We start from the raw sequence: 72,089 nt of genomic DNA on the forward strand, positions 1-72,089 counted from the left end.
GCTCAACAGTCTTCACAAAGCTTGACTTACGTCAGGGCTACCTGCAGGTACCACTCCACCCAGCCAGCAGGGACCTCACTGCTTTCGTGACGCATGCTGGGGTGTTCCGGTACACTCAAATGGCCTTTGGATTAAGCTCCGCCCCTAGCTGCTTTCAGAAGGTGATGAGCACAATACTGGCCGGCATCCCTGGGGTAGCGGTTTTTCTGGATGACATTGTTATTCATGCCCAAGACATCGAGACACACAACAAGCACCTCCAGAGGGTGGCTCAAGCCCTTCTTCAGAACAACCTGACTCTGAACCCAGAAAAATGCTGCTTTGCTGCCCCAGCCATCGACTTTGTTGGGTTCCGCTTGTCAGCCAAAGGGATTTCCCCTCTACAGTCCAATGTCGATGCCATACACAGGATTCCAGAGCCGACCTCAGCCTCTCAAGTGGCCTCATTTTTAGGCATGACGGCCTTCTACCTCCGTTTCCTGCCCCACTACTCACAGACCACTGCACCCCTCCGCCAGCTGCTTAAAAAAGAAGAGCAATGGCACTGGACTACAGCATGTTCTGAGGCCGTACAAACACTGAAAGCCCAGCTCACAACACCTCCTGTACTAGCCCACTTCAACCCTGAATGTCTGACTCTAGTCACCTGTGATGCTTCAGATCGGGCTATTGGTGCAGTCCTTTCACAGGTGCAGGACGGGGTGGAGAGACCTGTAGCCTTCAGAACAGCGCTACTCTGTGGGGGAGCGTGAGGCGCTTGCCTGTGTTTGGGCTTCAGAGAGGTGGCACCTTTACCTCTACGGACGGCGTTTCACCCTCAGGACTGACCATCAGGCCCTGACCGCATTGCTGACGGCATCTGGATCCGGTCATAAACCCCTGCGCCTGCACAGATGGGGGGAAAGGCTGAGGCAATATGACTATGTACTGAAATTTACCCCTGGAAGGGACAATGTAGTCGCCGACTTACTCTCTCGTTCCATTGATGCCCCCACACCCATGGTCTCCCCGGACGAGGACACAGAGACTGAATTAATTCACATGCTTCACACGCCCTTGCAGTCTGCCGTGTCGTTGGAGGAGTTGCAGCATGAGTCAGAGCGTGACCCCACACTATCCTCGCTACGCACGTACATTCGCTCTGGATGGCCAGCAAAGGTTTGTGACGAGCTCATGCCATTCACAAGGGTGCGTGATGAACTTTCATGTTGGGGTGATGTTTGTGTCTCCAGGGGCTTGTGCACCGTGGTGCCCTGTAGCCTGCGGGCCCGCGTGCTATCCATGGCACACGAGGGGCACCTAGGCATTGTTAAACTCAAACAGCGATGCCGAGATCTCATCTGGTGGCCAGGCATCGATCGCGATATTGAAGCCCTTGTTAAAGATTGTGTGCCATGCCTCCTTAGTGGGAAAACTGTACCTCCAGTGCCAACCCCTCTGCAGCCGGTTCCATGGCCGTCCCGCCCATGGGAACATCTCCAGCTTGACATCTGTGGAGAAATCCATGGCCGTGGAATTCCCCATCATCAGCGTTTCCTTGTGGTGCTGTACGACCTCCATTCGAAATGGCCTGAAGTGGTTCCGGCTGGAACTGTCACAACCCAGGTAGTCACAGACATTCTAGAAGTCTTGTTCGCGCGTTGGGGCATGCCTCGCGCCATCACGACAGATAATGGACCCCAGTTCATCTCTGCAGACTTTTCTCAGTTCCTCAGTGATAGGGGAATCAAACACATCCGCACAGCATACTACAATCCTCAAGCAAATGGCGGTGTGGAGCGGTTCAACCAGAGCCTAAAGAATGGCGTCCGGGCCCACCTGGCTCAGGGGTGTACATTCCAGACAGCACTCAACCAAACCTTAATGCACTACAGGGCCAGCCAACACGCTACAACTGGGGCCTCTCCAGCACTCCTCATGCTGGGCTGGGAGATGGAACTGCCACTGGACAGACTTAAGGCACAAGGCATGGCAGTGCCTACAGCCGGCAGCTCTCAGGCTCAGACCAAAGCCGCTGTAAACAGACACCAGCAACGGATGCGGCAGTATTTTGACCGGAAACACAGGGTCAAGGCCACTGCTATTACCGCAGGTTACTGGGTTCGGGCACGTAGGCCACATCGGGGCAACAAGATGGCTTCATACTGGAGCCAGCCCTTTCAGGTGCACCGCCAGCTGGGCCCAGCCACATTCATGCTTAGTGACTGATCACGATGGCATGCTAAAAGACTGAGGAAAGTGCGGAACCCAGGTGAGGAAATGGTGGCTCCACCTCCATCGGCCCCTCCTCCACCGGTGCCGACATGTACAGGGCCACAGCAGGCTTCCCATACTCCTCAGGCCGCACTGTCACCAGTGCCCCAGCAACCTGCCCCTGACCTGCAATCTCATCTGCTTTCCCCTGGCCTCCAGTCAGATCCAGGGCCGGACTGTGCCACAAGTCCAGCTATGGGGAACTCCCCAGCGGTTCTGGAATGGCCACAGCCTGAGGTCGAGGAGGGTCGACCCGTAAGAGCCAGGGTCCGCCCTGCTTATTTAAAGGACTTTGTCACAGAGTGACAATGTAGGCCTTGCACTATGTACTGTTCAATTGTTTTGGCAAGGACTTTGTTATGCATAAGTCTAGTTTCTTGGGAGGGAGGGGGAAAAGTTGTGTTCACATAATTAACTAGAATCATTTATTTACACACTGCTAGGGAAAAAGCAAGGGGGCTACTATTATGAAGTAATCTAGCTGTGTTGGTTGTTATAGAATCAGCTGCGTGAGGTTTATGGTGTGCGCATGCGTTGGAAAGGAAAAAAGGGAAGTTCAGTAAAAACATGTAATACAGATTCTGTGTGTCTCGGCTCTTTCGTAAACATAAGAGTCAGGTGAGAGCGTGAATGCGTGAGAGTTGGCCTTAGCAGACAAACCAAATGAAAAACTAAACAGTGCGAGCGAGGCTACATTAGTCAGATTAGAATATGAAGTTGTAGGTTGTGTTTGAATAATTACGTATCTTATTTAGCTGAGGCAAATTAAACCAAATACTCACGTATGCTGGATAAAGAATTAGACTGCACAATGAGCCCATCAGGCGGTTGAATTTAAAAGACTGATTTTGCTAGCCGTTCGCGGGTTTCCATGGTAACGTCGCTGGTGGGCGGGGTGCTGAACCAGAGAACGCAGGGATTAATGCATTATGACGTCTGATAATTCCATGTAGCCTGGGTGTATCTATGTAGTCTTGCTAATTATTCAGTCTCATATGCCATGTATTTACAAGGAGATGAAAAATAATTCAAGTGGAATAACAATTTTGGTGCTGAAGGAGACGGAGCTGAGCTCCGGCATGGTGTGTTGTGGACCCGAGGAAGCGGAGCTGCGCTCCGGTGCGCTCCGGCCCAATTTAACCTATGAATGTTACGGTAGTTAGCTAACGCTTGCTAGGATGACTTACTGAATGTGACGTTATAAATGTATACTGCTTTTGCTTTTTAATGATTTTAATAGTGAATAGATAGCTATATACCCAGCTTTACAGGAAGTGTCGTTCTTTAAAGGGCACCTATTATGCAAAATTCACTTTTACATGGTGTTTGAACATGAATGTGTGTTGGCAGTGTGTGAGCAAAACCACCCTAGAATGATAAAAATCCACCCAGTAGTTTTTTTACTATCTCTAGAAATCATAAGCACTGTCTCAGAACGCCCTGTTCTAGATTGCCCGCACTGTGACGTAGAAATGCGCTAAGCCCCACCGACGTGATTTGATTGACATCTGGTTTTGGCATAGACCCCGCCCTCGGTGATCTGTACACACCATCCTCCATTGTTTCAACGACAGCCGGTAATGTCTCCTAAGAAGTGTAGGTGAAGTGTAGGTGTTCTGTTGTGGGATGTAAGAATGGACATACTCTTCACTGACATCAGAGCCACTAAAAACGCAGCGGATTGATTTTATTTATGAAGAAAAGGTGCCACTTAAACTTCCTAAATACGAGATTCATTTTCTGACTGACTGTTTAGTGAACGAGGGTCAAAGTTAATCCTCAAGTGTGGATCGTTGCCTACAGTTCGCGATCCAACGTCACCTCCAGAAGTAAGTGTATTTTTATGATTTTTGAGCAAATAGTCATTTCAATCGATGTCAGTCAGTTCAACAACAAATGCGTCTCAAGCTATTTATTTTCGTATATTACACATATAGGCTACACATACATACATAATTGTACATAAATATAGAACGTATTTGTTTAACTTACACATTAACAATCAGCAATCTTTCTCCAACAGTCTTCTCTTGCTTTGGCAGCAGAGACCGTATTGTTTCGAGCTTGAAATACATATTTAAATTCATCGTAATTCTGAATGATTATCTCTTGCTCCTCCGCGGGAAAATATATCGCTCACGCTCTACCCGCGATTGGTTGTTCAGCGTCGACGTCACTCTTTTATGTGCACGCGCGCGTGGAGTAATCATAGCTTTTAGGATCAAAGCCTGAGTTGACAGAGAAAGTTGATGAGCTGCATCATGGTACCAATAAAGCCTGATTGCATCGGTTTGGTTTTGTCAACTCAAAACTAATCCTGTAACCCCGAGTTTGTTCAGCTACCTTCATGGTACAGGCCCCAGGTTGGTGTTGTGTGTTGGGTATAGTCTGGTTTGTTGTGAGCTCATGGCTTGTCATGTTTTTCTTTATGCCATGTGCTCTCCTGTCAATTGTCTAGGCCCTCCCATCTTGTTACCTGATTATTGATTAATTTGCCCCACCTGCCTTTTTCGTTATCCCTCTTTTGTTTGCTTCCTATTTAGTCTCCCGGGCTGCGTTTGAAACCGCATACTTCCCTACTATTTAGTATGGGAAAAAGAGTAGGCAAGCGAAAAAGTATGTACGAATCCAAAAGAGTAGGCGAGAATTACCTGGGTGACGTACTAATTATCGCGAGATTCGGACTTAAGTGCGTTCGAATATGCCAAATTTCCTACTATATAGTAGGCGAAAACAGTACGTGAAGGAAGCAGTACGTTCAAAACATCAGTATTCATAAAAGAGAAGGCGAGAAGTTCCCGGATGGCTTACTGCTTCCACACAGATTTTTGAGTGCTCAACCGATGGATACTTTTCTATCTCAGGAGGCCACGCGAGAGGACACGTCATTATCAAACATCGCGGAGATCAGTAACGCGGGTGCTTTCAAATGTGAGTAAACACGGTTCCTTGTGTTAAAATTGCATGTTGAACTACTGTAGAGTAAACTGTTGAATTGTATAGTATAGTTGTGATTTTGCTGTAAAAACACGTTTTATTATGTATAACGTTAGCTAACAGGGGAGCTCCAGTAAGGACACGTAACGTTACTTCTCTAAAGTGGATTTACATAAACCATATACATCTTAAAGACGCATATTACAAGGTAGATGTAAACAAATTTTAAAAGGTAAATATAAGCATTTTCTTTAAATAATTTTTATTGTGTTTTATTATTGACAAATTTGGGGAGAGGATACATATTCCAAAACTGAAAATACAGTATGAGAATTAACTGCACAATTAATAGACATGTTTTCCTTGGATATTATACAATTTGCAAGCAAAATTTGTAAAAAAAAAAAAAAATTGACATGCTTCCAACTGTGAACCAATTTGGTAGAATATATAATATATATATATATATATATACTGTATATATATTGCTCTTGCATTCTTTCTTGTGGCTATAGGTGACACACCTGAATGAATGGCTCATTAGGTATGCGGGCCCCATTGTCTCCTGAGGTGTGAACCACTACATATGCATGATGCTGTTGAATGGTTGACGCCCCTTGCGCATATTGCCTTTACAAACAAAAAGTGTTTTACAAGATTTAAATCAATGTATTGTGTTATGTGAATGATAAGGGCAGGATGATTTTCACATCATTTTGAAGAAAAAATTCTAGGCAAAGACATCAATTAGTCAAAAGTCTTATTGACACGTATTTAGTATGTGTTTTGTGGCCTTATTTCAGAAACTTTAGTTTTTAGTTTTTTCAATAACCATGCATAAACATTATTCTCTCAAAAATACAAACATGTACATGCATGTTGCTCACATATTATGGTAGCCCTGTTTGTGCTAAATAGAGTGTAATTATACCTTTGCCATTAATATGTTTATAAGCAACTGAAAAAAGCACAAATGTCAGGGCATGTCAGAACATCTCAAGGACCCCAAAAACCCCTCAGACCTCAGAGGGTTAAATGTCTATTTACATCTGACAGGAAAATCTTCAGTAAGTATTGCAGAAGAGCACATCATCACAACATGAAATACACATCTGAGTGATGTATGTGTGCTATTATGTAGAACAAATCTATAAAGTAACTAAACATAAGTTATCTATTTTATTTGTCCATTACTGTTGATAAATTGAGGAACATTTATGTTGGATAAAAAGTTAAAACAACATCAGCATGTAAATGTAGTGTTGAGCTCATAAATCACAGAGGTTATGTGAATCTTGTCTGGATGTTACAGGGACAGATGAACAGGTGTGTTTATCCAGTGGAGAGTGGCTCATGAAGCTGAATGTTGCCATCAAAGGCTTTGAGTGAGTATACTACAGAAATGAATAACAACAACTATTTAAATATTAAGTTGTAGTTTATTTTAATTATTGTAATTTCAAACAGAGCTATTACAGCACTTTTCTGATTCTTGATTTCTGTGCATTTGCTGCAGATCTTTTGTGGTGGAGCAGGACCTGCAAGGAAAGATGATGTTTTTGTGAAAAAAGTGTTTTTGTCTTCTAAATAATACTGAAATCAAATGACATTGTGCTGTTAAAATGACTGCTTTTGTGTTATGTTTGTGCATTTGTGTAGGATCTTAAATGTCAGCAGACTGGTGTGAGCACTGAGGATGAGGAGCCCAGAGCTGAATCCTGGAGATGGTGCCATGGATGAGTCCCTCCATCACTCCATCTGCCCTTATGAGACCCTCCATCACTCCACCTGCTCTTCCGAGACCCTCCATCACTCCACCTGCCCTTATGAGTCCCTCCATCACTCCACCTGCCCTTATTGCCTCAGATTGTGAAGCACAACACATCACGCAACAACCTCAGGCACGAAGTAACGGCTCACCTCTGGCGGTGAGCTGATTCATCAGAATAAAGCCGCAGAATGGGAACCGCTGTGTTGAGATGGCAGAAGGATGTGGGGTTCAGTGCCAGTAGATTGTAGTTTGAATAAAGCTTTGTTTCATGTGTTGACTTGTATATGCATTTGTTTATTGTGTGATGGTAACTTTCATTCTTTTACTAATTTATTAATATTTCTCATTGTTGTCAGTAAATAAAATATAATTATTTAATTAATGCTTTATTTAATTGTTTATGAAAATGAATAGAAAATGTAGATATGTTCACTATATACACATCTAGAGTGTATTCAATCATGCATAGCTATGTCATATGACATACATTACATTTTGTACAATTTTATTGAATTATATCATTTTCAGTAAAAAGTAATATAAGTATTGGTCAGCATTTATCGTTGTTATTATTGTATGTTTTGGGGTGGGATAGCAATGCAATTCATTCTGGGGTAATATTAATTTTTAATATAAATGATACTTACATTTTTCGAGTATAAAATCAACAGTTTTCTCCAAAGGCGAATCTTCGCACAGCTGCCCTTTGTGCAGACATTACAAACGCTGAGAGAAACCGTTCTAGGTAGGGCTGTCGAGTTACTGATGTTATGAGGTATATTTTATATACATCAATCATGGGTTTGCATACATAATATGAGATTTTTTACACAGGAAAAAAGAACCTACAAGGTTGAGTATCTTAATATATATTTTCTTAAATAAAAAAAATTCATTTTTTTTGTTATTTATAGGCCTAGGCCTGAGGGATGAAACGAGAGTTAAATTCAACAAAAAGAGGAAAACATAAAGCAGTAAGCCACTTTTGCTTGTGGATGAAAATGTTTGGATATAAAATAAAGAAATTAACAACATATTCAAGAGATGACAATTTTGGGATTTCGTAATAAAAATAAATAATTTCGTTAAGGATAAAACGGTGGGTCAGATTAGTAGGGTTGAATATAAGAACTTAAATCAACCCTAAATGTATTCACAAAATAAATGGGCATCAGTTTCTTCAAGCAGTTTCGCGTGTGATAACGTGTCGTAGGTCACATGATAACGCCAACATGGCAGATGTCCGGTTCGCATTCATACCAAGCGGGAAGGAAGTCGACCGGAAGTTGAAGCCGGCTGCGTGCCACCATCTTGTAGCAGAACTTCACCTGCTGTTAGCATCCCATTGACTCCCATTCATTTTGGCGTCACTTTGACAGCGAATAACTTTACATCTGAGGCGTTTGAAGACTCCATTTGTCCATTATTTATTTCTAAAGAAACACGACAATGAATAAAATGCTCCATTACCTTGTAGCTTACGCTATGGCCCCGTAAAAACAGTTTTTGTAAAAGTAGGCTAACGATTGCGTCATAACCACGCGACTCTCTGTCACACAGTAGAGAGATTACCGTATTGACGGGAGGAGAAGCTCGCGGGCAATCGGGGAGACGTGGAGGCAAAATGACAAAATAATTAATAAGAATACCTAGCAAAAGTTTCTCCTGCTCCTAGCTCATGGACACCTCCTACTCACGATCTCCGTCTCTGCAAGATTCGGAAGGGAATGATTCAGATTTCTCATGCCACAGCCACTAGAAGACAGACGGGTTGCTCACGTCACATCTACGTCGTCAAGCTCAGTTTGAGTCTGCGCGTCAGGAACGGAAGTCCTAAAAAAAATCGCTGAAAATGGGCTTCACTTGCCTCAATTGAGTTCCAATGAGAAGACTCTGTCCATTTCTTATACTGTCTATGATTCATACTCAACGAGATCTGGCTATAAAGTACCTACTCTTTTAGCGCTCGTTAAGTAAGTACTTATTGAAATTAAGTACCTACTCATTGAGTATGCGGTTTCGAACGCAGCCCCTGTGTTTGCAGTCCTGTGCTGGTTTGTTGTTCTATGTTCCCTTGTGTTTCCAGTTATGACAGATGCCTGTCTTTAGGGATGGGCAAATTAAGCCTCATGAAGCACTGAGGCTTTCCCTGAATGTTTTGGGAAAAGATTCGAAGCATCAAGAGTGTCGAAAACAGCGCCATCTTGTGGCAGGTCGAATTTATAGCAGCCATGTTTATGAGCAACTGAGTGCGCAGCGCCGTTGTTTTATCCATAAAGCACAAATAAAAGCCTGACAACGTTAAATGTTCAGTTTTCTGATAATATAATTACCATATTAAAGTGTGGCAATAAAATAAATGTAAACATATTAAAGTGTGGCAATAAAATAAATGTAACAATTACATTAATTGTTACATTTAATTAATTATTAATTACATTAATTACATTATAAAAATACCCCCAGAGTTGCTTGATTCAAGTAAAAGTTGGTCTAATTATTTTATGGTTTCTATGCTGTTTATGTGTCAGAATATATGATCATGTAACAGGCTATAGGCTTATTTATCGTCTTATGTCAGCAGCGTCAATGTGGACTCGTGAACGCGGATGGAAAACAGACCGGAAGAGAATACAATGTTGAATAAAGTCGTAGTTTTTGTTAATTTTGGACCAAAATGTATTTTCGATGCTTCAAAACATTCTAACTAACCCACTGATGTCACATGGACTACTTTGATGATGTCTTTATTACCTTTATGGACGTGAACAGTATACCGTCCATTGACTTTCAATGGAGGGACAGAAAGCTCTCGGAAATAAATCTAAAATATCTTAAGATGTCTTCAGAAGAGAAACGGAGGTCTTACGGGTTTGGAGTGACATGTCGGTGAGTCATTAATGACATAATTTTAATTTTTGGGTGAACTAACCCTTTAACACCACATTCACGTTCTCCTCACAATCATGATGATAGATGTAGAATCACAGCTAGATCAATGAGTATAGAAGCCCTATGATTACAACTACCATCATTTGAAGTGTCTAAAAATTCTGAAATTATCATACATTATGGGATTATTTTCATTATTGATCGTACATCATGCAGAGGTCAAAATTATCATACAAATATGATAATTATCGTACATCTGGCAAAACTGAACACCACTGCAGTCTCTGCCCTCTGTATTCACTAATGCCGAGTTCACACTGCACGATTTTCAGAGTAACGTTAGTCGGGTGACTGACACTGTTCTTTTCACACTGCACGACTATCTGGGTTAGCATTCAGTTGCTGCTGTGTGCACACTGCATGATGGATCGGCGACAGGGGTTTTCACATTGCATGACTTTACAAAAGAAAGAATCGCCGACAACTTCTGTCTGGTCCGCAAACTACGTTTCACAACCAAACACGCGAGAATCGTAAGGTCGTAATCGTAATGATAAGAAAATAATGCAAGATCACACGTGGCGACACTGAAATTGTTATTAAAAATGAAGGCATGCAAGAAGATTGCGATCCAAATTGTCTGTGTGCTGATTTGCAGCGAAAAGGAGTAAAAAAACCCACACACATTATGCAGGAGGAAATGGTTGGGGAGACGAGGGGAGCAAGGATTGTGTGTTCTGCAAAGAGAGTTGGGACTGTTAACTCCCCCCTGAACATCCCCGTCTTGTTTCTTGCTCTCTCATTGGCTGTAGGTCATCTGCAATGTAGTTTTCAGTCAGAACACATTCACATAGCAGGATTTTGAATCGCCGACAGGTCCAGATATTTAGCATGCCAAATATCTCACTGGCGTTGGCGACTCGTCTGCGATTCTCTCAGATCGCGTCTTTGATAATTCACACTGCGTGATTGTCACTCACGTGAACGAGCACCGATTTGCCTATGATTTCGGGCATTTGTCGGCGATCTCACAAAACCTGTCGGCGAGTGAAAATCGGGCCTAAAATTGTTCAGTGTGAACTCGGCATAACTTGTTCTCTGCCAGCTTGCACACTGGCTTGCTGCTAAACAATTGCTAAACAATATTACAACACACTTTCTAATTATATCTGGACTTTAATGAGAACAAAATGTGATGTAGAATGAGAACGCTAATGATTATTGTCGGTTGTTATTAAGTTGGTTTTCTTTGTAAGGCAACTATCTTCAAATGCACGTTCCGGCAACAAGGGTGCTTTTTTCGGCACAACGCCTGTGTTTCTGTAATCACAATGCGTGAGGCAACTTTGCTGATCAAAAGAGAACAAAGGAGTGCCACGTTTGGATGATTACAGATGAGACGTTATGTACTGCAAATAATGAGTATAGTATAGTATATACATCAAGAAAGTATATCTTGATATATGCTTTATTTTTTATTTTTCACCGTTACATGGCAGTTGTTATTGCGATTAAGAGTGTATTTATTTTAATTACAGATAGTATATACGCAATTAATCATGTTTCCTAAAATGTATCAATGATTGCATCATAATAATTTCTTATATCGTAATGTGATCTCGTGTGTGGGCGTGTTCGAGGAATTTGGCTGCTGAAAATACATTTGTTACGAGGTCCGACAAAAGTTGCACCACCACAACCAATTTTCGACCCGCACAATTTAACTAAACACCCAGGGATTTATTTCAATCATAGAGCACCTTAACCCTGCCATAATAAGATGCCCGGAGTCTCATCTCCCGCTTCATTAATTAAATGATATAATAAGCCATCGAAACCAAGAAGTATAATAAGAAAAGTATTTATTAATTACATAAACTTAGGAGACAAACAAAGAAATAAGCTGATTACCTCAGGAGGGGCAAAAGCCAAAATAATAAACCAAACTCAAACTATCTACCGCAGTACACCTCTTTCCTTCTCAAAATAAAGAATAAAATAAACAACATAGTCTTATCTCCCTGCTAACCTCAAAACAGGAGACAACGGAGGAAAAACAAAAAAAGGCACCCACCTCCCTACATACGTCTCCTTTTGTTACACGGGTGATTCAACAAGTTTTCACATTATGAATACAAGCAAGGTTTCGAATAACGTCGATGGTACAACAAGGCTTAAAAGAAAACTTAAGGTAAACCACGAAGTCGGGAGAGAGGAGAGCTCGTGGAGGAAACATCCAAACACGCTTAAATCAAAGCCGCCATGCCACTTCTGACGTCATCGTAATGCCGTGCACCTGTACGCGCTCTAACAAGCGCCGCTAGGAGAGAAAGAGAGAGAGAGAACCACAACAACAACAAAACCACATGCACAAACACAAGAAAAAAAATAACATCATTCATCAAAATCATTAAATTAAACAACGTAACATTTCTCCCCACCAAAGAAAGAGACAAATTTATTTTGTCTCGTCTATTTACAAATGGCATTTTCAGGACCAACTGCTCTGGACAGCGCATCAGAGAGTACCATCTCCGAGCCACGTTTGTGAACAATTTCAAGATTATATTCTTGAATGACCAGGGACCAGCGCATTAATCGTTGATTTAAATTTTGCATACGGGAATACCAACGGGTTATGGTCTGTATATACTTTTACAGGGAAAGGGTTAGCACTTAAATAAACATCAAAGTGTCGCAGGGCTAACAACAAAGCTAAAGCCTCTTTTTCCACTGTACTATATCGACGTTGACTGTCACTGAATTTTTTTGAAAAGTAACAGACTGGTAATTCCAGATTAGTTTCTGATATCTGTAATAAGACAGCTCCCGCAGCAACCCCACTTGCATCCACCTCAAGCATAAAGGCTTTAGAAAAGTCTGGCGTGGCCAAAATCGGAGCTTTGCACAGTAGATCTTTTGCCCCAATAAAAGCATTTTCACATTCTGGTGACCAGACAAACTTTCGACATGACTTTAAAAGATCTGTCAATGGCGCCACCAGTGTTGCAAAATTACGACAGAATCCATGATAATAGCCCGTCATTCCTAAGAAGCGGCGTAACTCTCGGCGATTAGAGGGTCGGGGCAACTCTGTGATGGCAATTATCTTTGCGTCAACTGGTTTCACTTTCCCTTGACCTACTTGTTTTCCAAGATATGTAATAGTGGCTTTAGCAAATTCGCATTTTGCCAAATTCACAGTCAACACTGCATTGGCCAAACGTGCAAACACGGTCTCTAATGACTTCATATGTTCCTCCCATGTAGGGGAATAGATAACAATGTCATCTAAATATGCTTCACAGTCCGGTACATCCTGCAACACTAAACGCATTAGGCGTTGAAAAGTTGAGGGGGCGTTTCGCATGCCGAACGCCATTACAGAATATTGACCAAAAAAGTCAGGCGTTACAAAGGCAGATATTTCAGCAGCTCGCGGCGTTAATGGCACTTGCCAATATCCTTTTAGAAGATCGAGTTTTGTTACAAACTTCGCTGGGCCGACCTTATCGATGCAATCGTCAATCCTTGGGAGTGGAAACGAGTCAGGTTTTGTAACAGCATTGATCTTTCTATAATATGTACAAAAACGGAATGACCCGTCAGATATTGGTACCAGCACACAAGGCGAACTCCAAGCCCTCTGGCTCGACGCAGCCAACCCATTCTGTAACATATACTTGACTTCAGATTTCATGATCTCTCTTTTTACAGGATTTACTCGATAAGGATGTTGCATAATCGGACTTGTGTTCCCCACGTCAATATCATGAAATAAAACATTAGTTTGCGATGGAACATCAGAGAAAATAGTAGGAAATTTCTCAATCAAAGCTATAACATCGGCACGTTGTAGCTCGGACATGTATTTTAGATATGAAATCAAATTCTGACAAATTCAGACTTCCCGTTGGAACGGAGACAGTTTCCACACTATCCTCCTCACTTTCCTTTAGTGCTGAAACTACAGCTACGGGAACTGGCACGGTTTCAGTTTCAACAGCCGATTTATTTCCTTTCTCTCTTTCATGATACTGTTTTAACATATTAATATGGCATGTACGCAGATCTCTTCTGCGCTCAGGTGTACGAATCACATAAGTGGTATCATTCAACTTTCTCTCTACAACATACGGTCCAGTGAATTTATTTTGCAGTGCAGAACCAGGGACAGGTAGTAAAGCCAACACCAACTCTCCCGGCTTAAAAGAGAGTTGAACAGCTCGTTGATCATACTGAGCTTTCATTACTGCCTGAGCCGAAGTCAAATTTGCTCTGGCTAATTCACGTACATGTTTCAAGCGCTTGCGAAAAGTATCGACATACTCGGAAACAGACCTTGCCATAGGTTTAGTAGCCAGCAGTTGCTCACTTAAGAGCTTTAAAGGTCCACGGACAATATGTCCAAAAACCAGCTCCGTGGGACTAAACCCAAGAGAATCTTGCACAGACTCTCTAATAGCGAACATAAGCAAAGGAAGGCTTTCTGCCCAGTCTCGTCCAGAATCCAAGCAATGTGTTTTTAACATTGTTTTGAGCGTTTGATGAAACCTCTCCAACGCTCCTTGCGATTGAGGATGGAAAGCGCTCGAAGTGACATGTTTAACTGCAAGATCGTCCATTACCTGGTTGAACAATTTTGACGTGAAATTAGTTCCACGATCTGTTTGTATCACTCGTGGCAATCCAAAATAAGAACAGAACTTTATAAGTTCTTTGATCACTGTTTTAGCCTTCAGATTGCGTAAGGGCACAGCCTCGGGAAAACGCGTCGCTGAACACATGAAGGAAAGAATATATTGATACCCCTCCCGTGATTTGGGCAACGGACCCACACAATCCAAAATTAACCTTTCGAACGGTTCCCCCATTACTGGTATAGGGCACAAGGGAACCGGTCGAACGACCTGGTTAGGTTTGCCTACCAGCTGACATTCACGGCACGACCAACAATAATTTGCAACACTTGTTCGCAATCCAGGCCAGTAAAAATACTGAGACACACGTCGGAAAGTTTTATTAACTCCTAAATGACCACCCATTATATGATCATGAGCTAACTTTAGAACCGCCGTTCGAACTACGGAAGGTAATACAATCTGATACCTAGGGGCCAAATTAGCTTTTTCATTTGCCACCGAATTCCACTTGCGCATTAAAACGTCGTCGTCCCAATAATAACCGGTCCTGACTCCATCTAACTTACTTTTGTCAGATACTGCTACATCTACACAGATTGCTAAGGATGAGTCAGTTTTCTGAGCAGCCGCAAGTTCTGCTCGACCTAACCGAACTATTGGAACTTCAGCACCAGCATCCTTATCCAGCTTAACCGCACTGTCCACGGATAACGCAAATTCGGTAGGACTCGAACGTACAAGAAATGAGTCAGACAAATCTACCTGATCTTCATATTCACGCGTCTGAGAACGTGTCACAGCACAGACGGGAAACACGTCCGGGTACTGCAAAGATATTTTCGAATCACACACCGGAATTGTAGTCACAATTGGGGAAGGAAAAACTTTACCTCCCGCTAGATCATTACCGAGGATGACATCAACATCATCCACCGGAAGTTTTTCACAAACTCCCACATTCACCATACCCGTAACCAAGTCCGTTTTCAAATAAACAGAATGAATTGGAAGTTTAACACAACCTAACTCTATACCACGAACAAGAACATCCATTCCAGTGTACGTATCAGCCGAGATTGGCAAAACTCCCTTCCTAATAAGGGATTGCCCCGAGCCAGTATCCCGAAGAACGGAAACGTGCTGGTTACTTCCATTATCCGAGAGAGATATCATTCCTCGTGTCAGAAACGGGTTAAAGCCGGGCAACTCCAACTTAGTTTCTAACTTTTCTTCTCTCGGAAGAACTACCACATGCGCTACTTTTTTTACTCTCGACGCATTCTTTTGTTTCCACGACTTACAGTCAGATATAAGATGGTCAGATTCAAGACAATAGAAACAAGAACGCGTTCTATCCGTACCTTTCTCTGGACTTTTTGGAACACTTTTTGTCCGCATCTCCGATTTTTGCATTTTTGAGAACACTAAAGTTTTATTTGGAACCGCTTTTACATTTGAATACGAACGTGTCACAAAAATGTTTTTATGAGTTAGCACATACTCATCAGCCATAACGGCTGCGTCCGCCAAAGATGTAACCTTTTGTTCGTTCAGATACACTACTAAACTCTCGGGAAGACAATTCTTAAAATCTTCCAGCAGAATTAATTCCTGCAAACCCTCGAAAGTATTCACTTTTGACGCAGCGCACCATTTTTCTAACATGTTTCTCTTGTCTCTGGCAAATTCGAGAAAAGTGTGTTTATCAGATTTACTATAACCTCGAAATTTCTGCCTATAGGCCTCAGGCACAAGTTCATAAGCCCTGAGTACCGCAGTCTTTACTAGGTCATAATTCAGAGAATCCTCGATAGGCATCGCTGCACAGACTTCTTGAGCTTTACCGACTAGATTACTCTGCAACATAAGTGCCCACATATCCCTCGGCCATCTTAATTTCCCAGCTACACGCTCAAAAGCTGTGAAATAAGCATCGACCTCCGTTTCCCTAAACGGTGGGACTAATCGAATATATCGACTTGGATCAAATTGATCAGAGTTAACAGCACCAACAGGTTGAACATTATGAGCACCCTCATCGCGCTCTTCCTGCTTCGTAACACGGTGCAACTCCATCTCTCTTAAATGCAATAAACGATTTTTATGCTCTTGCCGCTTAATTTGGAGTTCTAACTCTTTCAATTTTAACGCAACCATCGGGTCACTTTCCCGTTGAGGGGAGACAGACTTTAACCTTTCACTCGGTTCTTCCATCTCCTCCGCAACTTCACTCGCGACCGGGGGTTCCTCTGGCAAGATGCCAAGAGCTATCATTTCAGAAAGAAGATCAGATTTAATCACTTGTTTTTTTACATTCGGCACAACTTCGATTTTTAAAGCATCTGCCAACTGTAAAAGATCTTTCTAAATTTATCTAGCTGTTTAGCAGTTGGATTACCAAGAAAAGCCTCAACATTCACTTCCATACTAAAAAAAAATTAGGCTTGTTCCCAACTACCCCCGTACACAAAAAAAGTTAATAAAAACTGTACTTAACACTTTTCAAAAGTAGAGAAAAAAAGTACAAATTATATAAACACAATGGTGTATGGTTTTTTTTTCCTTTTTTCTCAAACTCAATATAGGCTACATCACTGTGGCTCGCAAAAAAAAAAAAAAAAACAAGTAAAGGAAAAAAAAAAGAAAGGACGAGCCCCCATTCGTTACGAGGTCCGACAAAAGTTGCACCACCACAACCAATTTTCGACCCGCACAATTTAACTAAACACCCGGGGATTTATTTAAATCATAGAGCACCTTAACCCCGCCATAATAAGATGCCCAGAGTCTCATCTCCCGCTTCATTAATTAAATGATATAATAAGCCATCGAAACCAAGAAGTATAATAAGAAAAGTATTTATTAATTACATAAACTTAGGAGACAAACAAAGAAATAAGCTGATTACCTCAGGAGGGGCAAAAGCCAAAATAATAAACCAAACTCAAACTATCTACCGCAGTACACCTCTTTCCTTCTCAAAATAAAGAATAAAATAAACAACATAGTCTTATCTCCCTGCTAACCTCAAAACAGGAGACAACGGAGGAAAAACAAAAAAAGGCACCCACCTCCCTACATACGTCTCCTTTTGTTACACGGGTGATTCAACAAGTTTTCACATTATGAATACAAGCAAGGTTTCGAATAACGTCGATGGTACAACAAGGCTTAAAAGAAAACTTAAGGTAAACCACGAAGTCGGCAGAGAGGAGAGAAGAGAGCTCGTGGAGGAAACATCCAAACACGCTTAAATCAAAGCCGCCATGCCACTTCTGACGTCATCGTAATGCCGTGCACCTGTACGCGCTCTAACAAGTGCCGCTAGGAGAGAAAGAGAGAGAGAGAACCACAACAACAACAAAACCACATGCACAAACAAGAAAAAAAATAACATCATTCATCAAAATCATTAAATTAAACAACGTAACAACATTATTTTAAACTAACTGAACTGACTTAATTTAAGTTAAATTTGCTAAACGAAATTCAAAGATCCGATCTTGCAACATTTGAAGACATTTAATTTAATTCATATATTCAATATTATAACTGCCAGTAATATTCAATATATCACACCCCTCTAGAAATAATGCTTGTAATGCTCTTCCAAGTAGCAGAATTATTTCTGGTTCTGGTTCCATTTCTAGAGTGTGCCTGGCAATGTGTTGGTGTTTAGGCTGGTGTAGAACTGCACTTGGCGTTGGAATCTTAGACTGATTATTCAAAATCTCATGACACTCAATGAGTGGTGGAAGAGAGATGAGAACTTTACGGTCCAGTGATTCGCTCTGGATTCCTTCTGCTTTCTTTGTTTCTAAGTTTCTACGATGCCAGAGCAAGTTCTGAGATGTGTAGCGACAATGCCTCTAGTTTAGGGAATTTATTAGCTCAAATGAGAGGTAATATTCATAAGATATGAATATGCATATGCCGTTTACACAAATAAAATTATGCCAAATAGGGAATAGGTCAAACCTCAGCTTATATCAATAATTAACCCGATTTCTCGTGGTAAATGCTGATATAAGTAGATAGAATTATATTTTAATTAGGGGAAATTTAGGTAGAGGTTAATTCTCATTTATCATGCAAAACTATCTATCCGGCAGATAGAATAGACAATTCCTGAACAGAAACCTATCGTCTCCAACACCAAAGAATAATTTTCCTGTGGCCACAAGGAATGATTATTTTCGGGTTTTAGACAACTTAGATTGTTTAATAGTAAAATCAAGGGAGAGCTGTAACTTGGGACCGCACCTTCAGGGACTTCAGTAATGATACGAAAAGACAAATTCAATTCAAAAAGATTAAGGAATTTTAATTACACAAGCTAAAGATTACATATACTATTTCAATCACGCAGGAGTAAATATGCATAACAAACAAACCATATAAACGATCGCAAATAAGAAATAAAAATAAAATAAAAGTTATGAGAGGGGAAAATGAGAGAGGGATTTTGAGAGAGAGAAAAAGAGAGAGTTTTGGTGTGTGTGTAAGATGGCAGCGTGTGAGAGGATGTGGGGGTTTGGTAGCACGTGCGTGTGTTTGTCTAGGAACGCGTGTGTGTGTGTGTGTGTGTATGAGCGTGCGGGTATGTGTGTGGGTGTAAGTCTGTGCGTAAAGAATGAGTGAGAGAATTAGAGAAAGGCAAAGACAGTTTACAACATTCCTTCACACCGAGACCCCAACAGTTCGTAGTAATTCTTAGACAACTTAAACAGCATTTCTTTCGGATTTGCGAATTTAAGAAGGTAACTTTACTTCACTTGGTTTTGCCTATTTGGCCCTCGTTCGTGCATCTGTTGTGTACAAAAGGAGCCTGGAACACGTGGTCTGATGCGTCGTCAAGGCGGAGCTCGTTGCGATGGTAACGTTAACTTAGCCAAAGATGATTTAGCCTTAAGTTGGTTTGTAAGAAATTGTCAAACTGAGATAAACTATCAAGAAAAGAAAGACTTAGAATAAAAAACGAAATAAAGAGCAAACGAAGGTTTCTTGGAAGAAGGAAGGAGGCGGGTCTCTCTCTCTCTCTCTCTCTCTGGCGAACTGCTGCGAGGATCGAGAGATCTGGCGCCGTGTTTTGAAGGCGCTGAAGTCACGCCTTCTCACGTGCGTGACCCAATCGTCTGGAAGGACGATTGTGGCCACCTCCTTACGTTTTGCAAAGGTACACGCCTCTTCTGACTATGTACTGACGGAATAAACTCGTTCATGAACATTTATAAAACTGGTATTAATGAAAGAATGCATCCTCTGATATTTTGTGTTAAAGATTCAGTACCGTTGGGTTCTTTGGAACAAAACAATACCGTGAATGATAATTCTGTGAGCCAATAACACAAAGATACATGATTTCTCGTGATTACACGCACATCAAATTGATTACATACAAATACAGCTTTTTAGGTATGTGGACCATGGAACACCTCAAGAAATACATTTTAAACATTTAAAAAGATAACTTTGACCACCCGTGGTCGGGAAATAGATGCAGTCCTCGAGTATGTATGCATATGTGTGTGTGTAGAGTCATGAAGTCATGGAAAGTTCAAACTGCGCTGTGAACTTTTGGTCACTCTGAGTCAGGGGGAGTTCGTATGTATGTATGTATGTGCGTTTTATAATCAATGGGCTTTTGGTCGAACATCTGTTAAAACAGTTCGGGGTTTGTTTGTGAGATGTTGTGAAACGTCCCCAGGGGTTATAGCATCTCCAGTCTGACTGGCGTTTTGCTGATCACACATCTTAGCCGAAACAGTCGAACAGAAGGTTGTGTGTTTACTCAGAAAATAGATTAGGGTCTTTTAAACCAGGGGTCAATGATTTATGCAGATAGGAGGCTCCATTCGGTCGGCACGTCCTGGCGTCGAAGTTTTAAGACAATAGAGGTGTTTGTAAATGAGGATTCCAGTAAGTTGATTAGGTCCCAGACTAGAGAGGGGGTTTGATCACGGGTAATTTCAGTAATTTAATCAACACGCAAGCCGGGTGACCTGCCTTCCGTTACAGATGATATGAGAATGGACGCATAGCAACACTAGCCTTAAAGCTGCAGTAGGTAACTCTTGTAAAAATGTATTTTTTACATATTTGTTAAAACTGTCATTATGTCCTCCTGACAGTAGAATATGAGACAGATAATCTGTGAAAAAAAATCAAGCTCCTCTGGCTCCTCCCAGTGGTCCTATTGCCATTTGCAGAAATACACCGCTCCCGGTCAGAAACAACCAATCAGAGCCAGGAGGAATGTCTTAGCAGTGTCAATCAAGCTCGTGTACGCGCTGATCACACCCCTCTCTTGCACAACGCGTACTGTTCGTCGTTCAAAATCAAGATTGCCACTGTGCTAATGGCGGACAAATAACCAAAACTGCCTATTTTTCGAGTGGGACCTGCTCATCCAACAAAGACAGGTAAATGGAAAAAGACAGATGACGATAAACAAGTGAAAAATTAAGAATTAGAAATAGAGTGAATTCCTCGTTGGAGCCCATTGACTCAGTGTCAAAACTCTAGCCGCATAACATACAGATAAAATGTCACGCACTGTGCAAAGCAACAATTGAAACCTGCTAATTCACTGGCTTGTCATGTTGCTGAAATAATGTACTAGCAAAGCTTATTTAGCATTACATATCGCTAGAATAATTACTTACATACTGTAACGTTAGTTACCGTTATATTATCTTACTAGCTATTTATAACTTAAAGAAAGAGAGCAACGTTATAAAGTTACATTACATGTATTGCAAAATACGTAATGATTTGAGGACCAAGTTTGCAGTCAAATAAAGGCAGGCCATAGTCAATGTAAAGCATATTGTTGATGTTTCGTCCCTACCAGTGAATGTGCCATAACTGTTTATCCGCCGTCATCGGTGGCCCTGCTTACTAGCCTGCGCGTTCACGGCAGGCTCCGTTGTGGGGGAGTAGCTGTGGAGGGAGGGCTGTAGCGCAGCAGAGAGCAAGGGTGACCTGTAAGTTGTGCTTGATCAAATTTTCAGGCTAAGTCAACGTTTTCTAAAAAGTCCCTACTGCAGCTTTTTAAAATGGTTTTTAAAGCACTAAGAAATGGTTTCACTACTTTGCAGCCAGTGAAGTTGCATCTGAATTTGTCAAGTTTTTGACATTTTCACATGTGAGTTCCAAATGAATTATAGTGAAGGAGGGTCTCATAAGGACAGGTGGAGTGATAGAGGGTCTCATGAGGACAGATGGAGTGATGGAGGGTCTCATGAGGACAGGTGGAGAGATGGAGGGTCTCATAAGGGCAGGTAGAGTGAAGGAGGGTCTCATGAGGACAGGTGGAGAGATGGAGTGTCTCATAAGGACAGGTGGAGTGATGGAGGGTCTCATGAGGGCAGGTGGAGGGAAGGAGGGTCTCATGAGGACAGGTGGAGAGATGGAGAGTCTCATAAGGAAAGGTGGAGTGAAGGAGGGTCTCATAAGGACAGGTGGAGTGATGGAGGGTCTCATGAGGACAGGTGGAGAGATGGAGGGTCTCACGAGGACAGGTGGAGAGATGGAGTGTCTCATAAGGACAGGTGGAGTGATGGAGGGTCTCATGAGGGCAGGTGGAGTGAAGGAGGGTCTCATGAGGACAGGTGGAGTGATGGAGGGTCTCATGAGGGCAGGTGGAGTGAAGGAGGGGTCTCATGAGGACAGGTGGAGTGATGGAGGGTCTCATAAGGGCCGGTGGAGTGATGGAGGGTCTCATAAGGACAGGTGGAGTGAAGGAGGGTCTCATAAGGACAGTTAGAGAGATGGAGGGTCTCATAAGGACAGGTCGAGTGATGGAGGGTCTCATGAGGACAGGTGGAGTGATGGAGGGTCTCATAAGGACAGGTGGACAGATGGAGGGTCTCATGAGGGCAGATGGAGTGATGGAGGGTCTCATGAGGACAGGTGGAGTGATGGAATGTCTCATAAGGACAGGTGGAGTGATGGAGGGTCTCATGAGGGCAGGTGGAGTGAAGGAGGGTCTCATGAGGACAGGTGGAGTGATGGAGGGTCTCATGAGGACAGGTGGAGTGATGGAGGGTCTCATTAGGGCCGGTGGAGTGATGGAGGGTCTCATGAGGACAGGTGGAGTGATGGAGGGTCTCATGAGGACAGGTGGAGTGATGGAGGGTCTCATGAGGGCCGGTGGAGTGATGGAGGGTCTCATGAGGACAGGTGGAGTGATGGAGGGTCTCATGAGGACAGGTGGAGTGATGGAGGGTCTCATGAGGACAGGTGGAGTGATGGAGGGTCTCATGAGGGCAGGTGGAGTGAAGGAGGGTCTCATGAGGACAGGTGGAGTGATGGAGGGTCTCATGAGGACAGGTGGAGTGATGGAGGGTCTCATGAGGGCAGGTGGAGTGAAGGAGGGTCTCATGAGGACAGGTGGAGTGATGGAGGGTCTCATGAGGACAGGTGGAGTGATGGAGGGTCTCATTAGGGCCGGTGGAGTGATGGAGGGTCTCATGAGGACAGGTGGAGTGATGGAGGGTCTCATGAGGACAGGTGGAGTGATGGAGGGTCTCATGAGGACAGGTGGAGTGATGGAGGGTCTCATGAGGGCAGGTGGAGTGAAGGAGGGTCTCATGAGGACAGGTGGAGTGATGGCGGGTCTCATGAGGACAGGTGGAGTGATGGAGGGTCTCATTAGGGCCGGTGGAGTGATGGAGGGTCTCTTAAGGACAGGTCGAGTGATGGAGGGTCTCATGAGGACAGGTGGAGTGATGGAGGGTCTCATGAGGACAGGTGGACTGATGGAGGGTCTCATAAGGACAGGTGGAGTGATGGAGGGTCTCATCCATGGCACCATTTCCAGGATTCAGCTCTGGGCTCCTCATCCTCAGTGCTCACATCAGTCTGCAGACACTTCAGATCCTACAAAAATGCATGATACAAACATAATACAAAAGCAGTCATTTTAACAGCACAATGTCATTTGATTTGTGTATTAGAAGTAACACAATTATCTTACTTTATATTTCAGTAAGATCCCTAAAATACCATTTCCCCCCCACAAATGCCACCGTCGTCTTTCCTTGCAGGTCCTGCTCCACCACAAAAGCTCTGCGCAAATGCACAGAAATCAAGAATCAGAAAAGTGCTGTAATATCTCTGTTTGAAATTACAATATTTAAAATAAACTACACCTTAATAGATTTTGTTATTCATTTCTGTAGTATACTCACTCATAGCCTTTGATGGCAGTATTCAGCTTCATGAGTCACTTTTTACTGGATAAACACACGTGTTCATCTGTCCCTGTAACATCCAGACAAGATTCACGTTACCTCTGTGATTTATGATCTCAATACAACATTTATATGTTAAGGATGTTGCTGATGAGTTAACACTTTTTATCCAACATAAATGTTCCTCAATTTATCAACAGTACTAATGGACACATACAATAGATAACTTATGATTGACTTTATAGATTTGCTTATTTACCTTACAGCTCATTTATCTAATGTAAGCAGTGTTGACAACAGTGAATTCTCTTACATAATAGCACACATTCATCACTCAGATGTCCATTTCATGTTGTGATGTGCTCATCTGCAATACTTATAGAATATTTTCCTGTCAGATGTAAATACACGTTTAAAATAAGCTTTTTAAGTCTTTAAGATGTATATGGTTTATGTAAATCCACTTTATGTGCTTACTGGAACTCCCCTGTTAACTATACATAATAAAATGTGTTTTTACAGCAAAATCACAACTATACTATACTGTCTAGCGTCTTTACACAACAATTCAACAGTTTACTCTACAGTAGTTCAACACGTACGATTTTAACAAAAGGAACCGTGTTTACTCACATTTGAAAACACCAGCGTCGCTGATCTCTGCGATGTTCGATTATGACGTATCCTCTCCCATGGCCTCCTGGGATAGAAAAGTATCCATCGATGGGTGCTTCAGAATCTGGGCAGAAGCAGTAGCCCATCCTTTTATGAATCCTGATGTTTCGGACATACTACTCCTTTCACGTACTGTTTTCTCCTACTATATAGTAGGTAAGTAGGCATATTCAAACACACTATAATAATACGCACATTCACATCTCGCGAGAATTCTCACATCACCCAGGTGATTCTTGCCTACTCTTTTATGAATACTAAGGATTCATACATACTTATTCTCTCGCCTACTGCTTTTTCCCTACTATACAGTTGGGAAGTATGCAGTTTCGAATGCAGCCAGCATCTTCTCAACACATACACAACACAGGGTGGGTCAAAGTAGATGTTGTTATTGGGCAGCCAATGAAGACCATATTATTATGCAAATGAGTTACCCAGTGACGTGTAGCCGTAACAAAGGGGCATTCGAATTTCTGACAGCTTGTTTTCAGTCTCGATTCTTTCTTTTGAGAGACAATAACTTTATTTATCGTGCACTTTTATCTTCACAACTTTAAAGATCGTTTACATTCACAGACAGCTATATTACACACTGCAATAACGGTAATATTCACGGTAATGTGTGAACGTGAACTTTGCTCAATTCAATTCACATTTATTTGTAGTTGGCTTTTCACAATACATATCGTTTCAAAACAGCTTTACTGAAAATGCATGGCTATATTACAATTTAGAGTGATGTGTTATCAGAGGTGACTGTGTCCAAGTTATGCATTTTAGAAATGTACATACAAATCACACAGCTAGCAAATAATGTATTAATTTAAGGCAGAAACAATGAGCTCATTGAACTAATAAATACATGTTTGTTAACAAATGATTGGGATATATAGAAAAATGTTGCACTGGTGCATGTTGATTCAGAGCTGGCGTAATATCTTCACAGGTATTGGGGCATCTGAAGTCTTCATAAACTTGGGATGGGCATCCCAAGATAAAACAGAAAAGCAAAAGGAAAGAAATTAGACAACTTTAGGCAATGGGCAACTTTGGGCTCACTTAGACAACTTTGGGCAATGCTTTTTCTCATGAGTCCGTTGATGAGATGATCGGGTGAATCTCTTCCCACACGAAGTACACTGGTACGGCTTCTCTCCAGTATGAACTCTCTCATGATCTTTCATGTCTCCTGACCGAGCGAAACTCTTTCCACAGTTTGAGCACTCGTACGGTCTCTCTCCAGTATGAATTCTCTGGTGTAATTTTAAATGTGTTGTTGTAGCAAAGCTCTTCCCACATTCAAAGCACACATAAGGTCTCACACCAGTATGAATACGCTCATGCACTTTTAAATACTTCAGTAGTGAAAAACTCTTTCCACAAAAAGAACAAACGTGAGGTTTCACAGCAGCATGAATTTTAAGGTGTCTCCTTAAGATTGATTCCACAACAAATGTTTTATCACACTGATCACAGCTGAATGATCTCACTCCAGAGTGAGAGCGCAGATGATTTTTGAGAACTCTTTTGCAACTGAAACTTTTTGCACACTGAGAACATGTGAACGGTCTTTCTCCAGTGTGAATTCTCATGTGTCTGTTAAGGTCTGATTTATGTAAGAAAGTCTTTCCACACTGAATGCATGTGAACAGTTTTTCTCCAGTGTGAGATTTCATGTGTTTCTTAAGGTCTGTTTTATGCACGTAAAACATTCCACACTCAGAGCATGTCAAAAATCCTTCGAGTCCAGATTTCCCAGCTTGTTTTTGTGTGAAATTCTCTTCAGTCTTTGAAACGACTGCATTTCCATCTTCATTTTTGAAATGATAAGGTTTTTGAAACAGATGTTGTTGGTCTTCATTTTTATATGTATATTTTCCATCTTCATTTGTGAAATGCTGGGGTTTGTCTTCATTCACATCCATCAGGTCTGAAATCAACATTAAATTCCCAAAATTCAATTTAAGGAGGACAAATGAGAAACAAAGAAATAAAGTTCATTCTTAATTTAGTCTACTAGTATCTAGTTTTAGATGTATTGTTATATCCTCCTAAGAACCGGAACTTTTTTTGTGTTTCACAAGTTCACACTTACCTAAAATTAGAGTAAAGATAATGCGTATTTGGTGTGCTGTCTGGAGGGAGGGCTGTCCCTGTCTGGAGGGAATTAGCTTAACCCTCTGGAGTCTGAGCGGTTTTTTGGGCCCTGGGGGTGTTCTGACATTTGTGCTTTTTTCAGTTGCTTATAAACATATTAATGGCAAAGGTGTAAATTCACTCTATATAGCACAAACAGGACTACAATAATATGTGAGCCACATGTATGTACATGTTTTCACTAATGGATGTCGTCGCCTATAGTTTTTTCTTCAAAATTATGTGAAAATAGTCTTGCTTTATCGTTCACATAAAACCATACATTGATTTAAATTGATGTAAAACAGGTTTTGCTTGGAAAGCCAATATGCGAGGGGGGCGTGAACAAGGAGTGGTTTACACCTTAGAATACGATGTCCCACCCACTCTGCATAATGATGAGCCATTCACTCAGGTGTGACACAGTGACTGAGCCACAATGCAAGGACAAAATATATATTTAGAAGAAGACTTATATTGACCATTTAAGATTTTGCTTACATCTATCTTGTAAATATGTTTTGCTATTTTATTAAAACGGTTACAATTACAACAATAATTACAATTTCAACAATATTTCAAGTGTACTCTTTCTTTGTAAAAAAAATGATTATAGGCCTACATTTTATCTATGTATTCATTAGTTTGAATATAGCCAACATTGGAACAGCTAACATCTTAGTTGATGACTTTATTTTTGACAAAAATAGTATTTTATATATAGAAATTGCTAAACAAAAGCTTATTTGATGTGGCAGTATATTCTACAGTAAAAACTGTACCCAAATCTACTAAACAAAATGTTGTCTTTCATATTTCGTCTGAATGTAACGTTTTTACTCATCTCAGTATAGCAATACAGTTTGCTAAAACATCATCATTCATTCACACACGCGATTTAAATTTAAACTGTCTTTGCCAGCTGTGGTAAACAGCGCGCATCTCTGCCGTTTATTCATTCATAAACAGAAACCCACGTGAGAAGGAAAAAACTTACTAGTATTCCTCAGCTCGCTCCTCGATATGCCCGCACTTCTGAGGGACATTTTCCATTAGTATTATTCCTCACAGCACTGCAAGACGGTGTAAACAATGATCTAAATAAACTTGTGTGTTTTCTCGAGCTGATGGGGGCGTTCACAGGATTGCCTCAGCCATTTGCGTTTGAATAGCGCGCCCTCTCCGTGGGCGGAGTCACATTACATCTGAATTAGCTGTAATGAGGTCGACTGGAATCGCTCTCTTTTAATACAGATTTCACAAGATGAGAATATTTGTTTTTTATATAAATTACTTCATTTAAAAGAAGAGAATTCAAGCTTCATGCATGTGTGTCTGTATGCCTGTTTGACTGAGTATTCGCTGAGTTATTGTTCATTTTCGGACGCGTTTCAGAATGGACTTCACTGGCAGAGAGAAGGCAGAACTCGCTTCGTGTTTATTTTTCTTTATTTGGCAAAAAGCACAACACTTTGTTTTTATTGTGAGTATACACAAAAATAATACACATTTAACAGAATCGATTGATGTATGAAACTCCTATGGAAAATCAAAGTCAACAGAGTATTTATGAGTTTCTTTTAGACTAATAAAAAAAAAGCGAGCTGGTATCGCCGGCGATACCGTAGACCTCAGGGGGTTAATTATCTGAACATGCTCCTCCTGAACTTTGTATATATGCATTTTAAAATAATTTTAAGGGCTATTGGCTATCGATTAATCATCAAAATAACCGATCGATTACTCTTTTATTGAAATAATCGTTAGTGACAGCCCTACACTCAACCTCTGCCATTATCGTGCCATCGTGTGTGATTGTGTACCTCTTCGCTATTTTGTTATCTTTATTTTTGTTTTAGGAAATGTAGAGGTTAAAAAAAAAGATTGTTTTGTTTGTTATTTTGGCCTTGTCTGCCCCTGATACTAAACTCTTGTTAAAAATAATAAAACTCTTATTATTTGGCATCTCTCTTATAGAAAGACTCTCTCTACGGCTGACCCCTAGCGGTTGTAACAATTACATTGTTTGGAGCATAAGAAACAAATGAAAACTTTTTTGAAAAAGGATATTTTGTTCATATTTTACGCTATGGCATCTGTAGAGGACACCAGGACTCAGTTATTAAGAAAAAAGAAATGGCATGATTAGACATGTCATGTTTATTTATTATTTATTTACCAATACATTTTTAGGTTTAAGGCCATTTTTTACCAAACTTTGTATAATGGAGATTCTCGACTATGTTATGAAAAAATATAATAGAATGATTTTACATACCATTTTACTTTATGCACAATGTGTGTAAAATTGCAATAAATGGGTAGTCCCATTCTATTCAATGTATTTAATTAGCATATTGATGTGTTATTTTGGCAACATGTAATGAAAAAAAGAAGTTTAATAATGAGAGTAATAACTTGGCAACAATTTCATTAAAAATATATAATATTTCATTGGAATATTGATATAAAATTTCCTTCCCAATTGACTTTGGGATTGACTCCCCAAAATGCCTGATAAACATGCTGTAAGTCCTGGTTTCTTCTAAAGATAGCTAATCGATAGCCATCTTCTAATCGATAGCCTGTTTCCTAACAGAGTCATTCTGAATATTCTTATTTGAAACCCCATAACGTTTTCCTGAGATGTTTATTTACAACAAACAATTAAAGTAAAAAAAAACAAAAAAAACATTTTAAAGACCAAGGAGAAGGGGTTGTAATAATGAAACTATATCTCTGAAATGCCCTGAATGTGCTCTTTACAGGTCTATGCCTGGGTCTAAGCAGGATATGTGAGTTTTCATTTTAATGTTCCCCATCAGTCATTAAAGAAAATGAAGAAAAACACCAACCTATTTGTTCCTCTGTATCTTCATCTTTTATTCTGCAGGGTTCTTCCTCAAACTCCATCTTCACAATAGTATGCCAGTAGTTTCTCCTGGAGTAATTGCTCCTGCTTGCTGCCTCTTGTCCTGTGGGAAGATGGGAATATTCCCCAGCATTTAAACTCTCATTAAGAACTCTCATTATGTTTTAATCAATTCAACGCCTAAAGCTGATTTTTATGTTGCTCTTACATTAGATATGATTTACATACATTAAAAACTGTGAATCAGGTTTAATTTGTTTATTACATAAAATGTAAACACAACTCATAATATTTTTGTAATCAAATTTTAATGTGAAAAACCAGTCAGTATAACGAGTTGTTTACGTTTCACGAGCGTTAATGCAAAACATCAGTCGGTTCATTTTGATTCGTTTGTGAGTGATTCACTAAATTAACTGAATCGTTTAGTCGTTTGGATTTAGATTTCTCCCCAATAAAGGATTAAATGAACGTAGGCTACTCACAGTCTGAATAACAGCAGATTTAGAGCAGAACGAACGCCCGTGTTTCACGGTTTCACTTCACATGTTTATGTTCTCTTCCCTCGCTCACTTCTCTTCTTCTTCTAGATTTGGATGTGTGTCATTGCTTCGGTTGCACGAGCGCCTTCTACTGGCGGAAACCATATTAAACTTTTTAACCCTCATAAAAAAATAAATAAAAAAAACACACCAAAAAAACCCACGATCCTCTCTGTTATCTCGTTGGTTGATATTATATAAACACAATTTCTATCCCCAAACAGGTCTGATTTGGAATAAAGTATTGATTTAAATTTAAATGGCAAAATGAGTCACAATGAGCAAATTTGATGTATGATCTGCTGAAATCAGACAAAAAGTGACCAAGGATATAAAAATAATAATAATTCTGAAGGTTCCAAAACAAAATCACCTATATACTGCATTTCAGAATGTTTGTAAACAATAGGCACCAAGATACTTGGCTCCATGGATATGCTTTCCAATTGACACAATACAAGGTCAAGTTAAATGTAAGCAAGCTTTTACTGAAAGACAGCAACACCTTTTGTCCTAAGTCTGCTGTTCTACTGAAGCTACTGTGTTCTGTGCAGTTTTTAAAGGATGAAACGTGAACTGCCTTACTCCATTAAAATGAAATGTTGTAGCCTACATTACAGAGCGGACAATTTCTACAATTTAGGTCTAGGCCCAGGCTTAACAAACAGCAGTGTTCATTGTAAAGCTTGCTTTGTTAGGCCTAACTTGAACTCTAGAGTGTCCAAAATTGAAGTTGTAAACATTTGGTTAACTATAGTTACTTAAGAGCACATGCTTAAATGGTCTATGTCTTTATGTTTATTATCCAGGTTGTCCGAACCCTGACCCGACCACCATGACTTTGCTCCTTCGCAACACCTGGGACCTGAGTTAGCCGATCCAACCGCATCTGCTAAGAGACAAGCAGATAAACAGGGTCGGTACCATCGAGCAGTGAGAAGGAGGCAGCTTTATTCTGCAGCTGGACCAGGACCAGAACCAGAGATTGTTCCTGACATAGAAGACAATTATGGAGCTTATAATATGACAAAATGATTTGAATTTTAATTGTGTAAATTTGAATTATTTGCAAGTGTAATCTAACTAAATTGAATTTTAGGTGGTAGTTTAAATAGTTCTGAATTTGATTTTTTTTAAACGAATATTGAACGTTTGAAATTTAACAAATTGAAATGTTTTTATGGCTGAATTTTATAGACATGTATTTTCAAACAGCTAGTTTTTTTGTTCTGAATTCGTATAGTGCAAATATTCAGTTTAAAAAAATACAGATTCAAGTTTTCAAGATGAAGAAATTCGGAACTTCAAATTCAGTTTTCTAAAATTCAAGTTCAAAAATTCAAGTTCAAAAATTCAGATCTTACAGAAAGTGGGTCACAGGGAAGAGTAAAGGATCTCAGGTAAGTCGAACAGAGCATTTTGGCTGCACTGCAGTAGTTTTCTGCCGCAAACGCGGTGGTGGTTCAAGAGAATCCGTGTATCTTTCGTTCAGTCGTTTTTTTATTTAATATTAAGAGTAGAAAAATGTGAAAACAGCTTGAGTATTAGATTTCTTCTAATATTCTAGTAATAATAGTCCGCTGCAGCAGTTGCACGGAGCTTACAAAACGCGTGTATTGCAACTATAGGCTACATTTAATTTTCTCATCAAACAACTAGACTAACGAATGGCTCGGCACAACAGAAGAGCTTAGACAGGGCTTTCTCTCTGTGTAGACCAGCAGTTGGTCTGAATTTACCTATAGCCTATTTTCTCGACTGTATAGGCTAAGTCACGTTTTATCATGAAACACGCTGTGATTTATTCCAAAGTGACTCAGGCATATATAATGCATTTAACGTTAAATAATCTAAATGTTGACTTTCAAAAGTAGGCGCGCCAAGAAGGCTATTCTCTGTATTTTGGTTCATTTTTGGTGAGCGCCAGAAAGATCTAAAGAGACCGAGACGCGCTAAAGCAGCGCATCATGTTGTTTTATTTATTTTTCAATGGCATTATATTTTGTAGTTATTTTGAATGTACACAAATAAAAATATACATTTTACTGTTTCGGATGATGTCATATTATCTGTATGACTAAATAACAGAGTATTAAGTTATTTCCCAGCAGTGGAACAAATCCAAGTGATGGCGCTCGAGCATCGCGCTCTCACACAACATAGTAGGATATCAGTTCTGGCGTTGCTTCATATCGCAGACTGCTCATTATCAAAATGAAACACAGTCAACCAAACATATAAAAAGTTATTCTGCATAATTTAATTGGTCTGTTGTACAATATGAAGGGCAAGCTGTGCCGCACACAGTCCTACTCCAAACATTTCCCTTGCTGTGAAGACGCTGATTTAGCCTACACGTGTATTTTGGGACTCGACTGAAGTATGACGCCTTCTTTATATTAATAGTTAGCATCCACATGTTACATTGCAATGAAAACTTTTGACTGAATGAGAGATGCGCGACCGTTTCGATTTAAATAAATTTGTTGAGGCTTGGCGTTTATAAAGGGCACAATATAGGCTATTTTTATAGTCTGTAGCCTATATATTATTTTATTATAGCCTAGCCTACATACTTATTTTTCATTCTTGTTGTTTTTTGCATTCATTTGTCATAAGGGAAAGTAAAATAGGCAATACATAGCCTACATGTTAATAGTGTTTATCATGTAAATGTTGTATTTTATTTACAGGTCTTTTACACTATTGCTGAATAGGCTGATATAAAAAAAATAAAAACAATTATGACGCCTTTCTCTCTCAACATGATCCAGCAGACCAATTGACTTGCACTCATGTGCATGCGACTTATTTTCTGGCAAATACGGTCAGTTTAAAAAATGTTGCTGTATTATTACAAAATGTATAGAGTGGAGACCATTTGGGCAAAAAAAAAAACAAACAAAAAAAAACACATATTGTGTTCATTACCCCCACCCACATTTGGGCTTAATCACTGTTATTATTAGGAAATGTATTTAGGTGTAGACAAAATCAGTTATGTTTATTTATAAATATGAACGTACCTCGCATTTCCCGGACACTAGCCGTAAGTCTACTTCTTTGGCCTATTTTTTTTAGCTGGCCAGTTCTCAAAATCTGTGTGGAAAAGCTGCGGAGCGAGGAGAGAACGCACAATGGCTTTGCTTTGGAAGTTTTTTTTTTTTTTTTTTTTTTTTTAAGTTTAGTTGTCAGAGAAAATAACACACCGTTTTGTTTAACATCAATTGATACTCAATATTAATTAAATAAATAAATATAATGTCAGAGAATGCACAAAGCGCATCCTTTTGAGATGTAAATTATAATACATTTTAATAAAACACACAAGGCCTACATCATTAAACTCAGAAGATTATGTATTTTAATATATTATATTATAATACAAATAAAAAGGCGTCATACTTCAGTCGAGTCCCAAAATACACGGGACTCTGTATTGTCTTTACAGCAAGGGTAATGTTTGGAATAACAAGTAGGACTGTGTGTGGCACAGCTTGCCCTTCATATTGTACAACAGACCAATTAAATTATGCAGAATAACTTTTTATATGTTTGGTTGACTGTGTTTCATTTTGATAATGAGCAGTCTGCGATATGAAGCAATGCCAGAACTGATATCCTACTATGTTGTGTGAGAGCGCGATGCGCTGGCGCCATCACTTGGATTTGTTCCACTGCTGGGAAATAACTTAATACTCTGTTATTTAGTCATACAGATAATATGACATCATCCGAAACAGTAAAATGTATATTTTTATTTGTGTACATTAAAAATGACTACAAAATATCATGTCATTGAAAATAAATAAAACAACATGATGCGCTGCTTTAGCGCGTCTCGGTCTCTTTAGATCTTTCTGGCGCTCACCAAAAATGAACCAAAATACAGAGAATAGCCTTCTTGGCGCGCCTACTTTTGAAAGTCAACATTTAGATTATATAACGTTAAATGCATTATATATGCCTGAGTCACTTTGGAATAAATCACAGCGTGTTTCATGATAAAACGTGACTTAGCCTATACAGTCGAGAAAATAGGCTATAGGTTATAGCAAATTCAGACCAACTGCTGGTCTACACAGAGAGAAAGCCCTGTCTAAGCTCTTCTGTTGTGCCGAGCCATTCGTTAGTCTAGTTGTTTGATGAGAAAATTAAATGTAGCCTATAGTTGCAATACACGCGTTTTGTAAGCTCCGTGCAACTGCTGCAGCGGACTATTATTACTAGAATATTAGAAGAAATCTAATACTCAAGCTGTTTTCACATTTTTCTACTCTTAATATTAAATAAAAAAACGACTGAACGAAAGATACATGGATTCTCTTGAACCACCACCGCGTTTGCGGCAGAAAACTACTGCAGTGCAGCCAAAATGCTCTGTTCGACTTATCTGAGATCCTTTACTCTTCCCTGTGGATGACCTGTGACCTACTTTCTGTAAGATCTGAATTTTTGAACTTGAATTTTTGAACTTGAATTTTAGAAAACTGAATTTGAAGTTCCGAATTTCTTCATCTTGAAAACTTGAATCTGTATTTTTTTAAACTGAATATTTGCACTATACGAATTCAGAACAAAAAAACTAGCTGTTTGAAAATACACGTCTATAAAATTCAGCCATAAAAACATTTCAATTTGTTAAATTTCAAACGTTCAATATTCGTTTAAAAAAAATCAAATTCAGAACTATTTAAACTACCACCTAAAATTCAATTTAGTTAGATTACACTTGCAAATAATTCAAATTTACACAATTCAAATTCAAATCATTTTGTCATATTATAAGCTCCATAATAATCAGGAAGAAGAAGGGGACAACCAAGACAATGCGGGACAATGTCATATGTGTGAAATGCTACAGCAAGAGGTACATAGGTTGCATTTAGAAAGAGACTCTTACAAAGACAAGCTGTCAAAATTGTCCATCACTTCAGAAAATGTCATTGTCTCAGAGAATGATGCAGCTAGTCAAATTAAGCGCAAACAGAAATTCTTTTAATTTTATTTTGAACTGCCATCTTTTGCTGCGTTTATTTGGATTTTGAACTTAATTGCACCGCTTATTTCAGAAAGAACGGTTATATCCAAGAAAAATCAACTTCTTTTAACTCTGATGAAGCTCCGACACGGACTTGCCCATTTAGACCTTGGTTTCCGGTTTGGTGTGTCCTCTTGCATGTGTTTCAAATGTTATCAACAAAGTCATACCTGTCCTTGCAAAGCGTCTCCAATTTTTAATCTCCTGGCCATCTGCAGAGGTTCTTCGGAAAAACATGCCACAGAAGTTCAAGAAGAGGTTTAAGAAATGCATAGTTCTCTTACGAGAGTACTCTCGTGTTACGTAAGCTAGCTTACGCTACGGGAAAAACCCTTTTCTCGAGAATACTGAAGCCAAAAATTATCCTTAATTTTGCATTAGTTTAAAACGCATTGCTGCATAAGCAGACCTAGGCAGAGCGGCTCGCGCACCTATTGGTTGCTCAGCAGCAACTGCTGCAACCTATCCAGGACCTGCTCGTGACGAAGCACCAATGAGGACGCGGGCGCCCGTGCGCGTCACGTCCCGCCAGAATGGGCGTGGCTACAGGCTATAAAAGCAGGCCCGTGAGGTTGTTCTCTGATTTTTCAACTCTTCAGCGAAGTGGACACTCACCTCGCTGTTCTCCGGAGAAGCTGCGCCGTCGAAGAGCCTTCAGTGGGACGAGCTTCAAGCCGGCCATCTCGCCGCTTCCTCTGCCGTTCCTGCTGCGCTATCCGGCGCCGAATATCCTTTTCATTACCGCGTGTTACGTTACACACGCTTGCATCTAAAAGAGCGAGGCGTTGTTGCAAATGCCTCTTTTCAAAAAGTGCGGCTCCTGCCGAGCCGTTCTCAGCGACGGGGACCGCCACATCCTGTGCGTTTCCTGCCTGGGACAGACACACGCGGACCACGCGCTTTCCCTGGGCGGCTGCCCGGAATGTGAAGTTATGTCTATGGCGACCCTGCGGGCTCGCCTAGCATCTTTCAGCGTGGATCCCGCCCCTCCGCTTCTCTCTTCTGGGCCGCGCCATAAAAAGCGCCATTCACAGAGAACACCGGAGGCATCTGCCGCGAGCGCTTGCATGCCGGATCTCTCCCCGTGTGCATCGCTCTCTGCATCCCCCACCTCTATCACGGCCGGCCAGCCGCCCGCTGTGGATATCGAGTCAGGGGGAGATGACGCAGAAGGGGACAGCTGCTCCATCCTGGCTTCTGACTGCGAAGGCTGGTCGGGCTCCATTCCGGACCCCGCCCCTTCTCTTCAGGAATCGAGCGGTGTGCGGTCTACGTTCGACGCCGAGCTTCTTCGCCTGCTTACCAAGGCCGTGGAGGACCTCGGCCTCGATTGGTCGCTTCCTGACGAGCCTGCACCCAGCAGGCTGGACGGTTGTTTTCTGCCAGGCCGCCGCTCGACGCCTCACACGAGGCCTGCCCCCTTTCTTCCGGAGCTCCACGAGGAGCTCACTAAGAGCTGGAAGGCGCCATTTTCTGCCAGGCTGCGTTCTACTGTCTCTTCGACGCTCTCTCTAGTAGACGGCGCGAAAGACAAGGGCTACCTCTGCATTCCTCCGGTCGAGGAACCGGTAGCCACGCACCTCTGCCCGCCTTCCGCCGGATGGCAGTCTCATCCTTCACTGCCTTCCAAAGCCTGCAGGACTACTTCGGCTTTGATCGGTCGCGCCTACACCGACGCCGGTCAAGCCGCGTCCGCACTTCACACGATGGCCGTGCTTCAGGTGTATCAGGCCGACCTTCTCCGTAAAATGGACGAGGCAGGCCCGAACCCTGAGAATTTTAATGACCTCAGGAGCGCGACCGACTTAGCGCTACGAGCCACTAAGTCCGCTGCTCAGGCCATCGGGAGGAATATGGCGTCTCTCCATAGAGACACTTGTGGTTAACGCTGTCCGACATGAAGGAGTCCGACAGAGCCACTTTCCTCGACGCGCCCGTGGCGCCATCCGGTCTCTTCGGCCCGGCTGTCAAGGGGTTTTCGGAACGGTACTCCGAGGTTCAGAAAACCTCCCAGGCTATGCGGCATTTCTTGCCGAAGCGCTCCAGTTCCGCTACGGGTCGCTCTAAACAGCCGCCCAACCGGAAATCAGCGCCACAGCCTCCCCCGCCGTCAGCCTCACAGCGCCGTCAGCCGAGGGATTCCCAGCGCTCACGCTCTTCCAGCCGCCACAGACCGCCTCCCCCTCGGGGACCCCGGTCCAAGATTGGGCTAAAGGCAGAGCCCTCAAAGTCTTCCTGACCGCGTTAGGAAGACGAAGATGGTCGAGTCCCGCTGCGGCCGGACCGCCATCAAAATCAGCGCGCCTCGCTCTCACAGTTCCCTCAGCAGAGGTGACTGGAGATGTGTATTTCACAGCCAACGAGCCCGTTACACAACACGCTCGCCTGTACCCAAAGGCCGTTTTTACGGCCGCCCAAATAAATCACAGAAAGAGCATTCTGTCTGTTTGTCCGGCTCACGCCGATGGTGTTATAGATGTAGGTCATGTGCCCACTCCACAGTGTTCGCGCCTACATACAAACACGGCCGACTCAGTGACTCACACTCATTCACGGCCCATATCCATAAACTCGGCTCACGCCGTGTGTGTTTTGAATGTGGGAAAGGTGCCCGCTGTACAGCGCTCATCCCTACACACAAACACGGGCTGCTCTGTGATAAGCACTCATTCAGAGCCCCCGTCAATAAACACAAAACGTGTCCCGTGTGTAAATCACCCTCTACCAGACACGAGCTGTGTTATGTGTGTGCGAAGCGCGCTCTCTCTCAGGCGCTGTGAGATATGTGCCACACACACACAGCGACAACAGCCCGCGCGTTATTCTCCCTCTAGCTTTTCACATAAAGGCATGGAGGGAGCTGCCGGGCGTGTCAGAATGGGTACTGAACACGGTAGAACGAGGCTATTCACTACAGTTCGCTCGCAGACCCCCTCGCTTTCGAGCCAGGGTCGAAACCACGGTGAACAGCGAAGTAGCACACCTACTTCGCGCAGAGATTGCGAAACTGTTAGAGAAACGAGCCGTAGAAGCCGTCCCTCACACACTGAGCGAGGCAGGTTTTTACAGCAGATATTTCCTCGTTCCAAAGAAGGATGGCGGTCTCAGACCCATCCTAGATCTCAGACGGCTGAACAGAGCCCTTATGCAGAGATCGTTCAAAATGCTCACGACCAGTCAGATTCTTGCGCAAATTCGCCCGAGGGACTGGTTTATCTCTGTGGATCTGAAAGACGCATATTTTCAGATTCAAATAGCGCCCCATCACAGGCCTTTCTTGCGATTCGCCTTCGAGGGGCTGAGCTATCAGTACACCGTCCTGCCGTTCGGTCTGTCCTTAGCACCCCGTACATTCACGAAGTGCATGGATGCAGCACTCGCTCCCCTGAGACAACGGGGGATGCGAATACTGAACTATCTGGACGACTGGCTTATTCTAGCCCAGTCAGAGTCAGAGTTAATAGCGCACAGGGCTCTATTACTCGACCATTTACGGGATTTGGGTCTCCAAATCAACTGGACCAAGAGTTTACTGTCTCCCAGCCAGAGAATCTCTTTTCTGGGAACAGACTTAGACTCTGTGTCAATGACAGCGCGGCTGACGTCACAGCGCGCGCTGCAGATTCAGCGCTCAGCTGCAGCTTTCAGGACCGGCAGCATTTTTCCTCTCAAACGTTTTCAGAGGATGCTGGGTGCTTACGGCTTCGGCCTCGGCAGTGCTTCAGATGGGCTTGCTTTTCATGCGCCCGCTGCAGCACTGACTGAAGACGCGGGTCCCGCTGCGAGCATGGTCTGCTGGCCGCGTTCGCCTCAGGGTAACTCAGAACTGTGTCACAGCACTGAATCCCTGGAAGGCGGCAGACTGGTATCAGTCAGGAGTGGATCTGGGCATGGCTTCGAGACGAAAAGTAATCTCGACAGACGCATCCAACTCAGGTTGGGGCGCCCTCTACGAGGGCAGACCAGTGTTTGGTCTGTGGGTAGCCTCAGAAAGGCGCCTACACATAAACTGTCTGGAGATGAAAGCGGTCGAAAATGCCTTGAGATACTTTCTCCCCCTCCTCAAAGGCCACAACGTTTTGGTCCGCACGGACAACATGTCAGTGGTGTCATACATCAACCGCCAGGGCGGTCTCAGGTCACGGAGCCTTCACAAGCTGGTGGAACGCCTCCTCTTGTGGGCCCATCACTACCTGCGCTCACTGAGAGCATCACATGTCCCGGGCTCCCAAAATGTGGGCCCAGACATGCTGTCCAGGGACAACGTTCCCCCCGGGGAATGGTCCCTGCACCCTCAGATAGCCCAGTTACTATGGGACATCTTCGGCAGAGCGGATGTCGACCTCTTTGCGTCGACGGAGAACGCGCACTGTCCAGTATTCTTCACGAAACAGAGAGATGCGCTGGCCCACGACTGGCCCAGCCGTCCGCTCTATGCGTTTCCCCCGATCGCGATGTTACCACAGGTAATCAAGCGCATCAGGGAGAGCAAATGCTCTGTGCTCCTCGTGGCGCCGCTCTGGAGGAATCAAGTGTGGTTCTCAGAGCTGATGCAACTGACGAGCACGACCCCGTGGCCGATTCCGGTGAGGAAAGATCTCCTCTCCCAGGCCAGGGGCGCGATCTGGCACCCGCGCCCCGACTTATGGGCCCTGCATGCATGGGCCATCAACGGGTACCCGCTGACCTCCCAGCGGCAGTGTTGAACACAATTACTCAGGCTAGAGCACCCTCTACGAGAAGGCTCTACGCCTCTAAATGGTCAGTGTTTTCCGGCTGGTGCTCGGCCCGAAACTTAGACCCACAGCGCTGTAGCGTTGCAGAGGTTCTCTCCTTTCTGCAAGAGCTTTTGGACGAGGGCAGGTCCCCCTCCACGCTCAAAGTGTATGTGGCGGCCATTGCGGAGTTTACAAACTTTGCAACTGCGCAAACTTTTTTTTTTTTGGGTAGAGACGACCTCATTGTTAGGTTCCTAAGAGGAGCTAGGAGGTTAAATCTTCCTCAGCCCCCTCTGGTTCCAGCCTGGGACCTCTCCTTTGAACCCCTTCAGTCTGTGGATTTGCGGTATCTTTCACTGAAGACCGCTTTTCTCATGGCTCTCGCTTCAGTTAACCCCCTGAGGTCTACGGTATCACCGGCGATACCAGCTCGCTTTTTTTTTATCAATGTAAAAGAAACTCATAAATACTCTGTTGACTTTGATTTTCCATAGGAGTTTCATACATCAATCGATTCTGTTAAATGTGTATTATTTTTGTGTATACTCACAATAAAAACAAAGTGTTGTGCTTTTTGCCAAATAAAGAAAAATAAACACGAAGCGAGTTCTGCCTTCTCTCTGCCAGTGAAGTCCATTCTGAAACGCGTCCGAAAATGAACAATAACTGAGCGAATACTCAGTCAAACAGGCATACAGACACACGGGCATGAAGCTTGAATTCTCTTCTTTTAAATGAAGTAATTTATATAAAAAACAAATATTCTCATCTTGTGAAATCTGTATTAAAAGAGAGCGATTCCAGTCGATCTCATCTCATTACGTTATAATCGGCCCCGCCCACGGAGAGCGCGCGCTATTCAAACGCAAATGACTGAGACGATCCCATACAAACTGTGAACGCCCACATATCAGCTCGAGAAAACACATCAAGTTTATTCAGATAAGTGTAGTTGTCTACACTGTCTCTTAGCGCTGTGAGGAATAATAATAATGGAAAACTTACCTCAGAAGTGCTGGTATTTCGAGGAGCAACGGATGGAATAATGTAGTAAGTTTTTTTTTTCATTCTCAAGTAAATCGCGTTTCTGTGTGAATGAATGAACGGCAGAGATGCGCTGTTTACCACAACTCGCAAAAAGACAGTTTAAATTTGAATTGCGTTTCTGTGTGTGAATAAATGATCTGCTTTTAGCATACTATTTTGCTATACTGAGTAAAATCGATTGAAATATGTTGAAATAAAATGTATTTGTATAAGCAACGTATTAAACTGCAAATTAACATTTATATTCCTTATAATAAAAACGAAAGACCTATGTTACAGACATATGAAAGACAACATTTCGTTGATTAGTTTTGGATAGATTACACATTTTTACTGTAAAATATCTGCCACCTCAAATAAGCTTTTGTTTGCCAATTTTTGCTAATATGTTAAATATAGTATGTTTTGTCAATGTAGGCTATATTCGAAGTTTGAAATATGTATGATAAAATGTATACTTTAGTTTTTACAAAGAAAGATTACACTTCAATTGTTGTTGTAATTGTAACCTTTTTAATAAAAAAATATATATTTACAAGGTAGATGTAAACAAATTTTAAAAGGTAAATATAAGCATTTTCTTTAAATAATTTTTATTGTGTTTTATTATTGACAAATTTGGGGAGAGGATACATATTCCAAAACTGAAAATACAGTATGAGAATTAACTGCACAATTAATAGACATGTTTTCCTTGGATATTATACAATTTGCAAGCAAAATTTGTAAAAAAAAAAAAAAATTTGACATGCTTCCAACTGTGAACCAATTTGGTAGAATATATAATATATATATATATATATATATATATATATATATACTGTATATATATTGCTCTTGCATTCTTTCTTGTGGCTATAGGTGACACACCTGAATGAATGGCTCATTAAGTATGTGGGCCCCATTGTCTCCTAAGGTGTGAACCACTACATATGCATGATGCTGAATGGTTGACGCCCCTTGCGCATATTGCCTTTACAAACAAAAAGTGTTTTACAAGATTTAAATCAATGTATTGTGTTATGTGAATGATAAGGGCAGGATGATTTTCACATCATTTTGAAGAAAAAACTCTAGGCAAAGACATCAATTAGTCAAAAGTCTTATTGACACGTATTTAGTATGTGTTTTGTGGCCTTATTTCAGAAACTTTAGTTTTTAGTTTTTTCAATAACCATGCATAAACATTATTCTCTCAAAAATACAAACATGTACATGCATGTTGCTCACATATTATGGTAGCCCTGTTTGTGCTAAATAGAGTGTAATTATACCTTTGCCATTAATATGTTTATAAGCAACTGAAAAAAGCACAAATGTCAGGGCATGTCAGAACATCTCAAGGACCCCAAAAACCCCTCAGACCTCAGAGGGTTAAGCGAGTGGGTGACCTTCACGCGCTCTCTGTGAATGCTTCGTGCTTGGAGTTTGGGCCTAATGACTCTAAAGTCATCCTTAAACCGAGGCACGGTTATGTCCCCAAAGTGCTTTCCACTCCGTTCAGATCACAGATCATTTCACTGTCAGCTCTTCCGAGATCTGAGGGTGAGGACGATGTGAATTTTCTCTGCCCCGTCAGGGCGCTGAGAATATATGTCGAACGGTCTGATGCTTTCAGGCAGTCAGAGCAGCTCTTTGTTTCGTTCGGTGGCCGCACTAAGGGCTTAGCCACATCGAAACAGAGCCTGTCCAGATGGATAGTTGACGCTATCGCTATGGCTTATAGGTCTAAGAACCTTCATTGCCCTCTGGGCGTCAGAGCGCACTCCACCAGAGGCATGGCCTCGTCGTGGGCGTGGTCTCGCGGAGTCTCGCTCCATGATATTTGTACGTCGGCGGGCTGGGCCTCTCCGTCTACATTTATCAGGTTTTATAACCTGGAGGTGCCTGCCCTACAGGCTAAACTGTTGTCAGTCTAACATACTAGCTCTGTTCGCTCTCGCTGCAGATCGACACAGACTGTGTGTGGTTTGTGTTATACACAGGCTCCAGATCGACAGACCAGGTCTTCCTGTCTGTGATCGTTTTTCACCTGTCCTTCGGGTTCAGGTGGCTGACAGGCAGTGTGATCATTCTTAGTTCAGCCCACGGATGTACCTGGCTGTTCTATTGTATTAAGCACCCATTCCCACACTCTGGAATGGTTATCTCTCCCTGGGCCCAACCCTCATCGGCCCAGATATTACCACTTACATTTGTCCCCGGGCACCTGCCCTTGGGAACGTGCATGTGGACCTTCTCTAGCACGCACGGCGTTTTACATTGGGTTCCCGTAGCGTAAGCTAGCTTATGCAACACGAGAGTACTCTCGTAAGAGAACGCTCTCGGTTACTAACGTAACCTCGGTTCTCTCTAGATGAGGGAACGAGTGTTGCGTAACCCTGCCGTGCTTGTGCTACTTCTGGTTCGCTTCAGATTGAAAAACCAGAGAACAACCTCACGGGCCTGCTTTTATAGCCTGTAGCCACGCCCATTCTGGCGGGACGTGACGCGCACGGGCGCCCGCGTCCTCATTGGTGCTTCGTCACGAGCAGGTCCTGGATAGGTTGCAGCAGTTGCTGCTGAGCAACCAATAGGCGCGCGAGCCGCTCTGCCTAGGTCTGCTTATGCAGCAATGCGTTTTAAACTAATGCAAAATTAAGGATAATTTTTGGCTTCAGTATTCTCGAGAAAAGGGTTTTTCCCGTAGCGTAAGCTAGCTTACGCAACACTCGTTCCCTCATCTAGAGAGAACCGAGGTTACGTTAGTAACCGAGAGCGTTATCATTGACTGCACAGAGTTTTTCATTGACAGGCCATTCAATCTCAGGGCTAGAGCCCAGACCTGCACTGTAAAAACGACAACTCAAAATTGTTCACCTTACTAAGATTTTTGCATTCACTGACAATAAAATTGCTAGTTGGAACTTGAACTATCTGTTGTAAGCCACTTGAACTCACTTTCAGACGTTTCTGAGGAAAAGTTCATCTTATTTTATAAACTGAGTTGATTTTATTTTGAAGTTGTAGTTGACACCCAGTTAGAGTGAGGTCAACTTATCTGCGCATGCTCATTTGAAATTTGCCATGGCAACCGGCTGCGACGGGGTTTCCAAGGATTTTCCCAGGAGCTCCCTTCGAAAGTTTGCGTCCGCCATCTTGTCACGATGCCAGCTTATTGACATGTGCCTTATTTGTGCGGGAATTTAAACTCAAAATAGTAAGTTATTACAGGGGAAGGTACTCTGAACTCAAAATAGTAAGCTTTTACAGACTTGAAAGTTCCAGTAACTTGAATTAAAAAAACTTAGTTGTCAGAACTTGAAAAACTTAGCAGACGCAACTTAATAATTGTAGTTCTTCAAAATGTAAACAATTAAGTTGATATCTTCAACTCAAAAATTCTGTGTAGTCGGTTGCCTTGAAAATTTGAGTTGAACTAACTTTTTCTTTTTTACAGTGTGGTCGAATTATAAACACCATAATACTCTTAAGGCTCTAATAGGTATCACGCCCTATGGCTCAATATCATTTATTTCCAAAATGTGGGGAGGGAGGATATCAGATAAAGAGATCAGTGGTAAGTCTGGCTTTTACAGTAACATTAATCCAGGCAATCAGGTGACGGCAGATAGAGGTTTTCTGATAGGTGACCACCTGGCTAGGCTTGGTGCCACACTCCATTCTTGAAGGGGAGAAAGCAGCTGGGTGTGATGTTGAGAGGGCCCACCAACTTTCAGCATTGCGTAGTCATGCGGAGCGAGCTATTGAACACATCAAGATCTTTAGAATTCTGAAAAACACGCTCCCTCTGACCCTTGTTCCTCTCTCCAGTGACATATTGACCATCTGTTGTGCTCTAAGTAATCTTAGACCTAAACGTATTAAATAATACTGCTACCGGACTTCGATTACTTTCCTCTCACTCTTTAACAAATTGATAAGCTAGAATCTCTTGTGATTACTCTTGTGAAAAGATATTTGAATCAAAACCCTTTTCTCCTTAACTTTGTTGTGTACTTCACTGATTTATTTTTGGATTATTTTATTTATTATTGTATTCATCTTATTGTTATTCTTTCTTTTTTCTCTTTTACGATAAATATATATGTGCATCTTTAATAAATGTCCATTATCTTTGTATACAATTTTACTTGGTTTCATTGTCATGTTCTTCCCCCGTTAATGCCGTACCTAGAACTTTTTCATCCACAACTGGATAAACAGCACCTATCCTAACATAACTAGTAAAGTATTATTCATTCGTGGAGCATAGAGGTACACAAAGATTTTTGCAACATTCAATAAACATTTATTAGGTAAGTGTTGTCTCTTTTTTTCTTTTCAGCACAAGTTGAGCTAACAGTCTACTTTCTATTTAAAACATTCAATAAAACGTTCAATGAAAGCACACTAAAAAAAGATAATTACAATATTTACTAGATGAGAAAGAGGCAAGAATAGATCAAATTTACTAAATATGATTTACATTGAATTGAAATTGAAAAAGTGTTAGTGCTGTACATATTCATGTCTGCATTATCTACATCTGCCACATAGCCACTGTTTTGTCTTTCTTTTGATGCCTACACAACTGTAGTGGTACATTTTCACACTGCAGTTATCATTAAAGCAGATTATGGTCCTTCCAAATTTGGGTCAAAAGCAACAGGCCTTGTTTCTGACAGATCATGCTGCTTGATGTTTTGGACATGATCACAAACAAAATAGTTATAAGCCTCTAGTGACTTAAAGGCTTGCAAAGCCTCACCTGTACAAGGGCCTGGAGTGTTAATCAGGTAGTTAAAAAAGGTCAAGATACTGAACAGGGGGCAATTTATTAGCATCAGCAGCATACCAGCCATCATCTAGATTGTATGGATCTGGCAAAGATAGAATCTGATCTTCAAACGAGAGCTTCAGTTAATCAGATCTGTCCAACTGAAGAACATATGCAGAAAGATTAGACATATTTCATGTAAAAACTTTCTGTCTCTCCCTCAGTCTGTCTCTGAAAGCAACTGCCTGCCTTCTTTCTGTCTGGACTGGATACTCCTGCGGCCTGCCTGTCTTTGGGATCCCTCTCATTGCAGTCACTTCTCTATTCTGCTTTGCTCTGTCAGGTCCCTAGTGTTCAATGTAAGAAAAAAGTGGTTCTGTTAAATTTCAAAGTGACTGGAATAATGTGCAAACAACCAATATTAAAACTGCTAAGAGGAAATCTTAATGATCCACAAAATTATATGATTCATCCAACGTTTACCTTTCTGCTGCCAACCCTGCTTGCTCTTCGTGTATTCTCAAAACTGTCCACCTACAAAATCATAGCAGAGCATAATTATCTTCAGCTGGGGAAATTCGAGACTAATATTAGTAAACTTAAGGTCTCTTTTGAATATCAGTCTCATTGCCAGTCACTGCCTGAAGTAAAAGTATTATACAAGGAAGAGACAGAACTTCTAGTGTCATGTAGGCTACTGATCAAATGTCAATGAGTGAATGCCTGAGTAGCGCTAGGCTACAGCGAGCTATCCATTTCACCATCAAAAGCTCACGTCTGTGCCATCCGATCCGAGCAACAGAAAACGATCATAGCCTTTTTAGTTAGATAACAGGGAAATAGACCATCTACCATAGCCAAACATATTGTAAGTCAAACAGCAACAGTCACTAAAAGAACTACTCAATGGTAGGCTGAGGCTCATTTGGGGGTGCTGGATGGCAGAGGCAGGCTAAATAAATAGCCTACACATTAATTGCGCAGATATTAACATAAATAAATTAGGGCGGGGGGAATTAACGCGTTAATCTTTGCGATTAATTTGAGATGTTTAACACGTAAAAAAATAATAACGCAATTAACGCAGCACCTTTTTTTTTTTTTTGCCTCAGACAGACAGACAGATAGATAGATAGATAGATAGATAGATAGACTTTCTCAAGTAATGTCATGGACCTGTGTCATAGCGCCAACATTGTGACAACAACAGTAGAGTTAAGCCATGGTAAGTAAACAAATGTTTTCTGTAAACTGTAGACTTATTTAATAGTTAGGTGAAATTTGATATCTGGCATTTATAGTGACCTGTGTCATGCTACAGACTTAGCAGATAGCAGTATCTATCCGAACAGATGTCGTCTATTTTTTTATTTTTTTTTAACGGATGAGATCCTGCAGGAATCCTGAAAAACTTGACTCCACAACTGGTGCGATTTTCACAGTCCACAACGCAACAAAAACAAAAAAAAAATCTCTGGTTAACACACAATTCAGTGGGATGGAATTAACTTTCTGACCCTGACCTGCGAACTGCGAATTTTCCTTTGACGTCAACCGTGAAGGGGTCTATACCTGCTCTCTCTCCTCTCCTCTTTTTTCCGGTTCTTTTCTTTCAGCATCTGACCTTCAAATGTTTAAAATATAAAGTCTCATGAAGACAGTTAGTTCTTCATGACATCCCCAGAACCAGGATTTAAAGGGATAGTTCACTTTGAAATTAAATTTTGGTATGTTTTACCTTACCTCAAGGGCATCCAAGATGTAGGTGTCTTTTTTTCCGCAGTAGTTTCAATTTTTATATTTTTAGGTCAAACCGTTCTTGTCTGTCAGTCATATAATGCAGGTCTATGGTCATTATCTCAAAGAGCATGCACAGAGTCCAAATTAAAACAATTCCCCATCGTCCAAATTAAACAATTGCCCATCGTAAGTACACATTGATGGCCTAAGACACGAAACGAGCGGTTTGTGTGAGAAAACGAACAGTATTTATATCGTTTTTACCTCTTGAACACAGCCACGTCCAAGTGATCTGAGGGCACGCGCGCATCCTGCTGTGTGACGTGTGCGCAGACTGGTGCATAGATATATACACTAGATGTCGCCTTGGCTACGGTTTCTTTCCAATGAACTGCAGTAGCCAAGGCGACATCTAGTGTATATATCTATGCACCAGTCTGCGCACACGTCACACAGCAGGATGCGCCCGCGCCCTCAGATCACTTGGACGTGGCTGTGTTCAAGAGGTAAAAACTATATAAATACTGTTCGTTTTCTCACACAAACCGCTCGTTTCGTGTCTTAGGCCATCAATGTGTACTTACGATGGGGAATTGTTTAATTTGGACGATGGGGAATTGTTTTAATTTGGACTCTGTGCATGCTCTTTGAGATAATGACCATAGACCTTTATTTTATTTTAAACTACATTTATGTTCACAGATAAGTTGACAACATTTTAAATACAGTAAAACTTGATCTAACGTACTTCAACTATGGAACCGGGAACACTTCCCATAAATCCTGATGTACTCATTACATCATAAGAAGAATGCCGTCTACGCTAATATTAGTCACCCTGTTTATCCCGAGGTTTACTGCAGTCTGCCGGATCCAGGCCGTATCCAGATCTGATGAAGGACCTGCGCCTGGACGCGACGACAACGCAGTCCTGAAGTGTCAACTAGTCTCTTCCCTGTGAAGGCCTCCCTCCCCTCCCTTTACCTCTCTACAGATAAAGCATTGTCGGGATAATTCCGGTTCGTGTGGCTACGCGGAAGCGCAAAAAATTCTGTATTATACATTTTAAGGCCAGACAAGTAGTTTGTTGAGGGTTGGTTTGTAGGGAAGGACTACACGCCTGTGCACATTATTCAAACGTGCATACCAATAGACTGAACTCGTAATACGCATGTGCACGCCATCAGCATTCTCATAGGTTCGCGTTTTTAAAGTTTGCGCAGAGAGAACTTAAGAGTTTTCTGTTAAAACGGTGTCGTGTTAGTGGCCCCTAAGTTGATTTATTCTAGAGCTGCTGTAAAGCCAAAACAATCTCTACAACTTTAATTTCCTATTATCACTGTAAAGCCGCTTTGGAATAATCTACATTGTTAAAAGCGCTATATAAATGAAGATGACTTGACTTCAAAGGATAGTTGCTCAGCAGAAGGATGCACCACCATCTTCTTATTGAAGATGTAGGTAGGCGGTGTAGGGTGCACACTACACTATGAATTAATGCACAGCACATTAGAGCAGACATTAAAGAAATCTACAATAGTACACTAAACAATAGTCTGTTTAGTTTTGATTAATACAGTCAACAAAAAAACACAAAATCTTTCAGATGTAGGGCATTTATAATACTTTCTGGTATGACTTAGTTACAACACTGACTTACCATTAACACAAACACTCTGCAGTTATTTGAATTTTGTTGTCTGGGAATGCCCTGAGAATTAATAATAATAATAATGATGATGATGAAGTTAATGCATCAAAAGCTGGTAGGCCTGCTATGTTTAGAATGGTTGCTGCTTGTTATGTCGTATCCATGGCCCAGGATTGACATGTTTGCTAGTTGTCTGTGAAATGTTTTAAATGCAATAAATAAATAAAAGATACTGATAAAAGATAAAAGATCCAATGTGATACTGAGGAGCAAATTATTTTATTTTATTTATATTTATTTTTATTTTTGCAATGCATGCAACAATCAACATGACTTCATTAATTAAAGTCTTTCTGCTCTATTTTAAGATATCTTCCAAGCCTTACTTTGTTTAAAGGCTATTTAAGATTTTGACAGATCATTTTAAGACCTGCAGAAACCCTGTCATTTCGAATGCTAATACATATCATAAAAACATGTCATAACTTTAACTTTTTTTTTGAATTTTTTTATCTGGCATCTCTTACAATTCTCCATTAACACAAACGCACATATGTTTAAACAGCATTATAATGCTTATTGACTTACTGCCATCTAATCCATCGCTTTTGTACACAACAACATCCAAAAGTGATTTAAATGAACTTGTACATGCGCAATTAACAGCAGTCAGTAGGCTACGGCGCACGTGCGTATTATAAACAGACGATACGTCATACTTTGCGCACGCGTGATAACACATACAAGCAAATACGTGACGTCACTGCGCTACAGTCTGCAGCAAGGGGTATCTCTGCGCATTGAATTGTTTTGAAATAATTAGTTTGTCCACAAGGTGGAAACACTGACCCGTGACACAAGGACAAACGATTTTTTTTTATAAATAAAAAAATCGCCCACGTTCATAATCTGTGAGGGGATTTAAAGCTGTTCATGCTGCAGTAAATTTGGTGTGTTTTTCAAACTGTGTAAGTACATTCATTGTATTATTTATCAGGTAAAATTTAAACCCAAATGTTTGGTGAATCAAAACTTGAATGGTTTCCGAATTAATTTGATTAAGAGTTTGAATCCGAAATTATTACTTTTAAATGACTTTGTCCGATTTAAAATGAACCGTTGGTTCGTTGGTTTCTTAAAGGGTTAGTTCACCCAAAAATGAAAATTCTGTAAGTAATTACTCACCCTCATGTTGTTCCAACCGCGTAAGACCTTCGTTCATCTTCGGAACACAAATTAAGATATTTTTGATGAAATCTGAGAGCTGATAACTTCTCCGTAGGCTGCTAGGTGGCCCAAACTTGCTGGCCCAGAAAAGTTATTAAAGAGATCGTTAATATAGTCCAAGTGACTACAGTGGCTCAATCTTAAGTATATCACGCGACGAGAATACTTTTTGTGCGCAAAAACAAACAAAAATAACGACTTTATTCCACTATTCATTTCCTTCTCTCTGGGCCTCGTAAGTGTTTTTGCGCAGCGCGTCTGTGTTACACGTCACCACGTAGGCTCACTATTGGCCGACGCTGGTCATGTGTGTGACGCGCAGCGCAAAAACACTACGCGAACTAACTAGAGGCCCAGAGAGAAGGAAATGAATAGTGGAATAAAGTCGTTATTTTTGTTTGTTTTTGTGCACAAAAAGTATTCTCGTCGCTTGATATACTTAAGATTGAGCCACTGTAGTCACTTGGACTATATTAACGATCTCTTTAATAACTTTTCTGGGCCAGCAAGTTTGGGCCACCTAGCAGCCTACGGAGAAGTTATCAGCTCTCAGATTTCATCAAAAAATATCTTAATTTGTGTTCCGAAGATGAACGAAGGTCTTACGCGGTTGGAACAACATGAGGGTGAGTAATTACTGACAGAATTTTCATTTTTGGGTGAACTAACCCTTTAAGCTCATACTGACTAACGATCATATTGTTCACATGACAATTTGTGAAGGTTATATGTTGAGCGATGTTTTATGTAATGTTTGAATGAATCCTGGTAACGTTACAAGGTGTAACACTATATGAGCAACCGAAGAATAGGCTACATTATTTCAGACATAAGTTACCATCAAAGACATTTTGAGTTCAAGAGTGTTTGTTTGTTTATACTCCCGAATTATTTAACTGAATTAGTCTATGATAAATAGCCTATAATGTAAAAGCGACACAAAAAGCAGCTAGATGAGTTTGAAACTGAAATAACTGAATTGTTTCTATAGAATTATTTGAGCCAAACACTTACACCTGTATAATTGAAAGTGATTAGTGTAATGAGCAACAGCGACCACAATTCACACCTTAAGTCAGTGAAGCCACTCCTACAGCTGTTCATGAGAGTTTAAATGCTGGGGGAATATTCTCATCTTCCCACAGGAGAAGAAGCAGCAAGCAGGAGGAATTACTTCATGAGAAACTACTGGCGTTCTATTGTAAAGATGGAGTTTAAAGAAGAACCCTGCAGAATAAAAGATGAAGATACAGAGGAACAAATAGGTTGGTGTTTTCCTTCATTCTCTTTTAATGACTGATGAGAAACAACAAGATAAAAACTGACAATGCTTAATTGACAATGTCTTTTTTTTATGTTTCTCGTTTGTCCTCTTTATTTAAATTATGGAAATGTAATATGTTGATTTTAGACCCAATGGAAGTGAATGAAGACAAACAGCATCATTTCGCAAATGAAGATGAAAACATCATTTCACAGACTGCAAAAAAATGTACACAGAAAAGTGCTCGAAAAACTGTTGAAAAAGATTATTTCACCTGCTCTGAGTGTGGAAAGAGTTTAAACAATAAATCAAACCTAAAGAGACACATGAGATTTCACAGTGGAGAAAGACCTTATACATGCACTGAGTGTGGAAAGAGTTTCGTTCTGAAAGGACACTTGAAGAGGCACATACTAGTTCACACTGGAGAAAAACCGTTCACATGCACTCAGTGTGGAAAGAGTTTCACATCCAAAAGCTCTCTCACCACTCATCTGCACTCTCACACTGGAGTGAGATCATTCAGCTGTGATCAGTGTGATAAAACATTTGTTTATGACCAAAACTTAAGAGAACACCTTAAAGTTCATGCTGGTGTGAAGGCTCATGTTTGCTCTTTTTGTGGAAAGAGTTTTTCACTACTGAAAAATTTACAAGTTCACCAGAGTATTCATACTGGTGTGAGACCGTATATGTGCTTTGACTGTGTGAAGAGCTTTAATACATTAAGCAACTTAAAAAGACACCGGAGAATTCACACTGGAGAGAAACCGTTCAAGTGCTCACACTGTGGAAAGAGTTTCTCTCATTCATCATCCTTGAAAGCTCACGAGAGTGTTCATACTGGAGAGAAGCCGCACCAGTGCTCTTCATGTGGGAAGAGTTTCACCTGTTCCTCTAATCTACTGACTCATAAGAAGAAGCATTGTTGTCTAAGTGAGCAAAAGCACTTGTGAAATAATGGTGGCGTCAGTCCATTAAAACTCTGTGACTGTTAATGAGTTGTTCAACGGTGTTAGAAACTCACTCTTGAAGTGTAGATGTAAATAAATTTAAATCCGTCAAGTTTGGTCATGGGGTGGTTTATGGTTGAATGGGTTTTTATTAATATACTGTATATGGCCAATAATGTTGTATGTAATGTACTGATTTCTATGAGAAATAAAAAGGAACAAACATCTTTAAAATCTTTAAATCTGCTGTTTTATAACATTTATTTTAGGACGCTCAATTTAAGATAAAAAAATCTGTTTAATTTCCTTATATTAAATGATGCATTGATCTCTTCCAATTATCTTGTTAGATCCAGTAGCGGAATGTTCTAGATTAGAATCAGTTACACATTCACTTAAATGTGGGAATTTAGTGAAAGTTTGTCTATAAATGCGGTTTTTATTTGTCTTGATCCACTGGCTTGTGATCCTCTTTCTGCTCTCATTTTAAGCATTGGAAGTAAGTGTAACTTTAATTTTCCGTTATGGATGTTGACTTAAAATAAAAAACAATTCAGTGAAGTTTGACTGAATAATAATGAATCACTAATAAAATCAGACAGTGATGAATGTGTGAATTTAATAAAATAAAACAAGGCATTTATATAGCGCTTTACAATCATGTCAGGGTTCTTTCCTCAACCACCACAAGTTTAATGCATTTCTTTTTCTTTTTCTTTTCTTTTATTTATCTGTTCTTTTAAAATCTAACACTGCCAAGTGTACAATACTTTCCTTCCAAGTATTGTATCATCAAAAGTAAACTGCTGGCACACGGATGACGTCAGAAACTAAAGTCTAATTCGCTGCTGGTTCCTTCAAGATTTTCCTATGGGGTTTTTCAATTCAAAAGCATATGGTTAACATAACTTATTATAAATGGCACACACTCACACTTATCTAGACTACTTATTAAAAATGTATGTAAAAAAAATAATTTATATAAATATATATATATATTTTTTTTATTTAACCAGGTTATCTCATTGAGATTTAAAACCTCTTTTCCAAGAGAGACCTGGGGCTCGTTCTTCGTACGTTGCATATTACATCCGAGATCAAATGACACATCCAAGATGATATCATCGTGCTAATCATGATCTGGCTAACTCGGTTCTTCGAACACACTTGCCGGATAGGATCAGTATCGCCGGATTGAGTTATCTGAGATAATTGCGCGTTCATGCGCTGGTTTAAAAGGGGATATGTATCGATAGTAGAAACATTGATCAGCAACGCTGCTATTGGCTGTTCAGCGTGGCCAAAGAGCGCGCTCAGTTTTTCTCCTCAGCAGAGCAAGAACTAATAGTCGAAGTTTATTCGGAATTTTAATGTTTTAATGCAAAACGCCAGGGAACACCTCAAAGTCTGCAAAAGCCAGGAGAGAAAGTGCCAGGAGAGAAAGGCTGGCAAAAAGTAGCAGACAATTTAAATCCGTTAGAAGTGGCCATGTTAGATGTTTTTATCACTTATTAGCCTATATTTTTGTATTTGAATAATTGCATAATTACTTTGTTCATTGTAATGTCAGAGTCACCACACTAGAACATGGGAACAAACAAAAGTGAAGTACAAAAATATTCTACATAATGGTAATTTTTAGTTATATTATAGTCTCTTTTATAAAAGACACTGTTAAATAAATGGTTGGCTGTTTATAAAAGCAACCAAGAAAAAGGCTGAGCAAAAAAAAAAAAAAAAAAAAAGAAGAAAAGATCTTAGTAGCCTACACTGTAAAATAATTTTTGCTGCATTAAATTAAGGCTGTATAGTCATTTCAACTGTTAAATCTTGAGTAATGATGAATTGCTTTGACTTGTGAAAGTGAAAACTAATAAACTTATATTAATGTAAACATATTTTTCCAGAGTGTAGTTCATTGTAATGACATTGTGTTATCCTCTTTGTGCACCTTTACATAATACACCAACACTTGTATCTGTTCCCAAGAAAGTGGTAGCTGAAATATGTGCAGTAAGTGGACATTTTTTTTATAACTTTCCAAAGGAAAGAAAGTATAAGACTTTGTAATGTCCATTTGTTTCCATTGCACTGGACAGTGAATAAACCCTCTCAGATAACTGTCATATGGAGGAACTAGCCTACCTGCAAGTGCATAAAGAACTTTACTTAATTTATACTTGTATGCTTTATGGCAGCAATATAAGTTGCAGGATTCCACATCTACAGAAAGGCCTACAGAAGAGTCTGCACAGACAGAGGAGACATAGGCCTACAGGTGGGCAGTGTATAGCCAACTTTTCCTTTTTATTTGTTGCATGAGGCATGTGTCTAATATCTCTTGTTGCAGGCACTTGACCACTGGCTTTTCTTTACAAAGAACAATTGAAATAAAACTCAAGGAACTAAGTATATTGGTCTTTTATTAAACATATAATGAAAAGGTTTTTTTTTTTTTTTTTTTTTTGCAATGTTGTGTAATATGGCACATGCAGCAATGTCACAGGCCCTGTCAGGTGTGCAACCCTCAGACTTTTCAGACACTGAAATCTTCCCTTTAGTTAGCCAAAGTTCATTTCATTGTGTGCCCTTGTCCTGGCTAGAGCTGCATTGTAACTGGTTTGGGTCAGGGAATGGGGTCATAAACACCTGTCTGCTGGCAGGAACATGTCATAATCATCTATGAAAAAATGCAGTTCTGTTAGGATCAGCATAAGTGTATGTAATACAGTGAGCTTGATATTTAATTGTGGAACTTTTCTTACCACTTTCAAATAATGTGCATAAATGTGAATCTCTGAAAATTCTTAAGTCATGCACAGATCCTGGCCATTTTGCTTTCACATTTGTGATATGGAAGATTTTAGTCAACTGCCTTTTTTTATTTGATATAATATTATTAATCTGGAATATTAAGAATCCCAATAGTAACTGGGCTGCACATTTACATTGTGAACCCCCTTTCTGTTCACATAATCCCCTTCATTGAGGCCTTGATGGCAGTCTATGGAAGCCTATAGTCTATGGTACCAATCACGTTAGTGAAGCCTGAGTGACATACTGTAATCGGCATGGTCATGATTGCATGATCTTCATAAAAAAAAAAAAAAAAAAAAAAAAAACACTGCTTTAAAAAAAACTGCTTTACAACATTGGGTCTTAAAAACCTAAAACGCTCTCGGTTACAAACGTAACCTCGGTTCTCTCTAGATGAGGGAACGAGTGTTGCGTAAGCTAGCTTACGCTACGGGAAAAACCCTTTTCTCGAGAATACTGAAGCCAAAAAATTATCCTTAATTTTTGCATTAGTTTAAAACGCATTGCTGCATAAGCAGACCTAGGCAGAGTGGCTCGCGCGCCTATTGGTTGCTCAGCAGCAACTGCTGCAACCTATCCAGGACCTGCTCGTGACGAAGCACCAATGAGGGCGCGGGCGCCCGTGCGCGTCACGTCCCGCCAGAATGGGTGTGGCTACAGGCTATAAAAGCAGGCCCGTGAGGTTGTTCTCTGGTTTTTCAATCTGAAGCGAACCAGAAGTAGCACAAGCACGGCAGGGTTACGCAACACTCGTTCCCTCATCTAGAGAGAACCGAGGTTACGTTAGTAACCGAGAGCGTTCTCTTACGAGAGTACTCTCGTGTTGCGTAAGCTAGCTTACACTACGGGAACCCAATGTAAAACGCCGTGCGTGCTAGAGAAGGTCCACATGCACGTTCCCAAGGGCATGTGCCCGGGGACAAACGTAAGTGGTAATATCTGGGCCGATGAGGGTTGGGCCCAGGGAGAGATAACCATTCCAGAGTGTGGGAATGGGTGCTTAATACAATAGAACAGCCAGGTACATCCGTGGGCTGAACTAAGAATGATAACACTGCCTGTCAGCCACCTGAACCCGAAGGACAGGTGAAAAAAGATCACAGACAGGAAGACCTGGTCTGTCGATCTGGAGCCTGTGTATAACACAAACCACACACAGTCTGTGTCGATCTGCAGCGAGAGCGAACAGAGCTAGTATGTTAGACTGACAACAGTTTAGCCTGTAGGGCAGGCACCTCCAGGTTATAAAACCTGATAAATGTAGACGGAGAGGCCCAGCCCGCCGACGTACAAATATCATGGAGCGAGACTCCGAGAGACCACGCCCACGACGAGGCCATGCCTCTGGTGGAGTGCGCTCTGACGCCCAGAGGGCAATGAAGGTTCTTAGACCTATAAGCCATAGCGATAGCGTCAACTATCCATCTGGACAGGCTCTGTTTCGATGTGGCTAACCCCTTAGTGCGGCCACCGAACGAAACGAAGAGCTGCTCTGACTGCCTGAAAGCATCAGACCGTTCGACATATATTCTCAGCGCCCTGACGGGGCAGAGAAAATTCACATCGTCCTCACCCTCAGATCTCGGAAGAGTTGACAGTGAAATGATCTGTGATCTGAACGGAGTGGAAAGCACTTTGGGGACATAACCGTGCCTCGGTTTAAGGATGACTTTAGAGTCATTAGGCCCAAACTCCAAGCACGCAGCACTCACAGAGAGCGCGTGAAGGTCACCCACTCGCTTAACTGAAGCGAGAGCCATGGGAAAAGCGGTCTTCAGTGAAAGATACCGCAAATCCACGGACTGGAGGGGTTCAAAGGGTTCGCCCTTCATGGCTTCCAGGACCAAGGAGAGGTCCCAGGCTGGAACCAGAGGGGGCTGAGGAGGATTTAACCTCCTAGCTCCTCTTAGGAACCTAACAATGAGGTCGTCTCTACCCAGTGACCGGCCATGCAAAGGTTTTGTAAACGCCGTAATGGCCGCCACATACACTTTGAGCGTGGAGGGGGACCTGCCCTTGTCCAAAAGCTCTTGCAGAAAGGAGAGAACCTCTGCAACGCTACAGCGCTGTGGGTCTAAGTTTCGGGCCGAGCACCAGCCGGAAAACACTGACCATTTAGAGGCGTAGAGCCTTCTCGTAGAGGGTGCTCTAGCCTGAGTAATTGTGTTCAACACTGCCGCTGGGAGGTCAGCGGGTACCCGTTGATGGCCCATGCATGCAGGGCCCATAAGTCGGGGCGCGGGTGCCAGATCGCGCCCCTGGCCTGGGAGAGGAGATCTTTCCTCACCGGAATCGGCCACGGGGTCGTGCTCGTCAGTTGCATCAGCTCTGAGAACCACACTTGATTCCTCCAGAGCGGCACCACGAGGAGCACAGAGCATTTGCTCTCCCTGATGCGCTTGATTACCTGTGGTAACATCGCGATCGGGGGAAACGCATAGAGCGGACGGCTGGGCCAGTCGTGGGCCAGCGCATCACTCTGTTTCGTGAAGAATACTGGGCAGTGCGCGTTCTCCGTCGATGCAAAGAGGTCGACATCCGCTCTGCCGAAGATGTCCCATAGTAACTGGGCTATCTGAGGGTGCAGGGACCATTCCCCGGGGGGAACGTTGTCCCTGGACAGCATGTCTGGGCCCACATTTTGGGAGCCCGGGACATGTGATGCTCTCAGTGAGCGCAGGTTGTGATGGGCCCACAAGAGGAGGCGTTCCGCCAGCTTGTGAAGGCTCCGTGACCTGAGACCGCCCTGGCGGTTGATGTATGACACCACTGACATGTTGTCCGTGCGGACCAAAACGTTGTGGCCTTTGAGGAGGGGGAGAAAGTATCTCAGGGCATTTTCGACCGCTTTCATCTCCAGACAGTTTATGTGTAGGCGCCTTTCTGAGGCTGCCCACACACCAAACACTGGTCTGCCCTCGTAGAGGGCGCCCCAACCTGAGTTGGATGCGTCTGTCGAGATTACTTTTCGTCTCGAAGCCATGCCCAGATCCACTCCTGACTGATACCAGTCTGCCGCCTTCCAGGGATTCAGTGCTGTGACACAGTTCTGAGTTACCCTGAGGCGAACGCGGCCAGCGGACCATGCTCGCAGCGGGACCCGCGTCTTCAGCCAGTGCTGCAGCGGGCGCATGAAAACCAAGCCCAGCTGGAGCACTGCCGAGGCCGAAGCCATAAGACCCAGCATCCTCTGAAAACGTTTGAGAGGAAAAATGCTGCCGGTCCTGAAAGCTGCAGCTGAGCGCTGAATCTGCAGCGCGCGCTGTGACGTCAGCCGCGCTGTCATTGACACAGAGTCTAAGTCTGTTCCCAGAAAAGAGATTCTCTGGCTGGGAGACAGTAAACTCTTGGTCCAGTTGATTTGGAGACCCAAATCCCGTAATGGTCGAGTAATAGAGCCCTGTGCGCTATTAACTCGAGGAAAAGTGGCTCTGTCGGACTCCTTCATGTCGGACAGCGTTAACCACAAGTGTCTCTCTTGACAGTGAGAGACGCCATATTCCTCCCGATGGCCCGAGCAGCGGACTTACTCGTAGCGCTAAGTCGGTCGCGCTCCTGAGGTCATTAAAATTCGCAGGGTTCGGGCCCGCCTCGTCCATTTTACGGAGAAGGTCGGCCTGATACACCTGAAGCACGGCCATCGTGTGAAGTGCGGACGCGGCTTGACCGGCGGCGGTGTAGGCGCGACCGATCAAAGCCGAAGTAGTCCTGCAGGCTTTGGAAGGCAGTGAAGGATGAGACTGCCATCCGGCGGAAGGCGGGCAGAGGTGCGTGGCTACCGGTTCCTCGACCGGAGGAATGCAGAGGTAGCCCTTGTCTTTCGCGCCGTCTACTAGAGAGAGCGTCGAAGAGACAGTAGAACGCAGCCTGGCAGAAAATGGCGCCTTCCAGCTCTTAGTGAGCTCCTCGTGGAGCTCTGGAAGAAAGGGGGCAGGCCTCGTGTGAGGCGTCGAGCGGCGGCCTGGCAGAAAGCAACCGTCCAGCCTGCTGGGTGCAGGCTCGTCAGGAAGCGACCAATCGAGGCCGAGGTCCTCCACGGCCTTGGTAAGCAGGCGAAGAAGCTCGGCGTCGAACGTAGACCGCACACCGCTCGATTCCTGAAGAGAAGGGGCGGGGTCCGGAATGGAGCCCGACCAGCCTTCGCAGTCAGAAGCCAGGATAGAGCAGCTGTCCCCTTCTGCGTCATCTCCCCCTGACTCGATATCCACAGCGGGCGGCTGGCCGGCCGTGATAGAGGTGGGGGATGCAGAGAGCGATGCACACGGGGAGAGATCCGGCATGCAAGCGCTCGCGGCAGATGCCTCCGGTGTTCTCTGTGAACAGCGCTTTTTACGGCGCGGCCCAGAAGAGAGAAGCGGAGGGGCGGGATCCACGCTGAAAGATGCTAGGCGAGCCCGCAGGGTCGCCATAGACATCACTTCACATTCCGGGCAGCCGCCCAGGGCAAGCGCGTGGTCCGCGTGTGTCTGTCCCCGGCAGGAAACGCACAGGATGTGGCGGTCCCCGTCGCTGAGTTCGGCTCGGCAGGAGCCGCACTTTTTGAAAAGAGGCATTTGCAACAACGCCTCGCTCTTTTAGATGCAAGCGTGTGTAACGTAACACGCGGTAATGAAAAAGGATATTCGGCGCCGGATAGCGCAGCAGGAACGGCAGAGGAAGCGGCGAGATGGCCGGCTTGAAGCTCGTCCCGCTGAAGGCTCTTCGACGGCGCAGCTTCTCCGGAGAACAGCGAGGTGAGTGTCCACTTCGCTGAAGAGTTGAAAAATCAGAGAACAACCTCACGGGCCTGCTTTTATAGCCTGTAGCCACGCCCATTCTGGCGGGACGTGACGCGCACGGGCGCCCACGCCCTCATTGGTGCTTCGTCACGAGCAGGTCCTGGATAGGTTGCAGCAGTTGCTGCTGAGCAACCAATAGGCGCGCGAGCCGCTCTGCCTAGGTCTGCTTATGCAGCAATGCGTTTTAAACTAATGCAAAAATTAAGGGTAATTTTTTGGCTTCAGTATTCTCGAGAAAAGGGTTTTTCCCGTAGTGTAAGCTAGCTTACGCAACACGAGAGTACTCTCGTAAGAGAACTGTTTTTTAAACCTAAAAGCGCCAGGTAAAGTCCGAATGACACGACAGACAGCACTTTCCATCAAGTTCTCCGCATCTCCAATAGTGTAAAGGAAAGAGCCACTCGCAAATAATCTTAGGGCAATGCAAACAGTTTGTGCTGTAGTGAAAGCCCGACTCCGACAAGTCGAAAATAATGTGCGTTTCCAACAAATTGTAAACGACAATCTCACGAGTCACGAGAAAAAAATATCAATCTCAGAAAGTGCACTATCGCGCTGCGCTGGACTTCCCGTATCAGCTCCGCTTATAAAGCTGCCATCTAATCCTGTTTACATGAAATAAGCCTGCTCCCGAGCAGGTTTAAGCTTACGGACCTGTTGCTATGACAGCAAGTCCAGGATGAGCGTCGAAGAACCAAACAATCCAAGATCATGCCAAATCGTCAACAATCAAATCCAGCTAACTGAGTTAGCGACGTACGAAGAACGAGCCCCTGGCCAAGATGACAGTGTATTGACAGCGCACAGTAACAAATATAAACAACAAACACACATACATAAACATAAACAATCAGCATAAGACTACTTAAAAAATACATATTAAAAGCAGTGACAGCAATTTATAGCATCTATTTCCAAAGATTTCATGTAATGTTCTGTGTATCATATTGTTATCATATAAACTGTTTCAAAACATTTAGTATGAATATGTTTGTGTGTAATTTACGTTGTAGAACGAAACATCAAACTATCATCAAGTTATGTTCACCATAGTTTTTATTTTACTCATACATTTAAAATCTCGAGAGAGCCAGGGGGCAGGGTTTTATCTGCGTCTTATCTGCGCCACTCTATACTTTAATTTCAGACATAACGTATAACAAAGATATTATGTAGATTCTGTTTTGTTCTAATATTCTGTCTACCTGTAAAATATTATGTAACAATATGATACACAGAACTGGATTTTCTAAGTTAAATGCCTGTTTCTCTGAATTGCTAACTTTTCCTTTGTCTTTACTTTGCACACATTCAATCGTTTAATCAATGTCTGATTACAGCAATCAACCCTCATCAATATTCTTTCAGCTTCTCTCTGACCTGCTGTAGGAATTGAATAATTGATAGTTTAACAGTGCTGGAAATATAGAACTCATGATAATAACACCACTTTTCAGAAGATAAATTAATTATTTGTTTGTCATTATTTAGAGTCTGTTGCAAGAAAGTGTTTGAACATAAATCTCTGTCTCTCAGGTATAACATTCTGGGAACAATTAACCTAACATTGTATCATTATTACATCCAATTTGTTACAAATGTAGTCAATATTGTTATGTTAAACTTTGCATTAAACTAAACTATATGTTGTGTTATAAATGTGCAATGTGCACACTACTTTTGATTAAATGTCAAGATTTAGAATTCCCGAATGTCCCGAATTATTTAACTGAATCAGTCTATAATAAAAATTATGTAAAAGCGACACAAAAAGCAGCTGGATGAGTTTGGAACTGAAATAATTTAATTGTTTTTAAACAATTATTTGAGACAAACACTTACACCTTGATTATTGAGAGTGATTGTAAATGTGATAAGCATCTGCTAAATGAGCCCCAGTGACCACAATTCACACCTTCAGTCAGTGAAGCAGAGTTTAAATGCTGTTCAGTGATGTTTAAATGCATGCACCTACAGCTGTTCATGAGAGTTTAAATGCTGGGGGAATATTCCCATCTTCCCACAGCAGAAGAACCAGCAAGATGGAGGAACTACTCCAGGAGAAATTACTGACATACTATTGTAAAGATGTTTTGAGGAAGAATCCTGCAGAATGAGAGATGAAGATACAGAGGAACAAATACTGTAGGTTGGTGTTTCCCTTCATTCTCTTTAATGACTGATGAGAAACATTAAGATGAAAACTGACAAAATGCAATACATTTAAAACTACTAATAGACTCAATAGTAAACTATGTTTGTGCTATATTGAGAATGTATGTTATCTTTTTAATGTTTTTTGTTTTTCCTTTTCCTTGTATTTAAATGATGGAAATATATTACATTGATTTTAGACCCGATGGAAGTGAATACAAACAGCATCAGTTCACAAATGAAGATGAAAACATAAAAAGATTTCACCACTGGTGAAAAAGATTCTTTCACCCGCTCTGAGTGTGGAAAGAGTTTAAAACATAAATTAAACCTAAAAAGACACATGATATTTCACACTGGAGAAAGACTTCATACATGCACTCAGTGTGGAAAGAGTTTCATTCTGAAAGGACACTGTAAAGGGGTCATGACATGAGAAACCAAATTTGCCTTGATCTTTTGGTATATAAGAGTTCTTTGTACCATTAAAACTTCCTGCAAGTTTCATAGCTCAAGACGTCCTCCCCATAAACAAAGCATTTATTTAATCAAGCTCTAATTACAGCCCGTTGGGGATTCATGGTATGAAGTGACGTCACGGTACGAAATTACGTAACAGTCTTTTGCATATGACCGCCTCCAGCGCAAGACAACTACACCACATTTCGCATCATCGCTTCGTTGTCACGCCCACAAGTGTTCAGTCGAGTTGCAGCGAATGGGTCTGTTTACAAGAAGATTGCGATGCCACGCAGATGTGCTGTTCCTGGCTGTGGACAAACAAAATGTTTGAATACGCAGCCGAACAATCCAGACGTCAGGGAAAAATGGATGCAGTTTATTTTTTGCGGACATCCCAGTCACGGCAGTGTTAATTTAAGCGTGTGTTCTCTACATTTCAAGAATGACTGTTTTGAGAACAAATCGCAGTATGATGCTGGCTTTGCCAGAAAACTTTTGCTTTAAGATCAGGCCGTGCCAACTATTCTTGGTCCAAACGATGCCGCAAACTGTAAGTAATGTATTTCATCTTAAAACTACTTTTAGCCAATGACGTTAGCCAATCATAACAGTGGGCGTTAACACTGAACTCTTAACCCTCTATGGTACGCATTATGATATCAGTGAGAAAAAAAATATTTGTTATGTTTTTCCTGCTTAAAATTTGACACTATAGCAATATCAATAAACATTATCATAATTTTTTTATTTTTTAATTAATTATAAGTTTGTTGCCTCAAGGCAACATTGTACCACAATGGACAAATTTAAACATTTGACATTTTCATGAAGAAAAAAAATAATATATTTATTGAAAACATCAATTTATTTAACTAAACACTTGAACAAACAGATTTATCAAGTTTTTATTGAATTACACATTTCATATTTAATAAAAAGTAACATTTATTATCCAGCTGTTGCCCTCAGGCAACATTGTACCATCGTGGAACGCAAGTACTACAAACCATTATATCATCAAGTTATCATATCAAAACATTAAAAAACATCAAAACATGCTGTGTCAAGGTAAAACATTTACAATCACTATAACATTATCCTAATATGAAGGCCAGGCCTCAACAACAGCAAGATCAAACATTTGGAAGACCTCCCCGGCCGACCTAATGACCCGTGTGGGGTCCTCCAGGGGCCCGTCGGGAACCCCCCGAAATACGAGACCCCTACAAGTCCCACTAACCCTCTATTTGTCCGATTGCCCACTATAGTAGACAAATGTCCTGTTGACCCCACCGCCGGTCTCAAGCCACGCCCCCGTCCCACTAACCCACTATTTGTCCGATTGCCCACTGTAGTGGCCAAATGTCCCGTTGACCCTCCCTGACTTGTCTCAAGCCACGCCCCCGTCCCACTAACCCACTATTTGTCCGATTGCCCACTATAGTAGGCACATGTCCCGTTGACCCCCCTGACCAGTCCCAAGCCACGCCCCTGTCCCACAAACCCACTATTTGTCCGATTACCCACTATAGAGGCCAAATACCCCATCGACCCCCGCTGACCACTCCCAAGCCACGCCCCTTTCCCACAAACCCACTATTTGTCCGATTACCCACTATAGTGGCCAAATGTCCCGTCGAACCATGCCAAGTTTTCAGTTAGCAAAAATACAGATACATTTAGATAATTCAAACTCTTTTCCTTACAAATAAAATATAATTGTATTCATACGTAGTATGCCTGGCATGGCCTTATGTGATTCCATTATGGTACAATGTTGCCTCGAGGCAACAAGCAGTTTTATGTAATTTCCTATGATAAATTTTATGATATATAATGTAAAGTTTTTTGAAAATACTTCTTTACTTACCAATGAAGGTGACTCTGATTTTTTGTGGCTGATTATTTGGACAGAAATTAGTGAAAAATGCCCTTTTCAGTGGAGAAAATATGGAGCCATGTGACATGTGCACATGTGTTGAAAGAGGGAACTAAATGTACCCCTGTGGGTCATGTGACCACTCTTTTGCATTTTCTTTGGTTAGTATTTGAGTTCCCCTCCCCTTAGAGAGCATTGAACAATTACATTTTATTTTGTTTTTATAAAAAAAAGCTAAAATAGACTATGTTGCCTGGAGGCAACACCGTACCATAGAGGGTTAAAAGGGAAACACCCCCAAAACAGACCATTTGAATCAGAGGATGAGAAACAGGTTGGGAAAAGGTAATAAATCACTACAAAAATTACAAAAATTATCCAAAAAACTATAGTAATACTATAATTGCACCTAAGGGAACATAATAAAATAAAAACAAAAACCATGTCATGACCCCTTCAAATTCACACTGGTGAAAAAACGTTCACATGCACTCAGTGTGGAAAGAGTTTTGCATCTAAAAGTATTCTCAAGGCTGTAAATACATTAAATCTGTTCAGAAGGTCAATAGACCTTATTCAGAGCAGCGCCATGACAGGTATGAAAGTGAGGCTTTGAGGGATAGACTTGCCGTGTTTTCAATGGCATCCACTGTAAAAAACTGTATAAAGCTCCTAGATCACTTATAATTCTCTACAGCTCATACTGTCTGGAGTTTTTTGTCTACTGAATTTCTTGGAAAGATATTTTTGCAGTGTTCCGTCAGCAGAAAATAACAGTACAACCCACTGAAGAGGTGTATGTCTATCTCTCACAGCCTTGCTTTCATTCCTGTTAAAAATCAAAGATTGCACTGCTGTAAATAAAGTTTATATGCAGCGCTGCAGTGATCATGTGTTAATTGTAGGCTAAACTGTATGCAACTGCAATGTTACCATCATTAAACTTTGATAACTCTTTCAGTCTTCATTTAAAAACATTTTCCCTGTAAGTTTGTGTCAGAATAGTTTGCAAGAGCTTTATTAAACAAAACGAGGCTGTGAAACTGCACAGACTCTGAATGACATAATCGGCAACAACCGTTACTGGAAAACTTTGGTTTCATTTTTCTTCAGTGGAAGAAAGCAGAGGCGTGCTGCCCATCTTTTTACAGTCTGTGATAGGAAGGAAGAAGACAGGGTCGGCGTGACTGGGACTCGTACGATTTATTGGTATAGCTTCAAAATAACAACAAACAAAAGTCGAGCACACAGCGCATCCACCGTAGCCTCGCTACAGCACAGACAGTAGTTCACAGATGGGCTCTGTCACTCTGTCCACCAGGTTTCACAGATACTCTTTCCACCAGTTCATCGCACAAGTCCTCAGTCCTTCTCTCTCTCACCACTCTCTTTCCACAGCTGCTTATATCCGGTCTCTCCACGCCAATTACTGCAACAAGACAGGTGTTTGTCATTTGCACTTGGCCTGCAGCCCTGGTTGCAACTGCTGCCGTCTTATCATCTGTCCGTGACCCAAGTGGAAGCCCAGATACCTGACTTCCACACGCCCAACCGCACACTTTTTCGGGTTGACCGTTAGTCCGGCCCCTCTCAGTGAACGCAGGACAGCCCGCAAGTGCCTCATATGATGCTGCCAGTCGTTGCTATAGATGATAATGTCATCCAGATAGGCAGCGGCATATGCAGCATGTGGCCGGAGAATTTTGTCCACCTGAGACCCGCAGTGACGGATTAATTGACAGCTGCTGTCAGACTCTAAAATGGAGAGTGACTCACAGGGTCGCAAGACGACGTAAAGTACATGCATCTGATGAGTTTTATCGAGTTGATGTCAATGGCGCACGCTTTGTGCCGCTATGTGAAAAAATCCAGCAAAATGCGCCGGCGCGTTTGTCGACCACAGAGGATTAACTTTAGCCTAACCATAAATTGTGATTAAAATATATGATCACTCATATCAAGACGCCGCTGCGGTGGTGGAGTTAATGCAGGAGGAGCAGCGTTTGGCACTGCGTCGCTTTTCAGCGCGAGCTGTGTGGAGAAGCCCATTTCCACCTCTATTGCGTTGGAGAAGCAATCCCGCGTAAAATGCAGGTTGCACACTTGAGCTCTAGGCGGGAACTCACAGTCTTCCAGGCCAAGTGCATGCAACCACTGGTGCCTAATTTCCAAGTCTGCTGGAAAGCTATGCAGTCCAGCAGTGCTGTTGCAACCAGCAACACTACACCTACGTACCCTCCTGACCACTGTACTAAATACAGATAAATCTACGCTAACTTGAAGCTATCCTAACTGATGCAATACTATGCGTGGTAGCTCCTACCAAGGGCGTGGTGAGCTCGTACCAAGGGCGTGGTGAGCTGGAACCTGCTTACGTCACGCAGTACCACAAACATCCAATAGGAAAATTCAACTGCAGTAGCCACCGTTCAACCTGAAGAGGGCAGCACTCAGACGTTTTTACACCATATATTGTAGAATTAAAACACTTTATACCCAAATGTCACAGCACTAATAAAGCCCCATTCTTACAGATCATTAACTAAAAAAAGTTGGTTTAGGGTTTAGTTACCCTTTAATACTCTGTACACTGATTGAGGACAAACCTCACCCTTGAAAAACTCAACTTATTATCTCTAATACTCAGGTTATTCTTGGGACAAAAGTTATAACTTTAATTGTATTAAGTTTTTTGTTACTGCTTTGGAAAAATGTACATGTAAATATATAAAAAAATATATATACAGTATAAATATTAGGGCTGGGTGATTTCAGTTATTGAGCAAGTACATAACATTAGTGTTGAAAACTGTCTCATTACTTTACCCTGATTTTGCAATAATACGTTTATAAAAATGATTTATAATTAGAGCTGTTGGGTTTGATCTTGTGGTAAATGTCAGTTTGACGGCTTTCCAGTTCCAGTATATTGTGCAACACTAATGAACCATCTACAGGGGTAGCATGCACTTATTAATAATGTTTATTAATTATAATGTTATAAATGTACATAAATTCTTTTTAAAATGAAAATTTAACAAACTTTGCAGGATTTACGATGTTGATGACCGTTAAAACACGTCATCAGTCTGTGAAAAGGGTCTATTCAACGAACTGAATACTGACAGCCTATCATGTTGGATATTAATTATTTTATTTAGTTAATTTTCTTCATTCATTGGAAATTATTACATTACATTTAGATAAATGTAATGTAATAATTTCCAATGAATGAAGAAAATTAACTAAATAAAATAATTAATATCCAACATGATAGGCTGTCAGTATTCAGTTAACGGTCATCAACATCGTAAATCCTGCAAAGTTTTTTATATTTTCATTTTAAAAAGAATTTATGTACATTTATAACAATTTAATTTGTATTATATTACCTTTGCATTAAATTACAAAAAACGAGTTACCGCTGCTGAGAGGGTGCTTCAAATTCAACGTCTATGGGAGTGGCGGTAAAATTTACGTTTTTCTCTCTTCCGACTACTCTTTCCTCTTTTTGAAAGTCGTGAAAACATTATTGTGGAGTTTTTCTTTTGATATTTGAGCAAAAGGAAATGCAAAAATATATTTCATGTAGCCTCTCATTCACCGCTATAGAAATTAACCTAACTATGACGACTTCCGCTTCTGAGAAACCTGGAAATGTGAAAAGGGTCTATTTAAAAAAAAAAAATTATTTATTTATTTATTTATTTAAACACAAACAATATTTAGAAAAAAATAAATAATAATTTCAAGGAAAATTGTTGTTGGCTCCTTAAAATCCCTTTCAGTCATCTCTTGTGCAAAACTATGCTTCACCCAATCCTGGCCACTTTAAGCTGAATTTATTCTAATGTTAGAGGGAGCTTGGTGAACACACCTGGACGAAAACACAGGCCTGCTACAGGTTTCCTGGAAGAGCGTCTGCGGAACGTTAGGAAACGGATGAGAAAGTTAAAACATCCTGGTCTCCTAGAACCACAGCAGGACCATATCGTCTCTACACCAGGTAATGGATCATAATTTTCAATCAATTTAAGGTAATGACCTCTTGAAATGTGAAAGTCATCATTCTAGGTCTCTGAAAGGATTGAACTTTGAACATCGTTTTGAACTTTGATTGCTGATTTGTTGTCATGGCACAAATAACCAGATTATAAATGGACCTTTATGATTATAGCCTGATGTGTTGTAGGTTCTCATTTAACATTTGGTAAATTTGAATTTGGACTATACAAAAGGAGAAAAAGGGTCAATTCATATCCAATGCATTGATTAAAGGCGACTTCTCTTACTGACTGTAACGTAGACTAACCATGTTCCATGTACACTTTTCGCCTTTCACAGCACGCCAGCGACCACTCCTCCGTTGCTGAGATGAAGACAAGCATGTTTGTGTGATCATTCCCTGGGGGAATACCCATTGTACGGTCCACACTTTGACTGATGTCTTTTGGCCCAATAGTTTTTTAGAAAAGTGGGGAAAATTACCTCCTTTGCCTGTATACAGAAGATGATAAGGGTTAATGACGTTCTGTACAGGCTTACAATGGTCTTCCGTACAGAGTGCATAACTTGATTTCAACGGCGAAAATGGAAATTTAACTGATCAACTGATCAATTTTAACCGAAGAAAACATCATTTAAAGCTGCAGTCTGCAGTTTTTCCTCTTTGTCGCCATCTCTGTTCGAAATCTGCAATTGCAGTTATTCGCGGAATTATCAACTTTACGTGCGTTGTGCCTCGGCATGGCACAGCGCGGATGAATCCAATGTTATGAGGAGAATGTGGCTGTCAGTCAGCGTGCCGGTGTGGATACTGTCATTCGCAATCACAGATTCTACTTTTTGGCAGTATGACCAACATAAGAATTTTCACCGGAAAATGTCGTCTGAACAAGTAAGTAACATCCACTTTTGTTCTGACCAACTAAGGGAAAAAAGCATTGCAGTAAATCATGCTGATTAAATCTAACGATCGCTTATCATATCACGTCAAACCGTGCAAATTATACTTTGTTCTCAAATTGTTAATGTTAACAACATCAGCATTGCGTGACTACATTTAATGCCCTTCCGATATTTATCCTTGTTTTCGCATGGGCCGGTTGAGGTCTCTTTTTTTCTCCGCAGTCCGAAGTCTTTCGCGTTTTACAGCGGGTGAATCCCCTGGTGATTGTCGTTTGAACCTTTCTGGATCCGCCATCGAATTGATAAGTTTAATCATATCAAGTGCTGCGAGAAAAGGCTATAAATCTCCACCTCCAACACCCTCACACGCAATATAGCCTACTAGCCGAGACACCTTCTTTATGCGTACAGATGTGATGTAATGACGCAAAGACATGCTCGAATTTCCCGCGGAAATCCACCAGTACCACTGGAATTAAAAACATTATTACAAGCTTACCATTTTGAATCGAGCTAAGGCAAGCAGATAGTGTTGAACACTGGCTGGTTATGTACTTGCTCAAACATTTATTTTGGATAATTTTTAACCCAAAAAAGCTACGGACTGCAACTTTAAATGAACAAGAAAGGTGAGTACCTTTTTATTTGGTTAAAATGGAAGATAATTGCTACTTTAATAAGCTAGAGGGCCATGCAAGTTAGGCATGATTGTGTTGTGATATTAATTATGGCATGTGAGTTAAGCATGAACCATGTGAAATGTTAGTGAATAACTATATCTTTCTGAAGACAGAGAAGGACAAACAATTTGCATTGATAAAAAAAAATAAAATAAAAGATTACCCAATAAAAAAAACTTAAGAACATAAATGATTAGGGTGCATGTGTGTGTTTAGAACTATTTACATTTAACAATAAACTGATAAAAAAAAAAAAACCTGAACTAGACATTAGACATTAAACTGTAAAAATGTTCTGTGTGCACTATTTACATTGTGTGTGTGGAACGTGTTTTTATGTGGACAGACAACATTTATGGCAAAGCCAGTCAGTGTCTGGCACTTCCTCCACCCCTGCACACTCCAAGTGGAACCACAAATGGCACAGATCACACTGGACCCATTCGTCGATGGTGTCATCTCCTGAGCCAGGTGGAACCACTCTTCTGCAGAGAGCGCAGTGTTCTCCATCCTCTTCAGTCCGAGGAGGTGCCTGCTTTTTTTGCCTTTTGGCATCCTGTGCTTGTCTTTTTTCCTCCTTCTTCTTTGCCATCTCTTCCTTGCGCTGGAGATTTTACTTTGTTATAGAAGTTACTAGTGTGATTACTGAAATGTTCTTTTCATGTATTCTTTAATGTCTCTATTTGATATCTGAATGCAGTAACAGTGCTTGCATATTTAGCCCGGCTTCCAGAAATGAAATAGGGAATTGTTTGAGAAAGGTCTTCAACGTGTTAAAACATATAGGGGTCATTGAAGCCAATAGTTTAAGGGACCATTTCATTGTTAAATCCTTACTTTCCAGTTAGACTAAAGTGTTGCTCTCCTTGAGAGAAAGAACGGATCTTGATGTTTTGAGAGGACTCTCCTGTTAGAGTCTGGCCAAATCCAACCTTGAAAAAGCTGTGTGTCGGTGTGTGTGTGTGTTATTCTTCTTGGTTACAGGTTAAGGAACAGACAACATTATTGGAGATTGACTGAGTTGTTGTTCGGGACATGTTGGCGCCCAGCAACCCAAATCTGCGACCTGGAAGGTCACGACGTGCCTAACTTCAGGGTCCAAGTATCAGCTGCCTAATTGATGGAGATATGCTTCTGTCTATCTGTATATGTGGGGAAAATTACTATGTTTATCTATTTCTTAGCCAATCAGAAACTGCAACCTAGTTACCTTGGTGTAGGGTAGTGCTGTGATCTTTGTAACTGTAAGCGGGGCGGCCTACAAACTCCTTTGTGAGTCTTGAAGCTGAGTTCTGCTGATGAAACTGCAAACTATCTTCAGTAAAACTTTTCTTCAATTTATTATAATTCTGACTCCGGGTCTTCTTTCAAACATCTGGTCCTTGGGTCGTAAACTGTTACCCCCTAACAGCAAATATTGACATACTGACAAAAAGACATTTTGTTTGTTTTTCACATTTGGTCATATTTGGTAATGTTTGCAATAATTGTTTTTTGATACTTCCACAAAAAAAGATTAACTTGCATGTCATTTATATTGCAACACTCTAAGTGATTGTGTGTAATCAACAGGTAGGGACCAACATAGTTGAATATTTACAAAATGAGATGACTGGAGCATTGCTGCACATTCTGTGACTCAGGGATGAGACGAGGGGGACATGTCAGACCTTTGCCATTGTTCCAGGCCACGCCATGGAGACCGAGTCTTTGCTGCAGGCTGTTGATCTTTGTTTTAAAGCTTTTTTTGTTTTTGATGTTAAATACACAAAGCAGTGTCTCCCCACCTGGGAGTTTCTCCAGACTCCAGCATGCCGTGTATCAAATTAATGGAAAAGAGTCCTCCACTGTGAAATTTGAGGACAACAGCTGTTTCAGGCCCACGTTGTCATGATTCTGCCCTCCTGTCCTTGATTTTCTTTAGTCTTGAGGCAGGATCATGACACACCTGTGTTTTGTGTGCAAGCACATGGCCTTTTGTTTGGGCCATGTGCTTGTGTTGGCTCGTTCTCTTGCCCCGCCCCCTTGTCATCTTCGTTTTGTCATTATTGCTTTACCTGTGTCACCTGCTGTCTTCATTAGTTTCTCCC

The 72,089-nt window shown here is 41.6% G+C and overlaps 1 protein-coding gene and 1 long non-coding RNA gene across 2 annotated transcripts; one reads left to right on the plus strand and one right to left on the minus strand.

Moving 5' to 3' along the window:
• Nucleotides 1-17,159: 17,159 nt before the first annotated feature.
• On the plus strand, nucleotides 17,160-23,763 carry LOC309477900 (uncharacterized protein). The gene is made up of 2 exons (XM_082141401.1): nucleotides 17,160-22,410; nucleotides 22,591-23,763. The coding sequence occupies exons 1-2, from the start codon at nucleotides 22,161-22,163 to the stop codon at nucleotides 23,424-23,426; spliced, it is 1,086 nt and encodes a 361-aa protein (XP_081997527.1). The 5' UTR covers nucleotides 17,160-22,160; the 3' UTR covers nucleotides 23,427-23,763.
• Nucleotides 23,764-24,852: 1,089 nt separating this feature from the next.
• On the minus strand, nucleotides 24,853-29,998 carry LOC309477987. Its single transcript, XR_014198722.1, has 3 exons — nucleotides 29,865-29,998; nucleotides 29,363-29,482; nucleotides 24,853-26,301 (listed from the first exon to the last, which is right to left on the minus strand). It is a non-coding gene; the product is annotated as an uncharacterized lncRNA (long non-coding RNA).
• Between the last annotated feature and the right edge of the window lie 42,091 nt (nucleotides 29,999-72,089).

This window comes from Leuciscus leuciscus (genome assembly GCF_965113295.1).
Source record: "Leuciscus leuciscus genome assembly, chromosome: 16".
NCBI lineage: Eukaryota > Metazoa > Chordata > Actinopteri > Cypriniformes > Leuciscidae > Leuciscus > Leuciscus leuciscus.

Bases quoted from the DNA above. Each gene is read 5' to 3' on its own strand.
- LOC309477900 (XM_082141401.1), top strand. From the start codon at position 22,161: ATGAGGACAGGTGGAGTGATGGAGGGTCTCATAAGGGCCGGTGGAGTG. The intron at 22,411-22,590 runs GTGGAGTGATGG...TCATGAGGACAG, and splicing joins GGAGGGTCTCATGAGGACAG to GTGGAGTGATGGAGGGTCTC.